Genomic DNA, 60,948 nt, shown 5'->3' on the forward strand with positions numbered 1-60,948 from the left:
CGTGTCTTTGTGATAGTGAATTGAAACTGAATATATTCTAAGCATTGAAAGGAGCCAGATGTCTTCTGTACATTTAAGGCCACCAGACATCTGTTTTCCTAGCACTCTTCTGCCTCTGGGGTGTCTTCGTGATAGACAAGTGCCACTGAATGTCTTCTTTAGCCATTAGAGGTCAGTCTTCATAGCACTCTTCTGCCACTGCCAGAGGCCTTCTTGGAACTGTTCTGCTCTCCGAATGTCTCCATGACAGTCATTTGCCACTAAATATCTTCTTAGCATTGAAGGAACCAGATGTCTTCTTGGCATTGGAAGCCGCAAGTGGTCATGTTGGCACTCCTCTGCCTCCAAGATGTCTTCGTGGCAGTCATTTGCCAATGAATATCTTCTTGCCACTGTTCTGCCTTCAGTGTGCCTTCGTAACAGTGGGCGGCCGGGTGCCTCCTGTTCGCTCGTCACACCGAAGACCCGGGTTCTATTCTCAGCATGGGTACAATGTGTGAAGCCCATTTCTAGTGTTCCCCTGCCGTGATATTGCTGGAATATAAGCATTAAACTCACTCACTCTTCATAACCGTAATTTATCACGCAATGTCTTCTTGAGTATGGAGTCTCTTGGCTACACCTTACGCCTCCGGTTGTTCTTTTGGCTATCTTCTGTCGCCAGGGTGTTTACTGTTGGTATTCATGGGGGAGACGACCGGTCCTGGCAGCCGATTTCCACCGAATCTTTTCTTGTCAATCTTTTCCTCTCGGGATCTTCTTGGCCTTCTTCTGCCTTCAGGGTGTGACCGTGGTTATTTAATCTGAATCTGAAGCAGGATGAAAATCAGGTATTGATTCATTAGTATATATACATGTAATTCGTTAGTCGTTGTAAAATGAAATATGAAAGTTTCATGTAATGTGTGACATGTGGTAAGGGATGTTAGTTATCTGATATGTACCATGTGATGTGTGATGTGTCATGCGATATGGTTATATGTGTGATGTCATGTAATTTATTATAATGTGTCATGTGATACGTCATGTGATGTGACATTTGATATGTTTCATGTTTTATTGTCATGTGAGTGAGTGAATAAGTTAATATTTAGATTCACATCACCAGTAGTTGAGCCATATCGTTACTTGAACAGGTTATACATTTTATTTTATCTATTAAAACTGCCGTTCAAAGATAGTACTTCTGCTGTCTTCAAGTTTCCCCATCAGGATTCTCACCACCTCTTTAGTCGATGGCGATTGTTGAGAAGATGAGCTACGGTTTATAATATGTGGTTAAAACAGTGGTATTTTGAATGACGTGGTCGTATATGTCCTCTCAGGGAAATAATAAATTGAAACTAACTTAACCCCTTCAAGTACACAGACCATAACAATCGGAGTTTCTAAGTCATTCCACCAATTTGAAAGATCATTTATCTTTTTACAAAACATTTCAAACAAGACGTATCAAGCCATTTTGTATTATGTATGTACTTTGTTTAAGGTACTCCGGGATTTTAGCATTTGTTTTCATTTATCCACATTATGCTTCATAGGAAGGCGACAGAAATAGTTTTCAGCCGTTTTCCATGCCTTCCCAGTATGTTTGCAGTCATTGTTTAACCATGGTTTACAGATGTGTGGATTTATAGAGGACTTCGGAATACATGTACATTCTTCAGCATTTTCTTTAGTGCACCAGAAAATGAGCCTACAGGGTCAGTAACATATCATGTTTGAATGTATTGAAGGAAAATATTTTAAACAAAGCTCAGATGGCCTTATAGTAAAATTCAATGTTATTGGGGGAGAAATAGCTTGGTTTAAAATAGTAGGAAACTTCCACAGGTCTCAGTAAATCTGAAACTGTAATTAATAACTTAAAGGGGAAGTGTACACGCAAAAATCACTTTCTTTCTTTTTCTAAACAAAACGCAATTTTAGAATTAATTAGTATCTGTGTTTGAAAATATACACTCATTTTTTTCACAGTGAACGTAGGAAGCTCACAATTGTGTGAAAATGATATGCCGTTATGAGGCCTTCGTTTTTCGAGCTAAACAGGCCTGAGTTATCCCCCTTAGATTATGACGTAATTGGTGCCAATTCAACTGGGTCCCTGTCTATTCTCAACGCAAAAGATATCAAGTACCAGTTTGCGGTAAAACAACATGGCCTACGACACACTCCGGCGCAGTGGTGACTCAGCATAACACAATGCTGGCTGGCATCTGAGACGCTAGAATCACACACCTGTACCTACACCACGTGAAGCGGCTCTAACAAAGCATGATGACGTCATAATGTTTATCAATTGGCACCAATGACGTCATATTGCAAGGGGCATAAGCCATGGTGTTTTTGTTGTGGAAATAGAACACTTGGTAAATGTGAAAAATATAAAACGTTTTAATGCGAAAAATATGTTAATTAATTGTGATATTTTTATATTTTTGTCTATGACACTTCTATGTTAACACTTTTAATGTGGAAAAAGTACAAAAAAAATAGGTTCATTTCCGTGTGAACTTGCCCTTTAATAGCAGAGTAAGTATCAGAAGCAGGGTGTAGATATGTTTCGATCCTTTATTTTATATACACAAGTCGTTGTCAACCGTTGTCGTGTAAAATATGAAATGTGCCAGGTGATATGTGTCATGTGATAAATGTCACGTGTCAGGTGCTCTTAGGTGTTGTAAAAGTGATGTGGAATTTGTGTCATGTGTCACTTCATATGTCCAGTGTCATATGATCTATATCGTGTCATATGTTTCATGTGATATGTGTCATGTGATATGTTATGAAACATATGTGTCATATAGAATGTCATATGTTTCATCTTATAGTTTATATATAGATCTATATCGTGTCATATGTTCCATGTGATACGTGTCATGTGATATGTTATGAAACATATGTGTCATATAGAATGTCATATGTTTCATCTTATAGTTTATGTGAGATGTGAAACGTGTCATGTGATATGCCCTGTGATGATCATGTGATATGTGACGTAAAGTGATATGTTTTATGCTATGTGTGATATGATTCATTTGATATGGGATATGTGTCATGTTACATTAGATGTGTTCCATGTGATAGTTGTCTTGTAATATGCGGTATTATTTATGCGTGATATGATATACATGAGTACGTGAGTGAGTTTTACGCCGCTTTTAGCAATATTCCAGCAATATCATGGCGGGGGACACCAGAAATGGGCTTCACACATTGTACCCATGTCGGGAATCGAACCTGGGTCTTCGGCGTGACGAGCGAACGCTTTAACCACTAGGCTACCCGACCGCCCCTGATATACATGATGTGATATGTGTTATGTATGTGACATGTGATATGTTATGTAATGTTTCATTTGATATGAGATATGTGAAATGTTACTTGTAATGTGTGACACGTGATATGTCTCATGTGTAATGTGATACATATGGTGTGATATGCAATATTGTTTATCTGTTATATGATATGAATGATTTGATACATGTTGTGTACGTGTCATGTGATATGTGATATATACCATGTGTCCTGTGATAAGTGGCATGTCATATGCGACAGGTGTCAGGCGTTGTGTTATATGTGTTATATGATATGTGTCAGGTGTCATTTGTCATTTGATGTGTTTTTCGTGTTCTGTCATATGCGACAGGTGTCAGGTGTTGTATGTGTTATCTACTATATCCAATGTGTCATTTGATGGCATATAGAATATGTGTCATGTGATATGTGTCATGTATGATGTGATATGTGATGTGTGATATTTCATGTGCAATGTGATATGAACCATGTGTCATGGGATATGTGTCATGCGTCATGGGATATGTGTCATGCGTCATGTGAGATGTGTCATTTTGGATAATAGGTGATGTGTGATGTGTGGTATGTGAAATGTATTATGGGTTATGTGATATATTTCATGAGCCATGAGAATTGGTTAACATATATATTCACATTAGATGTCATGACAGACATACAGTTGAGTAAAATCTCATCTCACCATCTGATGCACAAATATATACAAGATGCATTAAAATTTTGAGCCGTTCCTTACGGAATTGAAATAACTAGAAATAAAACACAAAAATTGTGTTACTCAATACGCTTACTTAATATTCATCAAATGAAGGGACGTAGCCCGGAAATGTCGATACAAACAATAAAAACGTATTTACCCATAAAAGTGTCATGTCTTTACTTACAGATGGCTATCAAATACTTAGCTATGTTACAGTTACGTGAATAAGTAGACAGTATTTACAAACTGACGGGGGGCACGGGTGGCCCAGTCGTCTAAGGCGCCGCGATTCGCTGTGCAGAGTTGCGTCCCTTGGGCACGCCAGAAACATATGATTGTGGGTTCGAATCCCGGTTCGCCCCGATTATGCTTCTAGGTTTGTAAGCACCATACCCGTGCTCGTGGGTTTCACTGAAGTGGTAAACGCCTGAGACCTGCATCACTTCGGGCTTTCCTCCCACATTAAGCTGACACGCCGCGATATAACTGGAATACTGTTAAAAGCGGCGTTAAACCCAACTCACTCACTCACTACAAACTGAAATTATGATCTTTTTAATATATGGATACAGCCTTGACAGTCAGCTTATCTCAGTCCAATACTAAGGATCCAACGGGAACCCAGTTATGCTGAATAAAAAGGATCTGCCATCACCGACACTACTCACGAAAACACCAGAGATTAATGTCATAGAGTTGTGTCCCTTTTGTAGATTTTTGTCTCCTTGTTCACGAGTTCATGGCTGGTCCATTTCTGTCCAGCAAAAAGACTACAAATTACGAAAACACCAACTTTGTGGTATCAATAAACATTTATCAATAAATTCTTATGACTATCTGTTCAGTCATGTTATTTGTCAGAGTTCATTGCAAACATAACAACGTCACAGACCTATGCCTTCTCACTTATCAAAACACATCTGTGACGTCATTCTATTGTTTGAACGCTCAATTACTTTTAAGGAATGGAGAGTTGTTTGTCAACTATCCAATATCTTGAACCAACATTTGAATTAATTTCCACTTGGAATAGAAACTATATTTTTACATTTATTGACAAGAAAATAATTTCAATTTCATTCCGAAAACATGTGTCGCCAGTGGGGTTTCGAACCCGTATCGTGTGATTTGAGAACGTGTAATTGTCAACATCGGCTACCGCAGCACATGAAGGCACGGTGTGAAATTAACAATTAAATATTTTCATAATTTTGCATAATGCTTAAAAGCTCAAAATGATATGTGTACAATCAATTTGTTGGAGTAGGAAACCCACAACAACGTTCATATTTACAGCAATTAGATAAACATTTGACGAGAAAACAAAAACAATCAGGTAATGTATATAACCTTGTTCGGGGCTCCATATTTCCTATTATTCCCGTCAGCATGTATTGACTATATGCAAGCGATTGATAAATACTAATTAAGGACCCAACGAAATTATGAAGAGCCGTGTACCATGCATTGTAAATGTCAGCTCGCGACGTAGCTTGGCGCACGTGCAACAGCAGCAGAGAACACATTCCTCGTGCATCACGCAAGGTCGACTCACGCAGTATGAATACACACAACAAAGAGTTCTTGTTTATTTTCCAAATATTTTCCACAACAGAATATTTTGTCAAAGTGTAAAAGTGGGGATGAGTTTTAAGTAGGGGAATATCCTCGTAACTCTGTATTCCTCAAAACTTATGGGCCTCTGCTCCATTATTTTTAAGGAATGGAGAGTTGCTCGGACATTCCGCTCTACAGAACAGTCCGTATAATTTAGTCAGGTTAACACGTTTGAAATAAACCAATATTATGTTGTAATTTTTCACATTAAAGTGTAAAAAATATCAAACAGATTTTGTAACTTTTGATGATTAAAAGCTAACGAAACAGTATCATCTGCAAAAAGTTAAGCGAACAAAACAACGGAGAGATATATCAGACCATTAAGTGACTTAGATTGAATAAAAACACTAGGGCAGTTTTGAGAATATAAAAACGGTTTCAGATAATTTAGAAACAATGAAAACAACATTGGAGACAAATGTCCGCCTTCACGGACACCAATAAGACAAGGGAATTGTTCTGAATATACACCGTTTGTACACACACACGATTTAATGCCATCGTACATATTAACAATAATACAAATAAGTTCCCCATCAATACCTTGTGCTAATAATTTTTTTGCCATAAACCTACACGCAAAACATTGTCAAAAGCTTTTTGGAAATCAATAAAACCACAACACATTTTTTCTTTCTATTTCTTAGTAAATCAATAATTGCATACAGGGTAAAAATATGATCATTTGTTGAGTAGCCATGTCTAAAACCAACTTGTGATTCTGACAGGATGTTATTACTTTCAAAATAATCATTTTAATTGATTGACTGTACAAAATCGTCGGCGTGCCAGCGTCTCGAAATGCACGTGAAGCAGTGTTGTCAATTTCAGAGTCTAATTGACCGATGTTCCTTGTTGAATGGGTTTGACCCGTGAAATTGTTTATATTTGTTGTTTCACATCATAAAAGCAATTTCAGAGCGCAGGGGGCATCAGATAAAATAGGATAAAAAATTTCAACTTCAAAATCAGAAACATATAAAAAAATGACACTGCAATTTTTACAGGTATTTTTCCCAACACCCTTATCTGAAACAACCATGTCATTCGCAATAAACAGTGAGTTAATTTACATATGTGTATGAGTTTATGTCCATGTTTATTCACACTCCCAGAATCATAAGAGCATCTTGTATCTAAAATGCCTAGGTCAGATATGCAATCAATGTCGATTATATCATTTGGTATACCCAGGTGGCTTGACATAACACTTTCAATATAAACGATGTCACTCAGGCCTTTGGCTCTAGCATCAAATCTCCAACCAATATTAAATCAAAGTTATCTCTATGTCTTAAAATTTCATCTTCCAAACAAGCAAACGTGCTGTAAACAAAATAAGGAGATCCCTCTGGAGGAATGTACACACATCCTAAAAATATATATTTGTCACTTTTAACCAATTGATATGAAAGTTTTATCCATGGGACACAATCACAATTAGTCCTTGCTTCTGTGACCAGGTGAGACATATGTCTCTTCACAATAGCAGCTAGACCCCCTGATCTTGTGGACGAGTTCATGTCCTTAGTGTACACATGAAATAAAATCAGATTTACAGTGTCAATGTTATCAAGTTTGCTTGTGTGTCTTATTCGTAATGGATATGTGTCATGTGATATGTTATTTGATAGATATCAGGGGATATGTGCCATGTGATATGCGATATGGTTTATGTGTAAAATGATATGAATGATTTGATATGTATTATCGATGTGTATTTCATATGATACGTGATATATTATATTGCATTGCGATAGGTGTCATGTCATGTGGTAGGTGCCATGTGTGATGTGTTCTGTCACATGTGTCATGTGATATGTGTCCGATGTCATTTGGTATGTGCCATGTGTCATTAAAGTATATGTGATATCATGCGATCGATGTGTTTTGTGTTATCTGTTATATCTCATGTGTCATTCGATGTGACATGGTATTGGTATTATCTGATATGTGTCATGTGTGATGTGATAGGTGTCATGTTCATTGTTTAACATGTCATGTTTCATGTGGTATGTCATAGGTGTCATGTTTCATGTGATGTTATGTGTGATATTTCATGTGTCTTGTGGTATGTGCCATGTGAGAGGTGATGTGTGTCATGGGACACATGTCATATGTCATGGGATATGTGTAATGTGATAGATAATAGGTGGTATGTGGCATGCGGTATGTGCCAATTGTTACATATGTGTCAAATATCATGTGATGTGTCATGTGTCAATTGTCATGAGAGTTGAGTGCACATTTAAGTAACATATATTTTCTACTTTAGAATTCATGACAGCCGTACATCTGATGCAAAAAAATATATACAGGATAAAAATATATACAGGATAAAAAACATTAACATACTGGAAAAGTTATTAACTAAATTCAACTTAAATTGAAACACAGAAGCTGTGTTTCTGAATACACTTACTCAATTTTCATCTGATGATGGGTGAGGTGAGGTGAGGTGAGGTGAGGTGAGGTGAGGTGAGGTCGACCAGTCCTTGTTTTAGCCTCCTAATGCCGAGCGCTTGCAGAATAACAGTCCTTGTTTTAGCCTCCTAATGCCGAGCGCCTGCAGAATAACAAGAAATACCATCTTTTAACGCATTTGGTATGACGCGGCCTGGGATCGAACCCCGGAACTCCCGCTCTCCGGTCGGGCGCTTTAAAACGTGATCGTGGAGGCGGGACCCTGATGAAAGGACAATAAGTAGCCACAAACAATAAAGAAGTTTTTATCCACAAACGTTTCGTGTTTTTTATGGAAAAGACTCACCCACTCCTACCCCTATCTTATACACACAATTCTTTTAATTAATATATATTATTTACGGGTGGGTTAAGGGTTTGGACCGGCCACGGTGCGGGCAGTTCCAGGGTAAATGGGTAAAAAAATGGAACGTGTTTTTAGACTTGGGTAAAAAGATCATCACCTACCTTTTAGTGTATCAAGCGAACTGTCTCCACGTTGATAGGACGGGAGATGCTTTTACCTTTGCCGAGTTCCCTGTTTTCCCCTAACATGAGAGCGGTTGTTGTTGTAGTAAAGCCATATTGGCAACAAATATCTGAAGCATATTTGTAAATCACGTCCTGGAATGCTGTCCTTGCACACGTTTTGTTAGACATCCATTTGGGGAATCATGTCGACTATTCCTGGTGACGCCATAAAAGCCCTGTCTCACTTCATTCGTGTTTTTTGTTCATCATCAGAGAACATTTCCAAAAGTTCATTTTTAAAAGTAATTCCTTAAAGTTGTCCAAGACGCCTGTGTATTTGCCATTGTCTGTATCATCACACTGTGAAGCGAAACGTGGGCTAACTCCCTCTCCTGAAGAGCTATTCAATGCTTCACTGACTCTGCTTGGGCTGCCCATTGTTTCTGGATTACCTGGACCCTCTATCAATCAGCAATGGCAATACTTGTGCAAATTCTCCTTCACATTTGTGTATGTTCAGGACACTTGATTTTAAGCAAAACCCCAAATAAGTTTTAGGATTCACTTACAAGGACCCAATCTGGGGATCTTCAAAGTCACATTTTCTTTTTTTGCGCCACATCATCTGGTAATTACACAGGTGTTAGACGATTTTGACGGAGCTTTCTTTTCCGTGAATTGCCGTCCTGACGCATGCGCATCACGCTATGGTTGCCTGCGCACCCAGCTATGTTCTGTACAGACATTCTATGTGACAATATATACATCAGTGCCCTATGCTGACAACCTGCGCGCAAACATAGTCCAAAATGTATAGCCATGTTCTATACTGACACCCTGTGTGTGAATGTTTCACTATATACAGAAATGTCCTATACTGACACCCTTTGTGTGAATGTTTCACTATATACAGCAATGTCCTATACTGACACCCTGTGTGTGAATGTTTCAATATATACAGCAATGTCCTCTACTGACACCCTGTGTGTGAATGTTTCAATATATACAGCAATGTCATATACTGACACCCTTGTGTGAATGTTTCAATATATACAGCAATGTCCTATACTGACACCCTTTGTGTGAATGTTTCAATATATACAGCAATGTCCTATACTGACACCCTTTGTGTGAATGTTTCACTATATACAGCAATGTCCTATACTGACACCCTTTGTGTGAATGTTTCAATATATACGGCAATGTCCTCTACTGACACCCTGTGTGTGAATGTTTCAATATATACGGCAATGTCCTCTACTGACACCCTGTGTGTGAATGTTTCAATATATACAGCAATGTCATATACTGACACCCTTGTGTGAATGTTTCAATATATACAGCAATGTCCTATACTGACACCCTTTGTGTGAATGTTTCAATATATACAGCAATGTCCTATACTGACACCCTTTGTGTGAATGTTTCACTATATACAGCAATGTCCTATACTGACACCCTTTGTGTGAATGTTTCAATATATACAGCAATGTCCTATACTGACACCCTGTGTGTGAATGTTTCAATACATACAGTTATGTTATATACTGACACCCATTGTGTATGTGAACAATATATACAGATATGTTCTATACTGATATTATTTGTGTATATGTAACACTATACTGCAAATCTTGAAATTAACGCGAGTGTGAATCAGATGCGAGTTGATTGTGTTCGCATTAATGAAACTTCGCACTGATGTCTCCAAAATAACTGTCAACAATAACACGGCCTCACTGCACATATGGATAGCGGAAATACCAACTTGAATATAAACACAAACACGGTTTATTGTGTAAATGTAACGATATATATACGTAAATGTTCTATACTGACACCATTTGTGTAAATGTAACGATATATATACGTAAATGTTCTATACTGACACCCTTTGAGGATATGTAACAACAAATTCAGGTATGTTTTATACGGCCACCCTTTGTGTATATGTAACGATATATACAATCATGTTCAATACTAACACTCTCTGTGTATATGTAACAATATGTACAGATATGTTCTTTACTGACACCCTTTGTGTATATGTAACATATTCTGCTATGTTTTATACCGACATCCATTGTGTATATGTAATAATATATACAGGTATGTTCTTTACTGACACCATTTGTGTATATGTAAAAATATATACAGCTGTGCTCTATACTGATACCCTTTGTGTATGTGTAACAATATATGCAGGTACGTTGTATACTGACACCCTATGTGTATATGTAATAATATATACAGGTATGTTCATTACTGACACCCTTTGTGTATATGTAACAATATAAACAGCTGTGTTCTATACTGACACCCTTTGTGAATATGTAATAATATATACAGGTATGTTCAATACTGACACCCTTTGTGTATATGTAACAATATATACAGCTGTGTTCTATACTGACGCTCTTTGTGTATATGTAACAATATATAGAGATATGTTCAATACTGACACCCTTTGTGTATATGTAATAATATATGCAGGTATGTTCAATACTGACACCATTTGTGTATATGTAACACTATATACAGCTGTGTTCTATACTGACACCCTTTGTGTAAATGTAACACTATTTTCTGCTATGTTTTAAACCGACACCATTTGTGTATATGTAACAATATATAGAGATATGTTCAATACTGACACCCTTTGTGTATATGTAATAATATATACAGGTATGTTTAATACTGACACCCTTTGTGTATAGGTAACAATATATACAGCTGTTTTCTATACTGTCACCCTTTGTGTAAATGTAACACTATTTTCTGCTATGTTTTAAACCGACACCCTTTGTGTATATGTAATAATATATACAGGTATGTTCTTTACAGACATCCAATATGTATATGTAAAAATATATACAGCTGTGTTCTATACTGACACTCTTTGTGTATGTGTAACAATATATACAGGTATGTTTAATACTGACACCCTATTTGTATATGTAATAATATATATAGCTTTATTTTATTCTGATACCCTTTTGGTATATATATAACAATATATGCAGATATGCTGTATACTGACACCCTTTGTGTATACGTTATAATATATACAGTTATGTTCAATGTCACCTTTTGTGTATATGTAAAAATGTTTATAACTATGTTCCATACTGACACCCTTTGTGTATATGTAACAATGTATATAGATATGTTGTATACTGACAGCCTTTGTATCATTGTTTTTAGATATGTTCTTTACGGACACCCTTTGAGTATGTGTAAAATGATATATAGCTATGCTCTATACTGACACACTTTGTGTATATGTAAAAAGATATATAGCTATGCTCTATACTGACACACTTTGTGTATTTATAACAGGATATATAGCTATGTTCTATACTGACAGCCATTGTGTATATGTCAAAATATATAGAGATAAACTGTAAACTGTCACCCTTTGAGTATATGTAAGAATACATACAGGTATGTGCTTTTCTAACACCATTTGTGTATTTGTGTTCTGTACTGACACATTTTGTGTATGTGTAACATTATATGTAGCTATATTCAATTTTGTCACCTTTGTGTATGTGTAACACTATATATATATAGCTATGTTCTATAGTGACACCCTTTGTGTATATGTAACACTATATATATATAGCTATGTTCTATAGTGACACCCTTTGTGTATATGTAACACTATATATATATAGCTATGTTCTATAGTGACACCCTTTGTGTATATGTAACACTATATATATATAGCTATGTTCTATAGTGACACCCTTTGTGTATATGTAACACTATATATATATAGCTATGTTCTATAGTGACACCCTTTGTGTATATGTAACACTATATATATATAGCTATGTTCTATAGTGACACCCTTTGTGTATATGTAACACTATATATATATAGCTATGTTCTATACTGTCACCCATTGTGTATATGTAACACTATATACAGCTATGATCTATACTGTCACCCTTTGTGTATATGTAACACTATATACAGCTATGATCTATTCTGTCACCCTTTGTGTATATGTAACACTATATACAGCTATGTTCTATACTGTCACCCTTTGTGTATGTGTAACACTATATACAGCTATGATCTATTCTGTCACCCTTTGTGTATGTGTAACACTATATACAGCTATGATCTATACTGTCACCCTTTGTGTATATGTAACACTATATACAGCTATGATCTATACTGTCACCCTTTGTGTATGTGTAACACTATATACAGCTATGTTCTATACTGTCACCCTTTGTGTATATGTAACACTATATACAGCTATGATCTATACTGTCACCCTTTGTGTATATGTAACACTATATACAGCTATGATCTATACTGTCACCCTTTGTGTATGTGTAACACTATATACAGCTATGTTCTATTCTGTCACCCTTTGTGTCATGTAACACTATATACAGGTATGTTCTATACTGTCACCCTTTGTGTATATGTAACACTATATATATACAGCTATGTTCTATTCTGTCACCCTTTGTGTATATGTAACACTATATATATACAGCTATGTTCTATTCTGTCACCCTTTGTGTATGTGTAACACTATATACAGCTATGTTCTATTCTGTCACCCTTTGTGTATATGTAACACTATATACAGCTATGTTCTATACTGTCACCCTTTGTGTATGTGTAACACTATATATATATAGCTATGTTCTATACTGTCACCCTTTGTGTATATGTAACACTATATACAGCTATGTTCTATACTGACACCCTTTGTGTATATGTAACACTATATACAGCTATGTTCTATACTGTCACCCTTTGTGTATATGTAACACTATATATATATAGCTATGTTCTATACTGACACCCTTTGTGTATGTGTAACACTATATACAGGTATGTTCTATACTGACACCCTTTGTGTATATGTAACACTATATACAGCTATGTTCTATACTGTCACCCTTTGTGTCATGTAACACTATATACAACTATGTTCTATACTGTCACCCTTTGTGTCATGTAACACTATATACAGCTATGTTCTTTACTGTCACCCTTTGTGTCATGTAACACTATATACAGCTATGTTCTATACTGTCACCCTTTGTGTCATGTAACACTATATACAGCTATGTTCTATACTGTCACCCTTTGTGTCATGTAACACTATATACAGCTATGTTCTATACTGTCACCCTTTGTGTATGTGTAACACTATATACAGCTATGTTCTATACTGACACCCTTTGTGTATGTGTAACACTATATATATATAGCTATGTTCTATACTGACACCCTTTGTGTATGTGTAACACTATATACAGCTATGTTCTATACTGACACCCTTTGTGTATGTGTAACACTATATATATATAGCTATGTTCTATACTGACACCCTTTGTGTCATGTAACAATATATACAGCTATGTTCTATACTGACACCCTTTGTGTATGTGTAACACTATATATATATAGCTATGTTCTATACTGTCACCCTTTGTGTCATGTAACAATATATACAGCTATGTTCTATACTGTCACCCTTTGTGTCATGTAACACTATATACAGCTATGTTCTATACTGTCACCCTTTGTGTATGTGTAACACTATATACAGCTATGTTCTATACTGACACCCTTTGTGTATGTGTAACACTATATATATATAGCTATGTTCTATACTGACACCCTTTGTGTATGTGTAACACTATATACAGCTATGTTCTATACTGACACCCTTTGTGTATGTGTAACACTATATATATATAGCTATGTTCTATACTGACACCCTTTGTGTATGTGTAACACTATATACAGCTATGATCTATTCTGTCACCCTTTGTGTATATGTAACACTATATACAGGTATGATCTATTCTGTCACCCTTTGTGTATGTGTAACACTATATACAGGTATGTTCTATACTGTCACCCTTTGTGTATATGTAACACTATATATATATAGCTATGTTCTATACTGACACCCTTTGTGTATGTGTAACACTATATATATATAGCTATGTTCTATACTGACACCCTTTGTGTATGTGTAACACTATATACAGCTATGATCTATTCTGTCACCCTTTGTGTATATGTAACACTATATACAGGTATGATCTATTCTGTCACCCTTTGTGTATGTGTAACACTATATACAGGTATGTTCTATACTGTCACCCTTTGTGTATATGTAACACTATATATATATAGCTATGTTCTATACTGTCACCCTTTGTGTATATGTAACACTATATACAGGTATGTTCTATACTGTCACCCTTTGTGTATATGTAACACTATATACAGGTATGTTCTATTCTGTCACCCTTTGTGTATATGTAACACTATATACAGGTATGATCTATTCTGTCACCCTTTGTGTATATGTAACACTATATACAGGTATGATCTATTCTGTCACCCTTTGTGTATATGTAACACTATATACAGGTATGTTCTATACTGTCACCCTTTGTGTATATGTAACACTATATACAGGTATGATCTATTCTGTCACCCTTTGTGTATATGTAACACTATATATATATAGCTATGTTCTATACTGTCACCCTTTGTGTATATGTAATAATATATACAGCTATGTTCTATACTGTCACCCTTTGTGTATATGTAATAATATATACAGCTATGTTCTATACTGTCACCCTTTGTGTATATGTAACACTATATATATATAGCTATGTTCTATACTGTCACCCTTTGTGTATATGTAACACTATATACAGGTATGTTCTATACTGTCACCCTTTGTGTATATGTAACACTATATATATATAGCTATGTTCTATACTGTCACCCTTTGTGTATATGTAACACTATATACAGGTATGTTCTATACTGTCACCCTTTGTGTATATGTAACACTATATACAGGTATGATCTATTCTGTCACCCTTTGTGTATATGTAACACTATATACAGGTATGTTCTATACTGTCACCCTTTGTGTATGTGTAACACTATATACAGCTATGTTCTATACTGTCACCCTTTGTGTATATGTAACACTATATACAGGTATGATCTATTCTGTCACCCTTTGTGTATATGTAACACTATATACAGGTATGATCTATTCTGTCACCCTTTGTGTATATGTAACACTATATACAGCTATGTTCTATACTGTCACCCTTTGTGTATGTGTAACACTATATACAGCTATGATCTATTCTGTCACCCTTTGTGTCATGTAACACTATATACAGCTATGATCTATTCTGTCACCCTTTGTGTATGTGTAACACTATATACAGCTATGATCTATACTGTCACCATTTGTGTATGTGTAACACTATATACAGCTATGTTCTATACTGTCACCCTTTGTGTATATGTAACACTATATATATACAGCTATGTTCTATACTGTCACCCTTTGTGTATATGTAACACTATATATATACAGCTATGTTCTATACTGTCACCCTTTGTGTATATGTAACACTATATATATACAGCTATGTTCTATACTGTCACCCTTTGTGTATATGTAACACTATATACAGCTATGTTCTATTCTGTCACCCTTTGTGTATATGTAACACTATATACAGCTATGTTCTATACTGTCACCCTTTGTGTATATGTAACACTATATACAGCTATGATCTATTCTGTCACCCTTTGTGTATGTGTAACAATATATACTGCTATGATCTATTCTGTCACCCTTTGTGTATGTGTAACACTATATACAGCTATGTTCTATACTGTCACCCTTTGTGTATATGTAACAATATATATATATAGCTATGTTCTATACTGACACTCTTTGTGTATATGTAACACTATATACAGCTATGATCTATTCTGTTACCCTTTGTGTATGTGTAACAATATATACTGCTATGATCTATTCTGTCACCCTTTGTGTATGTGTAACACTATATACAGCTGTGTTCTATACTGTCACCCTTTGTGTATATGTAACAATATATATATATAGCTATGTTCTATACTGACACTCTTTGTGTATATGTACCACTATATACAGCTATGATCTATTCTGTCACCCTTTGTGTCATGTAACACTATATACAGCTATGATCTATTCTGTCACCCTTTGTGTATATGTAACACTATATACAGCTATGATCTATTCTGTCACCCTTTGTGTCATGTAACACTATATACAGCTATGATCTATTCTGTCACCCTTTGTGTATATGTAACAATATATATATATATAGCTATGATCTATACTGACACCATTTGTGTCATGTAACACTATATACAGCTATGATCTATTCTGTCACCCTTTGTGTCATGTAACACTATATACAGGTATGATCTATTCTGTCACCCTTTGTGTATATGTAACACTATATACAGGTATGTTCTATACTGTCACCCTTTGTGTATATGTAACACTATATACAGGTATGTTCTATACTGTCACCCTTTGTGTATATGTAACACTATATACAGGTATGATCTATTCTGTCACCCTTTGTGTATGTGTAACACTATATACAGCTATGATCTATTCTGTCACCCTTTGTGTATGTGTAACACTATATACAGCTATGTTCTATACTGTCACCCTTTGTGTATATGTAACACTATATACAGGTATGATCTATTCTGTCACCCTTTGTGTATGTGTAACACTATATACAGGTATGATCTATTCTGTCACCCTTTGTGTATGTGTGACAATATATACAGGTATGTTCTATACTGTCACCCTTTGTGTATATGTAACACTATATACAGCTATGATCTATTCTGTCACCCTTTGTGTATATGTAACACTATATACAGCTATGATCTATTCTGTCACCCTTTGTGTATGTGTAACAATATATACAGGTATGTTCTATAGTGACACCCTTTGTGTTTATGTTCCAATATGTTTGGATATGTTCTATACTGGCAGCCTTTGTGTACATGTAACAATATGTTTAGATACGTTCGATATGGACTCCCTTTGTGTATATGTCACAATGCATATAGATATGTTCTATACTGACACCCATTGAGTATATATAACAATATATACAGGTATGTTCTATACTGACACCCTTTGTGTATACGTGACTAGATATATAGCTATGATCTATACTGACTGACACCCTTTGTGTATATGTAACAATACATTCAGCTATGTTCTATTGTGAACACTGAAAACAGCTTTTTTTATAATAAAAGAAATAATATATTCTTTACACTGTCTTTCGGAAAGTCTAAACGTTGTTGCAAAATGGGTTTGTTTTCATTCTTATGCCATCGTTGAAACTGTGAGTAGTCTTAATTTTCGTGTTTTTCTTTCCTGTATAAATTTGTGAACCAAGTTCATGTCAACTTGTCAAGTCTAGTCTTTTTCATTGTGTTTTCATTTTCCTTGGCAGTTATCGTTGTAATCATCGTTCACAAAGGCAAACCTGTGTGTACTAATTCCGGTGTTTGGATTCCCACGTTTTTGGATTCGGGTGGTCGAAAAATTCGTTAAAGAGCAAGCCATTTAACAAATGCAATCCGGGCTTTGTGGCGTTGATCTTGGCGCACTTGAAACAGTTCCTGGCAACACTCGCAAACTGAATCTTGGAACAAAGGCATTAAATGTGTTCAGAGGTTGAATCATACGAATAACTCTTCATGTCAGTCAGATCTACGTCCGCTTTAACGAGGTCATTTACTTTGACAGGTGTCAAATGGTCAGCCATGTTTGTTTACAAACAAAACAGACGTAGTTTTAGTTTTTACTGAAAAATGAAAATCATGTGAAATAAAGAAAAAAGAAGAAGTGAAATCATGTTGTGGATATGAAACTATGTATCTTTTCTTATACATCTCGAATCAGTGAGATTGTAGAACGTAAAACATTTGAATGAATAGCGTGGATTTGTGAATGAATAGAAAATTCGTCCCAGAAATGATGCAGGTCTCAGGCGTTTGTCAATTTGGTGAAATCCACGAGCACGGATGCTGGCAAAACAAACCTAGAAACATGATTGGGGCGAACCGGGATTCGAAACCAAGATCATAGGATTCTAGCATGCCCAAGGGACGCAACTCTACAGGGCGAATTGCCTCGACTGAGACGACTGGGCCACCCATGTCCCCTAAAAAAATGAAGCAGATTTCAGTAGACTTGTACAGGTCAACCTAACAATCTGTCTCCTTGGAATAGAAGTGTAACAATATCATCTATATAATTTCTCTTCATATTTATATTCAGGAGTCCATTATTCATTACCATTGTAATAGACGCGAATGGCTTCAACATTGCTAACTAGCTGTAACCTATAAACTCTAGCTAACTGCTGACTTACATTCATACTAAACTGTTGATATTCCTAAAAAAGCCTTCTCCATCTACGTTTGTGTGATATGGATACATATATAGAAGATGTATGTGTGTCAGGGTCAAGTGTGAAGCAGATTGATCAAATTATCGATCAGGTCCTAACTCATTTGCTTAAAGAGCCATGTACCATGCGTTATACATATAGCGCCAACGATCATATGAAACATACACCAAGAAGAGCCAGCATATACAATTATGCAGCCAATGGAGAGTAGCTTCGACATTTTTCGTAAAGCCATGGTGGGCTATATAGCTTAATTATCATAATTTGTTATCTCGCTGTGCATTGGTCAAAGTGTTTATCGATTCAAGTATTAAAGTGAGTGAGTGAGTGAGTGAGTTGGGTTTAACGCCGCCTTTAGCAGTATTCCAGTTATATCATGGCGTGTCAGCTTAATGTGGGAGGAAAGCCCGAAGTGATGCAGGTCTCGGACGTTTACCACTTCGGTGAAACCCACGAGCACGGGTATGGTGCTTACAAACCTAGAAACATAATCGGGGCGAACCGGGATTCGAACCCACAATCATAGGTTTCTGGCGTGCCTTAGGGACGCAACTCTGCACAGCGAATCGCGGCACCTTAGACGACTGGGCCACCCGTGCCCCCTTAAGTATTAAAGCCATAAACCTACGTCTTAACGCTATTAATAATTGACGCTGGCTCTTATTTATTGCCCTATTGGTAGTGGTTGTATTATTTCTTTGTTTTGTTCGTTATGATGGTGGTTTGTAAATAATCGCGTTTGGCCCAGACAATCTAGTGATTGACAAAAACATCATGCGCATCGATCAACCAAGCCAGCGAGCCTGACCACCCGATCCCGTCAGTAGCCTCTTACGACAAGCATAGTCGCTTCTTACAACATGCATGACATTGTGTTGCCGAAGACCTATTATCACCCGGATCTTCACGGGTATAACGACATATAGGAACCACCTTCAACTGGTAGCACCCGACAGCTAACACATGCTGCAGTAAGCAAGTCTGCCACAGTTACGGCACATCTGTCGATACTCGGTAGACAGGTAGCCGATAACAACTCACCTAATTCCTACCGCACATCAAGCTGACGAGCCATCCCTAAAACAACGTCGCATAAAACGGTCCTTTCAATAATACATCACAAAACTGTTTTCCAATCAGTCTAATCCAGCATTTGACTGCGTTTTTAAATCTGTGCATGACGATCTGTCTCAAAAGAAACAATCCCTTATTCAAACCCATGGAAAAAGAATAAAACCTAAAATATCTGCTGCACACATTGACATTAATAACATATATCCCACCCAAATACTGACGTCCCCTCCGTGACGTGTAAAGCCACAGGTAGATCTTTCTTTAAGTATACTAAAGAAATCAGAGAATAATCAACTAATGAGTGAGTGAGTGAGTATGGTTTTACGCCGCTTTTAGCAATATTTCAGCAATATCACGGCGGGGGACACCAGAAATGGGCTTCACACATTGTACCAATGTCGGAAATCGAACCCGGGTCTTCGGCGTGACGAGCGAACGCTTTAACCACTAGGCTACCCGACCGCCCCTATCAACTAATGAATCATCAAGAATATAAGCAATTAAGAAGCACTTACAATACTTACACGTCTATATTTACCTATCAACAAGAACCATATCATCAACTTTACTGGCACGTATTGAAATAACCACAAACACAAATTAAGTTTTTTTTAAAAGATTTATTCCCTCCCTTAAACTACCTTTAAACCCCAATACCAATACTTAAATGTAAACTATCTAAATTAACTAACACAACTAACTAAACTAGCGTAACTTATCCTAGCCTACTTCTGTGACGAATGTCCTACAAGTAACAATACTAACATATACTACTAATACTAATATCTTACAACTAACAATACAACTAACACGATACTACTATACTAATATTAATACTTCTAACAATACTAACACAACACTAATATAAATGTCCTAATAATAACACAAATAATACACATTAATAACATCATGGATGTACAACAACAAAGCCACGCAACTGTCACATCAACTGTACACATAACCTCCAGCATTTCTGATGTCAACTGAACAGTTCTCACAAGAGGACACTTCCTCGTAATAGAGAATGGAGTTGAGGGTGCCCGTTATGCAATCTCATTAAAATCAGACCTTAGTTCTCGCTACAGCTAAACAAAGATCTGAGGACATCCCATTAGGGGTCACGTCAGAACGACCTTTCATCCAACCAATTAGAGCGTCGATTACCAGGTCATGAAAGTGACAGCCGAAACGTGTTTTCTAATCATGCAACCACGAAATATTTGACACGGGGTATTCCGAACGACAGTTACGGGTTTTATGATTATATCCATACAATCTTGTCCATCTATAAGCCATTCCAGAGTGTTCTTCTTATCGGTTTTAATTTTTTTTAATCGAGAATACGTCAAAATATGTTTCGAAGCGTAGTCGCCAGTTTGAAACTAGTGTCCTAAAGCTCGAGAAAGCTGCCTTCTGATTGGCTAATGTCGATTTCTTGTCACTCCACTCATTTCATTGGTCGGTCAAAATTCGAGAAAGGTCGTTCTGACCTGATTTCAATGAAATTGCCCGTTATGTGAATGTCACGTCAGTAGCCATCCTACTCCCACAGAGGCATGCTGTGTGATGCTCACACTAATCGGAGATATTTCGCTCCTAACACAGTTTCGGAGACACTTCTCTCCTTACACATCCTTATTTATAAGGATGACCGGTCAGTTCCGGGACAGCCAACCAGAGAAGAAAGCTCCCACAATGTCAGTCCATGCCTTATATGAACATACTGGTTCTGGCTGACTGTACAAATTATTACCCTGCCCTGCTATTTAAACTGACCCCAAAGTCCAAGCTACCCCTGACCTCCCTATTGTTACACCAATAAACTCCCCAGCTATCAGCCGTATCCAGTCACGCTTCCCTGAAATTACCCAGTTATACCTGACAGTATTCAAAAACCACCCGCCAAGCTCAATATACTAATTTAACCATACCAATACATCTATCAAAAGTACTAACATTTAATTAATACATACAAGATTATCTGTGATCTTGACAATTACCAAATAACAGTTCAATGTTTACGGCAGAATCACAGGCAATATTAAAAACATAAACAGTTCATCACATTTTCCGATTCCCTTTCCTGTCTGCAGGCCATTAAGAATATTTCATATGAACATCATCTTTTACGAGCAATTGTAGAATTACATAACAATCTTACAATGACCAGTACGACATCGTCTTTTGTTGGTTACCCAGTCATGTTGGACTCAATGGTTGCTGCTGCTGCTAAAGCAGCACTCAACAAATCTGTGACACCACTTGTCATTCCATACAGTGATTATAAACCTGTAATTAGATGTTACATCAGAAGTCTAATACAAAAGAAATGGGACACCCAAGAAGGTATTAACAAATAACATATAATAAAACCAACTATCGCTTACACCTACTTGGGTTATTAGTCCAGATTGGAAGAGGTCATTATACGACGATGTCGTATTGGCCATTCAAGATATAAACATGAATATTTATTGAAAGGTGAGGATCATCCATTTTGTATCCCTCTGTGATGAAAGTATCACATTCAAGCATGTCCTGCTTGGCGGTGTTGATGTTTCCATCACAAGGGATACATATTTCAAATCATCATCTATTAAAGATGTTTTTAATAGTATTAATTCTTGTTTAATCATTGACTTTTGAAAGGCAATAGAGTTATTTGACCCAATGTGATGTATATGTTGTAAAAACTAAATGTTTTTAAATTGGTAGATTAAATAAGCAACTGAGATTGTTAGTGGCCGTATCCTCCAAAGGGGTTAAAGTACTGTAAAAGTATTGTCCCCCTGAGAGGGTACATAAGTTCCACATCACTGAAAGTAAATTTAGGCCAACCACATTTTAATCATGATATATTTGTTTTAATTGATGGCTAAACTTGACAACAATCGCCGCCGGCTGAAGTGATGGTGTAAATCCTGTTGGAGTTCATACAGGTAGCAAAGGTACTGTAAGTCACCTTGGTCCCTAGTTTAGTGATCTACCTTCAGTTGCTGGTGATCTATAGCCCGTGTTTATAGTGTTGTTTCCTGATAATTTGTTTTTTTAAATGTTCTCAACTAGTTTTAAATCGAATCTGTGATATTCTAGTTATTGTACTGTCCATCGATGACAGGTTTTTATTAAGTCTAAAATATATGTAATTTTAATGTATAATTTTGTCTCATCACGACATGGCTGAAATATTGCTGATGTGACGTTAAATTTTAACTCACTCACTCCACTCCACTGGTGACCTGATGGAACTGTGTCAACCTGCATAATCGTGTTTCGCTTAGCCAGAGGTTAATGAGGTCATACGTGACATGATGGCAAGGCTATCAGTACATGTGAAAATAAAGCAATGTGAACCCAATATTTCACACAGTGGAAACATTTATGATCCTCTTATTTTAGTACCGGTTAGTAGAGAGAATAAACTGTTCAAACACATTTTCATTTCCGAATTAATACATAAACATTCTAAGGCAAGTAAACATTTGAAAAAAAGAAAATGTCCATATTTCAAACCCATTTTGTGTGGACAGACAGTTTCAGACAGACTTACGACAATCAAACTAAATGCATAAACTGAAGTATCAACTTCGGAACTCATGCTTGGAATTGTTTGTCAATCATAGCATTTGTGGCAATGGTGTTTATGCTTTCTGACGTAAGGGATGATCATATGCTACAATACTTTCACTGATATGTTTTATGTACATTTGTGTCCAATGAGGCTGGACTTGCTAGTTTACATGTGTTACAATCATGCATTTAACCACTGTAAATGCAAAGTGTGACACATTTATATATATAATCATTTCCTTCTTCTTGCACTGGATAATGAATACATAATGGAGCCGATATTGAATACATTATGGAGCCGAAAATGAATACACAATGGAGCCGAAAATGAATACACAATGGAGCCGCTCTCCTTTCCAGCAGGCTCTGCTAATCTCTACTCCACTCCACTCTCCACTCATCTCCGCACCGCTCTCCTCTCTGCTCTGCTGTCCTCTCCTCTCCACTCCGCTCTCCTCTCGCGGTCGCTCCGCTAATCTCTACTCCTCTCCGCACCTCTCTCCTCTGCTGTCCTCTCCTTTCCGCTCTGCTCTCCTCTCCAACACGCTCTGCTAATCTCTACTCCGCTCCGCTCTCCACACCGCTCTCCTCTCTGCTCTGCTGTCCTCTCCTCTCCACTCCGCTCCCCTCTCCAGGTTGTTCTGCTAATCTCTACTCCTCTCCGCACCGCTCTCCTCTCTGCTCTGCTGTCCTCTCCTCTCTCCTCTCTAGGTCGCTCCACTCTCCTCTCCAGGTTGCTCCGCTCTCCTCTCCAGGTCGCTCCGCTAATCTCTGCTCCTCTCCGCTCTCCTCTCCTCTCCAAGTCGTTCCACTGATATCCATTCCTCTCCGCTCTGCACTCCTCTCCACTCCACACTCCTCACGGCTCCGCACTCCTCGTGGGTTCGAATAACAGATGTCCCCTTGGTATGATCTTTGGTTTGTCAGAACCAGAACCCTTTAATTATTATGCACACATGCTAGGATATAGCTGAAACGATTCCCAACATTTCTGATGTCCCCCGCCGTGATATCGCTCGAATATTGCTAAAAGCGGCGTTAAACCATACTCACTCACTATTTGTATAAGTTAAGTCTAAACGTTCAATCGTGTTTCGCAATTGCTCTCTGTTCCATCGTTTTTCTCAATAAATGTCTCCTCCTCATCAACTGTATTTTCCGTTTCAATAGAGCCATACTTCGTCACAAGCGTCTTAACAATCAGAACAAGGGACTCAAAAAACACAAAGGCCACAACGGCCTCGATTAAAGCGAGGTAGATGTACCATTTGTAGGATACCATCTGAAGGAGGTAACCGAGCAACAAAGGCATCAGAATTCCTTGCGAGCTCCCTGCTATCCAGATGACTGTCGTCACTACCCCTGATACCTTCATCACGTCATTTTCAATATACACAAGTCCAGTTGGGAATATAGCTGACATTCCTAAAGCTGCAAGGACCATGCAGATCCATATCCCTGGGTCGGATTTATAAATTATGCTGAGCCACAGACCACCTACAGACAATACGCCAAGACCATTAGAAATAAACAAAAGCTGACGAGGGTTAAGGATTCGATCCAACAGCATACACAGCAAGCGAGAGGCTGCGAAACTCGCCCAATAGAGCGATGTTAAGTTGGCAGTCTTTTCCTTGCTCCATCCAAGGTCATTTACAAAATACGCCATCATGTAGCCAATGATGACACTGATGGAAGAACAGTTGAAGAAATAGAGGCCTCCCACACTCCCAAGGACAAGCAGACGCAACCATCTGGGAAGCACCCTAGGATTTCGAAGTTTCTCATTTCTTGTTTCACGTTTCGCGTTTTGAGGACTTAAAAAGCATTCTGCAGTAATCATGATTCCTGATAGCAAACTGATCCCTCCTGCTATCAGGTATCCGTACTGAATGCGACTTTCGGAAGGGAGACAACTCTCCGGAATAGGGAATGTTGTTTCATTCAAGATGACAGCAACATGTCCGTCGGTGTAGTTATAAGACTGCGGGAAGTTATGTATGTCACAGAAGGTCGCGTTGTAGTCTTTTTTCTCGGATAGGAAGGGTTCCACGGTGAACGGTGCTATGATCGTTCCGGCGGAATAGAGAAAGGATAGAATCCGTATATACATCTTGCCTCCTACACCCCACGTGTGCATCATGTCAAAAGTTCCACCTGAAATCATCATACCTACATTTAGCATTTTATATAAACTTATTTGAAATATATAATTAGATTTTACTGAATATATAAGCAACCAAATACATATATATATAAGTTAAGGCTATCGCTATCCCCTAATCAAATAACAAATGCAAATAACAACCTAAATGATATCCTGATTATTTATACAATATATAATCAAATAGTGGTCCAGACAGCATATTGTTACATTGATCACATCAATTTCTGGTTGTAATGACGAGAAATGTTCATAGTTTCACGTTGTTGAGACCATTGTGATACATTGTCATAAAATATACCAACGGAAAAAAGTAACCGTGCTTTATATATGGCTCAATATGAATCAATCCATCCTGCAATTAAATAATGCATCCTCCAATACCTATTCATAAAGACATCTCCTCGACTTTATAGTCGTGATTCTCATTTTGCACATGCAAGTTCATGCACGGCGCACAAATTGGATGTTTACGTGTTTGTTTGGAGTATGACACTCATACATGTGTTTTTCACGAACAACACACAATCACTGTGAAGCTATCATGAGCTAATAAAAACACAATTGTTTAACCGTAATCAACTGTTACGCAATTCCACGACTAACTGACAATTAGCGTGTATGCGTCGTGGATATGCTGTGAACAGATATGCCAAAAGTAGCCAGACATTTTAATGTCCATCGAAACACATCATAATCTCTTTGGGGACGTTATCAACAGCAAGGGCAACACTCATGACTTGCCACGGGCCGGTCGTCCACATGTGACATCAGGCCAACAAAACAACCATATTCGGTTGGTGTATCTACCGAATCGTCACCAAACTGCCACATTAACAGGGCAATTCCTGGGTTCAGATCAATTTGCGGCAGAACCCTAAGCAAACAGTTGAGGGAGCACGAGATCCAGCCCCACGTCACTCTTTAGCTTGGTGTAGACAACATTTGAGTTTCAGAAGAAAACTGTTCACAGATGAGTTTCATCTCGACAGCTCTGGCAAGGGTTTACTTGCATCAAAGAGAATGTTTAGCGACGGTTGCGTCACTCAACGTGGTCTGTTTGGGGGTGGAAGGGTAATGGTATGGGTTGTCATCACAATTCATCTCATCAAATCAGATGTTAGTTTTCGCTACCGCTAAACAAAGATCTGAGGACATCCCATTACGGATCACGTCAGAACGACCTTTCGCGAATTTTGACCGACCAATGATATGACCGACAAGAAATCGACATGAGCCAATCAGAAAGCAGCTTTCTCGAGCTTTACGACACAAGTTTCAAACTGGTGACTACGCTTCGAAACATATTTTGACGTATTCTCGATTAAAAAAATTAAAACTGATGAGAAGAATATTCTGGAATGACTTATAGATGGCTTAGATTGTATGGATATAATCATAAAACCCGTAACTGTCGTTCGGAATACTAACACATTCCGACTGTCACTTTCATGATCTGGTAAGCGACGCTCTGATTGGTTGGATGAAAGGTCGTTCTGAGGTGACCCTTAATGGGATGTCCTCAGATCTTTGTTTAGCCACAGCGAGAACTGATCTGATTTTAATGAGATTGATTTGAATGCTACCAGGACGTCATCATCCCAGATCATGTTCTACACTTTCTGCTAATGCACGGACGTACCATCACGTTTCAGCAGGATAATACCCCTCCACAACAGTAACGATTGTTTAAAGGAAGCATAACATTGCTGTTCTGTTTCACCACTTCTCTCCCCATGTCTGGGCTGAGATGTAGGGACACCTATGACAGGCGGCAACGCAAGATCAGCTGGACCGATCTCTAGTTCATATTTAGTGGGGGCACGGGTGGCCCAGTCGTCTAAGGCGCCGCGATTCGCTGTGCAGAGTTGCCCCCCTTGGGCACGCCAGAAACCTATGATTGTGGGTTCGAATCCCGGTTCGCCCCGATTATGTTTCTAGGTTTGTCAGCACCATACCCGTGCTCGTGGGTTTCACCGAAGTGGTAAACGTCTGAGACATGCATCACATCGGGCTTTCCTCCCACATTAAGCTGACACGCCGTGATATAACTGGAATACTGTTAAAAGCGGCGTTAAACCCAACTCACTCACTCACTCATATTTAGTGTCTTCAATGCGCCGCCGCTTCCTCAACTTTGTCAAAGCAATAGAGGTCACACCCGACATTGATATTGTTAATTGATTGTTTACCAACCCTCTTTTAGGGTGTGGTAATATGTCTCCTGTTACCGTGTATAGGGTCTGTCTTTGAATTTGTTGAAATAAAACATTGATCAGACGAATAACCAAATATTATGTTTTTGTTTTCAAGATCAACATTTACACCACTTTATATGAAACACAGTTCCTTTTTTCCGTAAGTATATATGTTTATTGCTGCTAAGTATTTCCAACAAATGAGTAGAGTTTACCTGAATCAAAAGCTGATGTTACTGTCCCATTGAGAAAAAATAGACAAATGGTCAAGACGTAGTTCGTACTCCATGGTAAGGCGCTGTCACTGACAGTGCTCAGTAGGGTAAAAATGGCCAGCAGGCCTTGCCTGTACTTGGCTACTTTCTCAATGAGGACACCCATGATGGCTGATCCCACGAGTCCCCCTGCCGCGAGGGACGTGTAGAAGACTGATGCTTCCTCTACATTGCTCCCAGTGATCTGGGCAAAGTCCAAGAACGCCGGGCCATGTTGGGAACGGCTAATACCCTGCAAAAATATTGGAGGTATTTACTGAAATTACAGTGACTGATCATGTGTAAATTCACAGTGAATTAGCGAATTTAACAACGACTTTGATAAAATCAAGGGTAATTTGTAACGATATTCGAGTTATGTATGCAAGAAACTTACACCTTTCCTCATGTGTGTTTCTGTTAAATATCTAAGTGGAAGAGTTATCCAAAAACGTTTGCCTTTTGCAGTTTGAACCTCAGAGCAGGTTAATTGTATAATGAAATAAGTGGACATACACAAGACTTACCATGGCTAGGAACGCAAAGAAAAGTATCAAGGTGTGGATGAACTTCCGGCGGAACTCGGGATCCTGTAGTTGCTGCCGGAAGTGAACTGTTCCGGAAGTTGATCTGACGGACTCAGGCCCCATGGCAAACTGAATGGATGTAAAGAAACATATTTGGTATATGATCTTGAACAAAGGACTCAGGAAAACCGAACGGCTCTGTTGACGCTGAGGGAGGGAGTTAGCTACAAGACTTTTGTTTCCTAGTTTACCGGTGATTACCTTGGGCATGTAACATCACCTTTCCGCGAACGTCTGGTAACATCATCATGATTCATAAACACATGCTCATGATATTGATGGAATCGTATTACGTACTCGCAGAGATTTGTTATGATTATCGAAGGGTTTTCGTTATTGTTTTTGAGCAGAAAACTATTTTAAATTTGCTAAGTAGCGCTGGGTATGCCTGTTGTTGTCCATCAGCAATCGTCGGGTGGAGGACTACCTGTCTTGAGAGTCGGACATTTCCCAACAAGAACCATGTCCCCAAAAGACAATTGGCCACTCAGAAAGTGCCTCAAACTGACATTTCCTACATCATCATCATCATTATCATCATCACCTTCATCATCATCATCTTCTGACAGCGGATTAACGTATTGTAGGCTAGACTAACATAACATTGCCATGGGATATTCGTGTTTTATTTTAAGACATTCTGTGGAATTAACAATTATTTATTTACTGACATCAAAACAAATAAGTAGTCATTTTATGAACGGGGATATTCGTGTTTTATTCACCAAATACAATGCAATGAACTTTTACCGAGTCTTAACTGAAAAATGTAATGCAGTTACAATAAATGCACTGCCATATAACACTGATACAGACACGAGTTGTTTTAATCAAGAGCATTCGGATGCAATTAAATATGAGTAACTATGAAAAAGTACTTTTCCGCCAGTTGGGCAGGCTGTGTATGGGTTTTTTTCTGAACAATATTATTTGATCACTTATCATATTAAAAAATAGCTAGGGCAAATTCATTTACACTCTTCAAAAAAAGAGACGCACGGGTAGATTTTTAGTAAATTTATTGTACCTAATAAAGTCGATATATTTAATTTAATATCATAGATACAAATATGACTTTACCGTCACCGAATTTGTGAATTCACGTACACAATGTGGGGCAAAAACGCTCATTGTCTTCCATGATGACAGAAATCGTGATTCATGGCTAAACCACACTCGTCTCCAGTTTCTCAAATTCCAAGGCTGTAAGGTATGGTAGCAACGCAAGCGTCATTGTCGATTGATCTGTTGCAAAGCAGAGACGATAACTGGTCTTCTGGGTCGGATTCCAGCCACGCAAAGATGGTTCCTGACAATCTTGTCCGATATCCTCCTCAAACCAGGGATGCGTCCTGCAGTCTCCGTAGCTGTGGCATTGCGATGACGTAGGTGGAACAGTCAAATGTAGCGATCCTGTGCAGGGGTGGTAACTCTTGGTCGGTCGGTCGATTCTCGGACGGTCTGCAGTGGAATTGAACTGTGTGTACCGGTCACAAAAGCGGCAAATGGTGTTGTGGTGGACATTGAAGTGGCGCGCAACAGAAGACTGCGATTCCCCTCTTTGGATATACGTCCTATGGCGATGTTCCGATCGGTAGCGCTGAGTCTCGGCATTTTCACACTTGAAAAATGTTGACAATTGAATGACAAATTATTGGCTTAAGATTGCCTTTTTATAGCCACCACCACGAGATACGAATGCCATAACTTGCACGTGCATTTTGCTTTACGGTTTTCCACAATGATATTTTTGAACAAGTGTGAAAACAATGCCGTTTAAGACATTGCAAATCGACAATGGCTGCGTTTTGACGCACCGTTTGTGGAATATCAGGCCACCAACATTTTCCAATAACATATAACCAATTTATATACCGGATTTTTTGTTGTACCTCTTCTCACACCTCCCGCCTTGCAAAGGCTGCTGTGCGACAATTAGGTTTGAAGAGCTTCCTCACCCTCCATACTCGCCAGACCTGGCACCAACAGATTTCCACATGTTTCCTAAAATATTCAATTTCTTTCAAGAATTCTTTTGAACAATTATTTTTTTTCGAAAATTGTTAATGCGTAAATGGAGAAGAGACCAAAACTGACGAGTGTCACCTGAGTGTATTTTGCTCGTGTCCCCGTCTAGTGACCTTTCCGCCCCCTGGCTTTATTTCCGACACCGCTCGGCAAAATCCGGCGGTTGTCATTGTACAGTGTCATTACATTCTGTGTTAGGGAATAAGATGTATGTTATCGCGTACATGTTCGCTACCTTATTCTTGTATTGAAAATGTTTTTGTAACCATGATTTTCAAACATAAGGGAATTTATATGTACACTCAGATATTTCTCAAGTATTTATGATAATATTTGCCTCCTCAATAATTGCACATTGCTTGTTGTATATCTCTAATGATACAGTTGGATTGGTTATGTTCAGCGCTTTTTATCTTGATACTTACATCTCCGATTCATTATGGATATAATAGTTTGTTTGCTGGTTGTGCTTTACCCGTGTTTAGAAACAGTTTGGCCAAAAGAAATGCAGTTTCCAGTATCCCGATCCCTTCCGGATACCTCCAGACATTTACCCAAAACGCATCCGGGTATCCGGTGGAAGATACCTTGCCGGATACCAGATCCGTGGTATCTGGCATTGGACACCTCACCGGAAAGCCTGCCTCCTGGAATCAGGGTATCCGACACCGGATACCTCAATCTGGGTGTCCAAGGATCTGGCACTGGATACCCCACCAGATACCTCATTCTGAGTTTCCCCCCAAAATGTCACAATTTTGTTCAGTTAAGTGTGAAACACCTAAAAATATATTAGAAACTTACCATGAAAATTGACAATTGCTGAAGGTATCCAGCAGACATCGAGATGCATTTTTTCGAGATGTCTTTATTCTAGTAAATAATGTTAGCGTGGGCAAATCAGATAGCTGTAGTAATATTCTGTGTTATTTTAGTTGTAAATATCCCCTTAAAGTTGAGATCTATGGGCATGTACTTTTGTAGAAGACAATTTTTCAATTTCATCTATAATTCTTTTTTAGATGGTAAGCTGTTTAATGAACAAACATCAGTTCTAATACATGTATGATGATATCCTTAAATTTCATGTTCACACTTCCAGTTTGTTCTGAGTGAAAGTATTAAGTCATCGATTGTGTGCTCACTTTGGCCTTTGGTCCTGGTGAGATGATAATAAGATTATTTGTGACGGTACTTGTTCTATCAAGACATACCAGCTTCATTGAAGTTTGAAACACAATATGCCTCACTCTGCAGGTGACATGTGACATTTCATCACACTACAGAGAGCTCTTCCTCAGTTACTGTGAACATTTTTATTGAAAGACATTGAAAGTTAATTTGACCTTCAATATCAGTTGCGACTATTTCAAAAACACTTGTAAAGGGCTTCATAACACTTATACCAATTATGAAGGCCCAAGGAAGAATTATATGCAACAATGAAAATATGGCTTATGATACTCATTGAAATTAGGTGACTGTGATTTGTTACCACTGCTCATACATGAGTATTCAAATAATATAACATATAATACTGCATGCATAATACTTCACAAATATCTCCAGAAATAGGCATTTTAATAGAAAATATACTTTATGAATGACCTTCACTATTGCCTTGATCTTAAACGTCAACCCTTCATGAGTTATCACTTTTGACCTTGACAGTGAATTTGACCTTCAATATCTGTGACAAATATTTCGAAAACATTTTAAAGAGCTATCCAGCACAAAAACCAAATATGATGTCCTTTGGTGGAATTTAATGTAACATTGACAAAATTATGAACATGATATACCACTATATGTATGAGAGTTATTTAGACTTCTGCAGGAAAAGGCACTTCCGAGTAAAATTAAGTATATGTAGGTCATGCATGACCTTTTGCCAACTTCTACCCCTGCCCTAAGGAAGAGTTTGACCATAAACAAACTTTTTGTCTGGCTATGACATTGACCTTTGACATAACAGATCAATGTGTCATCAGACTTTCCCAGAGCTAAGGAAACACATGTTATTCCTCAGAGGTCCAAGCAGTGCATGGTTTCATCAGATAACTGTGGCTATCAAATGGGGGTAAAATCTTGGAACATCCCAATTTACACAGCTGGCTAATGAAACATTAACAACAAACAAATTATCAATTTCTTTTATTTATATGCCTATATCACACATTGAACAGTGTTCACATGATGGTTCCTGATGCTGTATGCAATTTCCTCCTATTCTTCAATACTCATAACAGAGCAAGATAACTGTTTGCTTGAAAGCACCAGCAGACCACGCTCACCAGTTGGTTTGCTTTGTTGTTTAATGCCGCACTCAGCAATATTCCAGCTATATGACGACAGTCTGTACATAATCGAGTCGGTACCGGACAATCCAGTGATTAATATCATGAGCATCGATCCACGCAATGGGGATCGATGACATGCATCAACCAAGTCAGCGAGTCTGACCACCCAATCCCGTTAGTCGCCTTTTACGACAAGCATAGTCACCTTTTACGGCAAGCATGGGTTGCTGAAGACCTATTCTACCCCGGAATCTTCCCGGGTCATCATGGGAAGGTTAGTTATCCAGGGATTACCAGTTCCGATCACCAGTTCAGAGTTACTTGCCCTCAAATCTCCTTTTCCTTCTATATTGCAATGGAAAACAGGAACCAGGATGAGGGGAGGCCAGATGGGCTCCATCCCTGTTGCATTGTGTTAGTAGAATTGTGAACATTCTATTTGGTGTTTGGGTCCACATTTATAGACAATAAGTCCCATTCATCATTCCTTTCAAGTGATTACCACATGGCCAAAGACAACAATTTCTTCAACGTCCTTGAAGGGTCCCACTCCGACTTGGCCAGACCTGCCTTTGTGAGTTAGTCCCAGCATGCAGCTTCTCGGCGGGCCTCCATTGAAATAACAGGACTCTCCTCATTGCTGTCTCATCACTTCTTAAATCTGGAGGGGTCCTTCCAGACTGACAACCTCGAGTACTCAACCAGGGATCTCAAGCTGGGCTTCAGTTTCTGCAGAATTATGTAGAAAGATTGTAGCAATAAAAAAGAATTGTTGCAACATGTACTTACAGATAGAAGGCAGCAAATTTACTTAATTTATCATATATGAGTCTTGTTAAATACTAAACATTTGAGATATATATTGTTCCATGTTGATGAGTTGAAACAATCATTAACTGACATCTCTTAAAAAGGTTCCTAGCAACCTATGCTTGCCATACAAGCCAAAGTAATAGATGAGGTAGTAAGTGGGCTCATTGATCGCTCAAAATCGTACCCCAATGACGTGGGATATTGTCCATAACAGTCATCATTGGTGCGCCTGGATCGAGTTCATCACATCAATCACTGGTTTTTCTGGTTAAGATTTGAAATTTGATTATTTATAATCCTTGTGATATAGCCGAACTATTGCTGGATGTGGTGTTAAATGAGCGAGTTGGGTTTAACGCCACTTTGAACAGTATTCCAGTTATATCACGGTGTGTTAGCTTGATGTGGGAAGAAAGCAGGGAAGTAATGCAGGTCTTAGATGTTTACCACTTTGATGAAACCCACAAGCAAGTGTATGATGCTGACAAACCTAGAAACATATTCGGGGCGAACCTAGATTCAAACCCACGACCATCGGTTTCTGTCAAGCCCAAGGGATGCAATTATGCACAGCAAATTGTGGTGCCTTACATAATTGGGCCATCCATGCCAACACGGTGATAAAGAACAAGCAAACTGAAGAAATATTTGCAGAATAGTTACATGAACATGATGAACCAAACAGAATAATTTCAAATATTTACCACTCACTGCTACTCTTCTCTTGTTCCTCATTGCTTCTCTTCTATGGGCTTCTCTATTTCCATTGATGCTGTGCAGATGACTGACTCTTTTATTCATCCAGACATTCTGCAAACAAAAGTAGCATTCACATTACAGAAATGTCCAAACATTACATGTTGTACATTGGATTCAATTAAAAAGACTCAGTTGAGATACCAACTTATTCTATTTTCTTGGGCCTTCTTTCTCGTTTGGCAACTGTTGAATAAGTAGTAGTATTTTACTAATATATATCAGTAAGCAATAATTTTTCAGTTAAGCCAGTAAAAAAAGTGAACATGTTTTCAAATGTACCCAGTACAATGTGTCAAGGTAACATGACTGGTAATTACTTGTACATGTACAGTATCAATATACATAGTATGTGAAATTATGCATGCATGTACCTATCTTCCTGCATGGTATACATCTGGAATGTATTACATTACATATTTCTGTAGTTTCTAAATATCATATTAAGTGCAACATATCATGATCAATTATTATTTCCGTGAACATGTCCCAATAACATCACAATTTAAATACTAAAAATAATCTTTATATTTCTACTGAGGTAATTTGTTGTTAGAAAACATGCAACAATTATAACAATAATGATGATATTAAAAATATGACATTGCATCACAAAATAACAATACATGCAGTTAATAATGATTCTGGACGTGTTTGCTTTTGACTGGAATCGAACCGATGTCTAAAGACTAATCTTTCAGACTACCATTCAAAAGCTTCATTACATCTTGTTTCAATATTAAAAATATACACTTTGTTATTATGCACATTAAAGTATGAACCCGTCATAATTTTGATGAAATAATAAATGTTTGAACCCATCACACTTGTTGAAATAAAAAAAATGTGTGAACCCATCAAACTTGTTGAAATAGAAAATGTATGCAAATCTAAATGGGCACTCACTGTAATTTATGGATGATGAACCTGATACTCCTCAGTACTGATTCAGCCATCTGAGGTGCTGAGCTCAATCAATATTTTAAGGTGTTTTGCAAATATCTTCCTCATACTTACTTGGCGTATTTCAAATATCATATATTTTTAGAATGTCAAATGATATGGATATACATAATACATCATAAGTACCATTACTCTACTACAGTAGTATATTGAATATCAGATAACATAGAGTTACATATGTAGAATCTAGAGAAGATAGCCAAAGGTTTACGTTAGGTACGTTTAATGGACTTACTTAATGCCATTCCACTTCTTCCGAACATCGGTTGCTGATCGGCTACTAGCTGTATTTGCATTGATCCTGTAAATGATAGTCGGTGTTGGAATTATGGAAGTGCAGGATCTTTATGTTTTATTTTACTGACTGGACAAAACGCAGTTATATAAGTTATAGTTTTTGTTGAACTAAGGCATTAAGACTGGGACGAGTCCAGATTTACTACCCGGGTACCCAAACCCCTATTACCCGACCCTACCCGGGTACCCGCAATAGGTCTCATTGCCCGATTGGGAATAGTTTGACCGTAGGCAAAATGTATTTTTAAACGTTTTAAAAGATCTGGTCATGCATACATTGACGTTGACTGAATTTTACCTTTATTCAAACATATAAGTCAGGTGGAATGCGTGCATGGTCAGAAAGAAATGGGAACATTAGTGACTTGTGGTGTAAACATGGACTTCTAGATAATTCTTGTCTTTAAACAATATATCACACGACTAATCACGGGTCCGAGTAGTCCTGTGGGTACCCGGGTCCTGCTTAGAACCCACCCGACCCAAGTACCCGAGTTACCCGTCCCAGCCAGTTATTTTCTAGGTTTTGCTATTATTTTCAATTTACCTGAATTTAATATTTAATCGAATATATTCATTATTTCAAAGGTATGGTGCATGTTTGGGTACGTATGTTGACTTATTATTATATCAGATAACATTCTGACAGTCCACAGCTCACTTACTTGTTAGCGATGTCCTCCCATATGCTGCCTTTCAGCTTATTGGTGACGGTAGAGCTGAATGAAGAATTCAGTGTCGTGTGGTGAACAGCCACCTCATCAACAAGGACAGCGATCTCGCTTGCTGTAAAATTGCTGCGACGAACACGTTTGACGCCGACAGAGGTCTGCAATTCGGCCTTTTTTCGACAATGCGTCGTCTGCATGACCAAGGGAGGCCACTCTTAGGGAAACTATTTCGTATCTTCATGGCTGAAGATTTCGATCTTTGCGAAGAACTTGTAAAGTTACAATCACCGCAAGATCGCTTTGAGGAACGGGCGTAAACTTTAGCTAAGCCGATTTTATAATCGACGTAAGTCTCTAAGATTGATTGTAGTTAAATGGCTTGTTACGGGTAACACGACACTGAACTAAGCTGGTTCACGGCTCCCTATGCGCGTCGTCAAGTTGCGCCAAGCTATATTGTGATATATTAGAGAGCCAGCTCAGACACTGAACACGATCGGTCATTTCTGCAGCAGTTACGAAAAGGGGCGAGGATTACCGAATACAGTTCATCGGTGGCCATTTTTAGGAGCAGCGGGGAATTTGACAGTTGTGTGGAATATGTGTTTGCCTTGCATGCCAGCAATAAGGCAGTGTGGCAAAGGGATATCCCAGCGGACCTGATATTCCTACAGAAGAAATGTTTCACAACCTCGTCAAAATTGGCCAAATATTGAGATTGCAGCTGAGGTCATGTTGGCAGCTGGAGGGACATATTCAGGTAAGAAATATGTGAATATTACAATGATGATAAAGTCATTTACCACCTGTAAGTGTAAGCCACTCACTTGTGACACATTAACTTTTATATTATAGTCTCGGTGTAAGTAAATGTGTTGTTTTATTTTTATAGGACAAGTAGCCTGTCTACCATATGTTAGTATTTGCTTATGTATATGATGTAGAAATATGTGGGTGCAGGCTAAAACGGCACCTCAGCAAAACGTCACTGATTTCTCTGGCGAAAACGGCACCGCATTTGGCGAAAACGGCTACTAGGCTACTATGTGTCGGGCGAAAACGGCACCTCTATTTTCAATAATGATAAGAACGATTTTTGTGGTAATATATATGGTTTATTTACATGGTCACAGTTATCACAGCATGTTGTTGTTTTCTGACATTCTTCTCTCATGCAACACATCGAAAGGCCATTGTGAATAATTGTGATCTGACAGGACCATGTTTGGCCTCTAAATACAGTTTCAGTTTAAATTGAGTAAAGGTACTTAACACTTCAAAGCTTATAGTGTTTTCACATTAAGTTAACTGCGCCTCCCAATCAGTTGGCGAGTAAATTGGAGTAGGGGTCTAATTTCGTACTTGTTTTATTTCACAATTTCACGATTATTTGTGTTTGTAAAGACGACGTGAGTTTAATTTCTATTATTTTTCTTCAAAGCATGTCATGTTTTCACAATATGTTGTGTTGTGTGTAACCTAAGTTGGATTATAGTTGGAGTAGAGGCTAATTTCTAATGTAAACTTGTTTTAGCATCTCACAATTATATTGGTGTTTGCAAGTTACCGTATAAGTTTAATAGCTCTTTTTTGACGAAGGTAAAAAAAAAATAAGGTGCCGTTTTCGCCAGGCAATAGTAGCCGTTTTCGCTTGAGTCGAGGTGCCGTTTTCGCCAATCGGTGCCGTTTTCGCCCGGTGACGTTTTGCTGAGGTGCCGTTTTCGCTATAACCCGAAATATGTTTTACTTTAACTGGATACGCTAATGTGACTCATTGTCTTATTTCATACTCTCTTTACTCTGTGAGAATGATTAATAGCCTAAACTCTTTTTCCAGATGTGAAGATACAAAGAACAAATTTAATGACAGGGAAGTTTTGAATCAGTGATCATTGTGAAGTGGAAGATAAGACATTTTAAGGGTATGAACATTTTCATTTTCAGTTGAACTAGTAGAATAATAACCATGATGACAACTTTATCATGTGGAAATATTTGGTGGTGGGGTATCCTAGTGGTTAAAGTGTTCACTCTTCGTGCTGAAGACCCAGGTTTGATTCCTGCCACATGGCTGCGATATTGCTGAGTGCAGTGTTAGACATCAAACAAAGCTAACAGCCGCATACATACTCATGTGGGGATTCCAGGTTGAAATTGGTCCCCATGAACATGATCATCCTATGCTAGTTGTAAGAGATAACTTAATGGATCGGTTAATCAGGCTCTCAGACTTGATCCATGTCATTGTATCCCAATTGTGTGGATCGATGCTCATGATGTCAATCACTGGATTGTCTGGTCCAGACATGTTTATTTACAGACCGCCATCATATAGCTGGAATATGGCTGCGTGTTGAGTTAAACAACAAACACCAACATGATTCTACTACCTGCTCTTGTGTATACCATTTTGAGGATCCTACACATTGCTTCTTTTCAAGTCGTAACTATTGCAACAATATGTTCTACTGCATGTGTTTTAAACATATATATTTCATAATGAACTAGATTTGCAAACAAGCCGATGGGTTATCTAAATGCTGCTCAAATACAAAATAAGTATTCATAAAATACTAATTCTATACTAATGCAATACTATCATTTGAGCAATAATGTAATCATTTGATTTAGATAGTTGAAGGAGAAGTCCATATTGATTAATTAAATCTACCAAATTCTGAGATAAATGCATGTATTGATTGAATTATTTCAGTGTTTTCCTGTACATAAGTTTCAACATTACCATATAAAGCTTTCTTATATCATATCCATGCCATATAATAATACATATTATGTCTAATAATGGCATAATTTGGAAAGTAAAGAATGGTATTTTAATAAAAGGTGCCACAAGTGCGGGATAGGTCATTTGACATGATTCAGTTTTATGTGAATTTAAATTACTACAAGCTAATCTGAGTCATGAAAGGATATGACTTTGATTCTGTGAAAATGAAAATGCTAAAACATCTCCCGATATTAACCTTGCTATTACAGAATCTGTTCACTTGTTATTGTATGTAAAATATTTTTGAACAATTACATCAATCTAATGATTGTTTGTATGTGTGATATGCCGGTATGTGTGTACAAGCGTGTACATATGCATATAAAAATTATGTATGTCTGGCTATGTACCAGTATATGCATGTGTGTTTTTATGTGCGCCTTGTATATTAGCATCATGATAGTTTCAACAATAGGTACACTTAATCTAAACTTATGGTTTTGTGTACAGTTTATGTATATCAAATGTTAAATGTCCTTGTTGGGAGAATTGCATATCAAAACTGTCATTATTTTATATCTGATAAGTAGAACTTTTTAAGTAGAAAAAACTATAATCTGGCAAGATACATTTCCATAGTAAACTGATTGATAAGTAGCATAGCAGTCAGTGTGGTTGGAAACTAACTAAGCCGTCACTACTCAATTAAGTAATTAACAGACAATTGCAAGTGATAATACCCACCCGACACTAATCAGTGGGGCCACTCGTATGCGTGACGGCCTGTCAGTGGACCATGGATTTCCGCATGTTGCCCAAAAATGTCTCTACAAGCGTTATTTGTGAAAATAATAAAACAAAATTATGTACAGTTATTGATCATTCTACTAGTTATCGAATGACATGAAAAAAATGTCATAAGAAAAATAATAAACGGTCAAATTGGGAGAAAAATGTGGAAAAATCGAGCAAAATGTTCTGTTTTTGACAGCAATTTTCTCCTATGTACATATTTTTCAGAAACTAACACATAGTATTTTCTAAAAGCTTATTCATCGTAGAGTTACAAAATATATAAATTATCTCACGCACACCAACGCACACCCATTTTCCATCGCGTTGAAACATGTTTACTTTCTTCGAAACTGCGCGAACCGTCTCGCGTACAAGTGACTGGCCGACAAGCGGATAAAGGGAGGTAACCGATGCCTGACTAAAATGTTCAATCGGAACATGCGTCTTGTTATCTGGTTACGCTAAATGTGTCTGAAACAGAATGAAGCGTGTATATATGCACGATATTTATTTAGCCCGTAGTTTCGTGGTTAGAACAAGGAGGAAATGTATTTTGATCACGTATTAGGAAAACAGTTTTGCAGTGGGTAATATATTTTTAGGTGGAAGTAAAATTGTTGGAAAACAAAGTATTTCTGTGAAATAATGAGTAATGCTTGGTATCGAACAACATAAAATATTGAAAAGTAAATTAAAGAGTCAAATTTGTCGATTTTGGACAGTGATTTTCTACTATGTGCATATTTTTCAGAAACATAATTTCAGTATTTTCTTAAAGCTTATTCGTCGTAGTGTAACAACATATCTATACTTTTTCGGGCACATCAACGCACACCTATGTGCCAGCGCGTTGAAACATATCTACTTTCCTCAAACTGCTCGACGCTGCTAAACAAGTCGTCCCACAGCCCCGTTACGCGTACGAGAGACGGCTCTCCGAACAAGCAGTGAAACACGGCCTGAGAGAGAGTCACTTGTAGGCGTGACTGCCTGTCGATGGATTACAGATGTCTGCATGTGACACGCAAAAAAAACGTCTCTACACGCTTCCTATGTGATTATATAAACAAATATATGTGGTTGACTGTTAGATGCTTGTTATCGAACGATATAAAAGGTAAAAAAAATAAAGTAAAGGAGGCAAATTTTGAGAGAAATGTACGAAATTGTAGCCAAATTTGTCGATTTTGGACAGCGATTTTCTACTATGTGCATATTTTTCAGAAACATAATAATTTCAGTATTTTCTTAAAGCTTATTCGTCGTAGTGCAAAAAGTCCGACGTCAAGTGACGTATAACGTCATGTGCAGTGCAAGGCTATTTTGAAAACATTAGCATCTCAATATGGGTAAACAAATTACCCATTAGTCAATACGTATGCCAGTTGGCGTTTAGACGGAGCCCAGTAGAGACATTTGTCATATAGTATATCCTCAATTTTCATTTCATATCGCATGTATTTGGTGCAAATCGAGCCCTGATTTAGCATGTCAATAATTTGACCCAAGAGTCAAGGCTTGTCTTGCTGTGTCAATGTCAATTCTTAATGTATATTCTTACCCAGGACTGCCTAGATAACACACTATTATTATATTAGCATGTCAGTATTTATTATTAATTAATAATATGTATGGGCTTGTCTTGCATACTAGGGAAAACGTCAGTAGTATTTTGTACATGGGCTTGCATGCCGTTGCATGCTCTTAGTCCCGACTCGAATACTGGGGAAATAGTCTGGTTAGATTTAGACATACACACACGAATACGTCAGTGTAGTATTTTGTGCAAGGGCTTGCCTCGAGCTGTTAGTCCCGGCTCGTATACTGGGGTAATAGTCGAGTTAGATTTAGACATACAAATACGTCAGTGTAGTATTTTGTGCAAGGGCTTGCCTTGAGCTGTTAGTCCCGGCTCGAATACTGGGATAATAGTCGGGTTAGATACACAAACAAATACGTCAGTGTAGTATTTGGTGCATGGGCTTGCCTTGAGCTGTTAGTCCCGGCTCGAATACTGGGGAAATAGTCGGATAGATTTAGACACACACGAATACGTCAGTAGTATTTTGTGCATGGGCTTGCCTCGAGCTGTTAGTCCCGGCTCGAATACTGGGGAAATAGTCTGATAGATTTAGACACACACGGATACGTCAATAGTATTTTGTGCATGGGCTTGCCTCGAGCTGTTAGTCCCGGCTCAAATACTGGGGAAATAGTCGGGTTAGATTTAGACATACACACACACGAATACTTCAGTGTAGTATTTGGTGCATGGGCTTGCCTTGAGCTGTTAGTCCCGGCTCGAATACTGGGGAAATAGTCGGGTTAGATTTAGACATACACACACACGAATACGTCAGTGTAGTATTTGGTGCATGGGCTTGCCTTGAGCTGTTAGTCCCGGCTCGAATACTGGGATAATAGTCGGGTTAGATACACACACGAATACGTCAGTGTAGTATTTGGTGCATGGGCTTGCCTTGAGCTGTTAGTCCCGGCTCGAATACTGGGGAAATAGTCGGGTTAGATTTAGACATACACACACATGAATAGGTCAGTGTAGTATTTGGTGCATGGGCTTGCCTTGAGCTGTTAGTCCCGGCTCAAATACTGGGGAAATAGTCGGGTTAGATTTAGACATACACACACATGAATAGGTCAGTGTAGTATTTGGTGCATGGGCTTGCCTTGAGCTGTTAGTCCCGGCTCGAATACTGGGGAAATAGTCGGGTTAGATTTAGACATACACACACATGAATACGTCAGTGTAGTATTTGGTGCATGGGCTTGCCTTGAGCTGTTAGTCCCGGCTCGAATACTGGGATAATAGTCGGGTTAGATACACACACGAATACGTCAGTGTAGTATTTGGTGCATGGGCTTGCCTCGAGCTGTTAGTCCCGGCTCGAATACTGGGGAAATAGTCGGGTTAGATTTAGACATACACACACACGAATACGTCAGTGTAGTATTTGGTGCATGGGCTTGCCTTGAGCTGTTAGTCCCAACTCGAATACTGGGGAAATAGTCGGGTTAGATTTAGACATACACACACACACGAATACGTCAGTGTAGTATTTCGTGCATGGGCTTGCCTTGAGCTGTTAGTCCCGGCTCGAATACTGGGATAATAGTCGGGTTAGATACACACACGAATGCGTCAGTGTAGTATTTGGTGCATGGGCTTGCCTCGAGCTGTTAGTCCCGGCTCGAATACTGGGGAAATAGTCGGGTTAGATTTAGACATACACACACACGAATACGTCAGTGTAGTATTTGGTGCATGGGCTTGCCTTGAGCTGTTAGTCCCAACTCGAATACTGGGGAAATAGTCGGGTTAGATTTAGACATACACACACACACGAATACGTCAGTGTAGTATTTCGTGCATGGGCTTGCCTTGAGCTGTTAGTCCCGGCTCGAATACTGGGATAATAGTCGGGTTAGATACACACACGAATGCGTCAGTGTAGTATTTGGTGCATGGGCTTGCCTTGAGCTGTTAGGCCCGGCTCGAATACTGGGATAATAGTCGGGTTAGATACACACACGAATACGTCAGTGTAGTATCTGGTGCATGGGCTTGCCTCGAGCTGTTAGTCCCGGCTCGAATACTGGGGAAATAGTCGGGTTAGATTTAGACATACACACACACGAATACGTCAGTGTAGTATTTGGTGCATGGGCTTGCCTTGAGCTGTTAGTCCCAACTCGAATACTGGGATAATAGTCGGGTTAGATACACACACGAATACGTCAGTGTAGTATTTTGTGCATGGGCTTGCCTTGAGCTGTTAGTCCCGGCTCGAATACTGGGGAAATAGACGGGTTAGATACACACACGAATACGTCAGTGTAGTATTTGGTGCATGGGCTTGCCTTGAGCTGTTAGTCCCGGCTCGAATACTGGGGAAATAGTCGGGTTAGATTTAGACATACACACACGAATACGTCAGTGTAGTATTTTGTGCATGGGCTTGCCTCGAGCTGTTAGTCCCAGCTCAAATACTGGGGAAATAGTCGGGTTAGATACAAACACGAATACGTCAGTGTAGTATTTGGTGCATGGGCTTGCTTTGAGCTGTTAGTCACGGCTCAAATACTGGGGAAATAGTCGGGTTAGATACACACACGAATACGTCAGTGTAGTATTTGGTGCATGGGCTTGCCTTGAGCTGTTAGTTGCGGCTCGAATACTGGGGTAATATACGGGTTAGACATACACACGAATACGTCAGTGTAATATTTTGTGCATGGGCTTGCCTTGAGCTGTTAGTCCCGGCTCGAATACTGGGATAATAGTCGGGTTCGTTAGATACACACACAAATACGTCAGTGTAGTATTTTGTGCATGGGCTTGCCTCGAGCTGCTAGTCCCGGCTCGAATACTGGGGAAATAGTCGGATAGATGTAGACACACACCGAATACGTCAGTGTGGTATTTGGTGCATGGGCTTGCCTCGAGCTGTTAGTCCCGGCTCGAATACTGGGGAAATAGTCGGATAGATTTAGACACACATGAATACGTCAGTAGTATTTTGTGCATGGGCTTGCCTTGAGCTGTTAGTCCCAGCTCGAATACTGGGGAAATAGTCGGATAGATTAAGACACACACGAATACGTCAGTAGTATTTTGTGCATGGGCTTGCCTCGAGCTGTTAGTCGCAGCTTGAATACTGGGGTAATATACGGGTTAGACATACACACGAATACGTCAGTGTAATATTTTGTGCATGGGCTTGCCCCGAGCTCGAATACCCCCGCTCGAATACTAGGGAAATAGTCGAGCCCACTTATACATACACACGAAAATGCTTTGTGCAGTATATTGTGCATGTTAGCTCCGACTCGGAAGTCTTGGTTTTAAACTCGAATATGATATCGTGCCTTGACACGTGTCTGCTATTAGGTTTTGATATATTTGATTTATTGATCTGTCAGTACTGACTCCCGAATTGTTTACTACTTGGCTGATGTTTGATGTTTTTTATTTCTTTATTTTTCAGACGACCCACATTCGACCCACCTTAAACCTACTTTCAACTCGTTGGTGAGTATGGAATTTCACGTTCACAGTTTAGCTACACTCTGCCGTGTATGTGGCAACAATGCTTTACCGTACGGGTCCGACAAAAATTTATTTGCCGATCAATTCCAAGAACTGTTTGGAGTTACATTGGCTGATGACCATCCCAACTTAGTGTGTAAGGCGCATAAACTTCTCTTCAACAGAGCAACACAATCAGCAAATCCATATCGCACCCCGACAAAACTTGTCAATTTTCAACCCCATGACATGCAAGAAGATTGTCCGGTATGTACGGGGAACAATGCGCCACATGGTCGTCCACCGAAGGCTTCACCCACACCTGACATCACATCCATACTTCGTGATATATTTTGTCTTGACATACAGGTGCGTCATCAGTTCTTTGAAAGTCTAGTTCCTGCGATTTCAGCAAATGATAGAGAGCAAATTGCTAAGTGTTTGGGTACGTTCATAAAAAAAGACATTGAGAGCGATGCCATGTCGTTTGCTAACCAGTACAAAGACAGGACCTTTTTGGCCAATGTAAACACAAGAAAATGGATAGGGGACAGAAACCCAATATTGGTATCTTTTTTGGAAACCGCAATTGACGCCAACAAAACAAACTTATTTTTGACAGCAATGGCAGTAGAACAAATTTATAAACTTTACGTGCCCAGTTTGATCTTCCCCTTCTCCTTCTTACAAAATTTGACTGTTTATACAGTGACGGGCAGTCGCCTTGCGGTAGATGTCATAGGGCATGGAGGTCCAGCTGGTTGCTACCAGATGGTGCAACAGTGGTTCAAAGAGCATGGATCGGGTATCCAGCTGGTGCCCGATGGTGCCGTAGTGAATGTGTTCGACAATGAGCAAGTCATCGGGAAAAAAAATAGGATAGCTCCTAATCAGGCCACTCCACTATCCGTAATCACCAACAAGGGCTATGTCTTACTGGATGCCACCTCCACTATTCAGAATGACCCAACTTTGAAGCCCCAGACAGTCAACCCGTCCCACCACAGTTTGGAACCAGATGCTCGCAAACGCATTTGCGATTCCATCAATGACATTGCCTCCTCATCCAATCCGCTAAACAGGGAATACGAGTTGTTTCACGGGGAACAACTTCATTTGTTTATAGATAAGGCAATCAAGGTAGTTAAAAAGGAACACGGGAGTAATGGGGATTTTATAGACGTAGCGTTAGAGAAGATTTTACCAGAGAAACAGGTCGTTTGTGAGGGATGCGGGGTTCGAAATTCATCGAGGAAACAGATATGTGTAGGGTGTGGTGATAGGGAGGGATTACGAAGGGGCAAAGAAACTTCCAAAAACGCTAAGGTCCCATCAAACCATAAATAACCAACGGAAATAACTCTCAACATTACAAATTCCGATTCCTGCACGGTTGTTACTGAGGATGAGAGATACGGCCACGTACCATCCGGGCACACAACCACGCACAACATCGTGCTCACTGACCCAGTATACATGAACCCCAATAGCACGGAGACAGTCAGGGAAGTGTTGAGGCAAATAGGTAGGGAAAACGATGTAGTTCAGTACGGCAGGGGTAAGAGGCATTGGACTGTGGTATGTTGTGATGGTTTGCTCTGCTCTATCATAAAGAAATTGAAGGATGAAGCTTGTGTGTGCCAGGTCTGTCACAACAGTTTCATAAACAAAAAGTCTTTCGAAACGCACAAAACATCCTGTGTAGACGCATTCTCAAAACTAGAATTTGACTGGGTGTATCTGAAAATCGGTTCTGGACATTATGAGATGAATCTCATCAAATCTTTCTTCGAGCTAAATTGGACACCATTTTTTGGAGTATTTCTGTGAGATAATGGGGTTTGAAACTGAGGTAGCAAAAAAAACAGCCAAAAACGCAAACGACCATCACAAAAGTTGGGCCATGTTACTTGCATTCCATCTGGGCACTCTCCGTGAGCTCGTCACCCCCTATGTTACTTCAGAATCCGCACCCCATTCGGCCGCAGGTTTCTTAAAATAAGCAAAGTCAAAATACACTTCCCCAAATGCGAGCTACCTTTTGGACCAAGTGTTTAGGTATTCGCAAGGGATAATCAACTTTCGAATGGCAGTTCGCAGGAATAACCACCCCCTTCTTCATAGCGCCAAATTTATGACAAAAGAGTTGTTCCATGGTAGGAACCACCCAAAATATAGGGACATAGAGGTGTTTGATGTAGTACAATACACGCACATGCCCCCGGAAGTCAAAGATTTGTTTGATAGGTTTAACTCCATTACAACCAGCGGCCATCCATCTTTGGGGGAGTGCTTCGACTTCGTTTTAGAAGAAAAAAAAAGACGAGTCAAAGATCTTATTCCGAAGGGCATGCCGACTGACGACATTTGGCTGATGGCATGTCGCAAAGAGGCGCTATTAACCGAGATTCGGGACAAGACGCTGGCGGAGATTGGCATGTCCCAAACTGGCACTCGGCTCAGACCGCTCAACGTAGAGGACGCCATTGCTTCTTGGCGGCTCCGTCTGCGACAAAGCGAGTATATTGAGGGCACTGAGGTGCATACAAGCATGACCGGCTGTGCCCTCGATCCCTACTTGGTGGATTTCATCGAACAAGCAAACCTGAGGCGGCAGTATTACATTAAGGTGAAAATATTGGGATATACTGCCCCAGCTCAGACAGCCAGTGTTTATTGCTGGCGATGAAAGGATTCTGCACTCCGGGCCAGAATCATTGACAATACGGGATTTACAGCGAGAAATTAAACAATAAATGCCTCGTCTGACCCAGTCACACCGTGCGGCCTTGGAACAGCGACTTAAGGCTAGGGGGCAGAAGAAGGAGATATATCTCACTATATACAGTGAGATTCATGCCCTACTATAACATATAATGCTTTGTTCTTTTTTCCAGCTGCATGTAATATAATTATATGGTAAATAAAGCTTCGTTTTCATGTTCAAGATGTCTGTCTTTTTGTTTATATCAATAACATGTACATATGTATATATTAGTACATTAATGTTTTTAATCACCCTGTTCAAGCCCGGATTGATGATCCCATATCCCCTGATTGGGCTCAAGCATTCGCATTATAGCTCAAAACATTTTAAAAAGAAATTTGGTTTCTTTTAATCTCGGACCGGGATCCCCATTGAATGTGGGAAATCCTGTATGAAAGGGTATGGGTGCATCGTGCTAAGGGACCCTGATCTGTCGATATTCGTACATTTCGAATTGATAAAGCTCAATTATATAATGTCTTATGATAGAATATAACAAATCTTATTGGAATGCTGGATTTCACATCCCTTCACAACCTCCTAATTCCGTTGTATTACTCACTTATAGATAATGGACAGTGATCACTCTCGTGTGAAGCCTGGTGTGAAAGTTGTCACCAAAGACGCCAGGCAGATGGAGAAAAATGCACAGAACGCCCTCAAACAGAGGAAATGGAGGACGATGAAGGCCATGGTCCGTGCCGCGGAAAAGCTCCAGAAAGAAGTCCCCGAAATGGAGTTTATCATTGTTCTATCATATCCAGGTAGTATGAAGTTTGCCGGCTCGGGAGCAATGCTCGATTGCTTCAAGAAAGGAGAGCCCTTGACAGTTGGTAAGCCAGCCGGTATCAATTACACCGCAGACACCCAAAGTGAAGTTGTAGATTTTCTATCAACACCACCCTTCGTGGAAGTGGCCACCCCAGAGTGTCTTGGGACAGCGACGACAGGGGAACAGCTACAGGAGATGTATAACAGCGTAAGACAACAGTAAGTATAAAGAGTCCAGTTACAACAGTACTTCAAGACAGGCGCGCAATGTCTGACCCTTTTCCCCACGTTGAAGCATATTGAAGAAAGCTAAGCACGACGTTGTGTCGTATGTACATGTCCGGTTTTCGATCAGAGCCTTCAGCATCATACATATGTACTGTATATTCTCTCGAAATTACGACAATTGCTTTGCATTTCTATCGGCCAGTCAGCCAACTAAAGGTACCTGAACATTTTTACTTTCAGATTAATACCTGATGTCCCACAGGGCGCCCAACTGGACGTGGATGATAACCCGTAAGTTTTGATAACCATTACCGTACATCGACATGACTTTAAACTGTTTTAACCAACCTTTCTCAGGCTATAATCATATCGTGTTGTCTGTTACAGTGAACCAGCAGCGAGGGAGCCTAAAAGAGTCAGAAAAGGTTGGTACTACTACCATTATTAGTTACTAGTTTGTTGGGTCCAGATATGGACTACGGCATCAATATAGCCAAACCACGTTTTCTATATTTTATTTTTTCTGTATATTTGCTATATATTTTGTTCTTTTCTTTTATAGCCCACGATATCGTCAGCTCAGCTGGGAACATCAGCGGCATAGAACCACTACGTGAGTAACCTTACATCCTCCTCACAATAACAATAACTCATACGTTAACATACGTTTAGCAGGTTATTCAACATTACAACACAACTTATTCTACAATGCCAATAATGCATTGCAGCCACCAGGACTACCAGAGGAAGAGCCGCTGCTCGGGACATCACAGCGGAAGTCCAAGCATCACGTGAGTACTTTCACACCACCACATTTCCCATGGTCCCTTTATTGTAAAACCTATTCATTTTCCTGTTAATACGAACGAAAGTGTGACTCTTTTAAAAAAAAATTCTACTAAGATAGTTACTAATGTCGACCCCTACGTGGATATCAGCTACATTCGATTCATACTAGAACATACATATTGGCAGGCTATTCATACAATACCCGTAATGCATTGCAGCCACCAGGACTACCAGGAGAGCCGCTGCTCGGGACGTCCAAGCATCACGTGAGTACTTTCACACCACCACATTTTCCACTGGTTTTGGTAATTTTTTTATATGTTATTTAAACATTTCCTTTTCCTTTTCTAAACAATTCACTTTCATATTTCAGAAACCCAGGATAATCCTGCCCGAGGGCCGACTGGATCCATGAGGTAAGTTAACAAGACATGAAAGTGATTATTTATTGCATCAGAAAAGATTTTTAACAAGATATATTTCATCTTAAATATTAATATTTATATATATATTAATGAATTATATGTGTTTCAGTGTCGCCAGCATACGACCCGAGGCATTCGTGTATGTCTCCCTGCCGACCCAGTCAAACAGGGCTGTGCCGTTTGTCTCGGAGGTTTGTTAACAAATTAGTTACCCGTCTATATAGCTTATCTAAATTTTCCGAAAATATTACATCGTCTTTACAATCATTACAACTAGATACCATTGTACGGCAAGTCTGTACATCGATTTCGACTTACCACTTACCACACCAAATCTTACCTGAAAAACATGTGCTGATTTTGTTCTTTACAGGTTACTTCAGAGAACCCACTCAGGGTGAAGTACCTTTAGCCCAACAAAGCGAAAGGATCCTGGAGGTTCCCAGAGCAGGGACAGGGACACAATCAACAGTGAAAGTATTATCAAGGTTTTGGCGGCACCAGAAACAAAGATTTCTGGTTCCCGTTTTTATGCAGAATTTAGAGACTTAATGTAGATTTTTGTATATGTGTTGTGTTGTAGATTTTTATATGTATTTTTGTTGTAGATTTGTATATATTGTAAACTCTGTAATCTAGATCTATTCATAAAAAAAACTGTAAAATTAAGCACTCGTGTATAATACGCACCCTTTTTTCTTATTATTTCAGATATACGGTATTAAATACGAAATACATTATACATGCTATATCACTGATTCTGTTTTCTGTTCTCGTGATTCACGACTATAATGTATTTGGTCTGCTGCCAATATACCGCCACAGTCATTCCACTCGTGATATGTGCCCCTCTCATGGTCATTTTGGCGAAAACGGGCAAACCCCAACTCGTTGAAATTTGGTTCACATATTTCCCCACTCGCCCCTTACAGTCTTACATTTAGTCGCAAGGAATGAGTGGTAACAAATGGTCGCGTTTGTTTTCTTACAGCGAGTATACTGCCACAGCCTAATTACTGTTCCTGTGTAATTGATGGTGTAATTTGAGGACAATGTGTCAACGCCCATTGCCTTCAATTGTTTATTGCCGCTTTGAACAGCCTCGCGTTTTGATAGGAAGATTGGTGGCACGTGAGCAGCTCCGCTCAGTGATCATCATCAACATTGTCATTGACAGAACCCAGTACATACACGTTTCATCCGCAAATTTGTTAGCCGGTCTCCGGTGTATTCATTGTCTGAGGTAGCTATAAGCTGGACAAATATGATCCCTCTTGATGATCACTCTCAAATGTGCGGGGTACGCAATATCTGGTACTGGTACCTTGGGTCACGTGTGCACTTTAACGCGGGATCATCGTGAATCTGTCCTTGGCAATATACAAGCCAGCGTAGGTTAACTAACTTTATGATATGCACAAATGGCAAAAATAATCACAAGATGCAAAGTAGCGTAATACCGTAGCACCTGAAAACAGTATTCACAAGTTCATTCAGTTCTTATAGATTTTATGATTTGCAGTGAACAACACTTTCTACACGTTTACACTATCATTCAACAAAAAGAAAATAAGGGACACGTTTTTTTTACTGCGCATAATATGATAAGGAACATGTACACACACTGACTACAAAAAACACCTCAATCTTGCGGTTTCTCCGATAGGTGACGCTGGGGCTCAGCGGGAATAGCGCTGAACCGCATTTAGGCGCATTAGTAAAAATGACATACAATTCGGGCTGGTGCCACTGGAGAAATGCTTTGTCATTTTTATTAATGCGCATTTTTATTAATCTCGTGACCGGTCATTGTTTTGTTGTTTCTCTGTATGCAAACTGCGCCCCGGCCTATTTAAACGCCAACTGTCTCACATTGGCTAATCCCCTTGTGACCGATCATTATACAACTGAATGGTGTTAAAATATGCACTCGTCTAAATACTATACATTATCATTGCTTTTTCAGTTCTGTTGATACACGAATGTAATTTATTTGGTCTGCTGTCAATACATCACCAGTTACAAAATATATATATATATGGGAGGGGACATAGCTATGTGTCTTATAGCTAATCACTGCTCCTGAGTAGTTCAGGGTGTAATTTGAGGACACGGTGCTATTGCTTATTGTCGTTTGACAGACGCGCGCATTTTGATAGGCAGATCGTTGACACGTGAGCAGCCAAGCGTATTAACAATCGTACTGTTGTTGCTAGTACACACGGGTTTTCGCTGTACCCGTTATTTAGTACTCTATTGTGTCCAGCTCGAAGCTGAACAAATTAACTTAATCAATAGTGTTATTCACTTAAGAATCAATACTGCTATCCCATCGACTGAATTTATGATTTTCTAATTGCCCTGTTAATCCCTAATCCACAATGAGTTGACATTGAGTTCATCTTTCTAATGAGCTGTTGTGAGCGTAGCAAGATGATAAACACCAAAGGTGGGTCAGGCTTTGATCATGTGTTCTGTAGAAGAGATGAGGTGAGGTGAAATTGGGTTTAACGTCGCGTCCAAGATTATTGCACTTATATAGCGATGTGCATGTACATGTGTGTGTGTGTGGCTGCTTGTACTAGTCCAGACTGATGCCGATGTATAGTGCTAGCACACTGAGATACCATGCCGCAGTTTAACATGAATACCCCACTCATACTGACTCCGAGCCAACCAGTCCTTGTTTTATCCCCTTAATGCTGAACGCCAGACAGGGTAACAACAAGTACCATCTTTCAAAGTCTTTTGGTATGACACGGCCGGGGATCGAACCCTGGACCTTCCGATCTCCGGGCGGATACTCTACCTCTAGACAACGGAGGTGGTCGTAGAAGAGATGATGTCACTTGTTTAATGTTTATTCAGGATTAGCTACATCCCTGGAGATCTTCAGCAACCCATGCTTGCCGTAAAAGGCGACTATGCTTGTCGTAAAAGGCGACTAACGGGATCTGGTGGTCAGGCTCGCTGACTTGATTGAGGCATGTCATCGATCCCGATTGCGTGGATCGATGCTCATGATATTAATCACTGGATTGTCTGGTCCAGACTCGATTATTTACAGACCGCCGTCATATAGCTGGAATATTGCTGAGTGCGGCGTTAAACAACAAACCAACCAACCTACATCCCTTGATGCTACCAAGGGTGCCCTTGAGATTATCAGACAGTTTGTCTGGATACAACCTGATGTCTCAACTGTACTTGATTGGATTCTCCCTTGTAGCAAACTATGTGTGTGACAAGGACTTTGACCACTCTGTGCAGATGCATAACAATGCATAAAGAATTTTGGGTATGATTCAATTATGTCACGCAAGTCAAAGTTGGGTTCCACTGTATTTAGAAACAGATGATAGATCCAATACTGTTTAACTTTATAACAATCAAATGAGTATTCGAATAGGAAATATACACATATATTTACAATTACCCTTGAAAAGTTCCAAAACCGATTAGAACGACTTTAATTATGATTACCCTTTGCCAGAACAATATATTTGGCAGTTTTTCCTGTTATTGTTAATCTTCATTCAATTAATTCTCAAAAACGATAGGATAAATGATAAAAATATGATGATGGTTTTACTCATGAATATTGCCAGTAGCCGAAACAAACAGGGAATATGACAGTCTCTAGGGGAGGTTTATGAAAAATGGATAATAAAATGTAAAGTGCTTTGCATTTTTCCTTTTCAGGGAGAGTCGTGTAAAAAATGTATAAGAACATACCAGTACATGACCGGTCCCTTAAATGTAATATACATAGTTGATAGTTGATGGTTCAGGTGGTTCTTTTCAGTTGAATTTTTTTTATCAGTGTCTATTTTGGCCTACCAATTAATGGTAGATATTAAATATCAATAATAAGTGAGATAATTATTTCCAATGTGGCTCCCACTGCAACTAAAGCAATTAACGATTCAAATTAAACTTGATTCAGCTGCTACATTGAAATGTATTTCAATACATCAGTAATTCAATCAGTTCTATAGTGACTTAATATTTGGCGAAAATATCTGTTGTATGAAATCCTAATGTTACTTTCTTTTGTATTTGGGATGATAGGGTAGCGTAGAGGGTAAAGCGTTCTCCGAAGCCTCAGGTTCTATTCCCCACATCGGTACTGTGTGAAAAGCCTATTTCTGGTGTCCCCGCAGAGATATTGCTGGAATATTGCTAAAAACCGTGTAAAACTATACTAACTTGCTCACTCATTATATAGTATTTTGAGAATGCTTACATGACTTGTATGATTGAAAGTTTTGATAATTATAAATAGTTCTGTTTTTATGTATAAGAAACTATTTTATGCGATTTTGCATTGCCTTGTTTACCCTTCCTTTTTGATGTAATGCAAACATTTAAGAAAAATTCAGGTGAGCCTTGTTGCACTAAAGGAATTGTTTTCAGAAGATCAGATATAATTTTGTATTTTCAGTAAAATGTACAGTATGCTATGGCTTGTTTACATGTTCTGAGTTTGGTTAACATGGTTAAATATCATTTGCTTGATAAATTGTCATTACCTTACAAAAAACAAATTTTTACCATTTGTCAATATATGTGTGTTTCTTATTTTTTTAATAACAAGCTTTTAAAGATGTTATAAATTGTTTCAGGTACCTGGATTTCACTGTGACACCAGCTCAGACAAGCCATACAAAGGACTCACCGGATGATGAATAATCCTTCCCAGAACAACCAACAGGTTCACCTCAGAAAGTGATGATCCTTAATGAATAATGCCACATTAGTGTGATTCTGTAGATTGTTTTATTACGACACCAATCAAGTCTGAAGGAATTAATACCACAGCAGTGTGACTATGTTTATGTGGTGTACACAGTACACCAACGCTGACTATACAAATCTGAAGGACTTTTGTGGTTTACTGCACAAACATAATTGACTTTACATATTCTTCTACCTTGGAATTCTTCTGAGATTTGACTAATTTGTTTATTTAGAAAATGGCATTGAAGCATCTGTTTCTGTTTGTGAAAGTTCTTGCAAACACCACTGCTTTCTGAACCAGTGAAATGTCATAAAATCAATAAATATGACTTTTTATCTAAACAAATTCTTTGTTTTGCTTCATTAGCATAAAAAAATATGATACTGATCAGCCATAACATAGGTGCTGAACATATATCAAATATACTAATGCCCTGAATGTTTTCCTACAATTAATACAGCTAACTGAACAAAGTTTTTAGTTCCATGTCAGTAGAAAAATTACATTGATATTTTTATGTACCGGTACTTTATTAGGTGTTTTCTGTGGATGCCATTAGTCTTATGCATTTGGGGCAATTATATTCTGTTTCAAACTTCATTGGAACTCGTCTGTCTAGATGTAACAAGTACTGATACCGTAACAAAATAATCTTTTAATCTCACCAGGAACAAAGGCCTAAGTGAGCACATAGCCAATGAATTTCAGTTTTTTGTCAGAGTGAGTATGGTGTTATGCCACTTTGAGCAATATTCCAACAACATCATGATTGGTGACCCAAGCAATAGGCTTCACACCTTGTACCGATGTGGTGAATTGAACGCTTCAACCACTAGGCTAGAACAAACTGGGAATATGAAGATAAAAAGTAAGGATATCATAATACCAGGACTGATAGTTTTTCATTAAATATGATAAACGTCTAAAATGAAATATATATGAAATTGAAAAATGTTTTCACCAAAAGTACGTGCCCATAGATTTCAACTTTAAGGGGGATATTTACCACTGAAAATAACACAGAATATTACTCCAGCTATCTGATATGACCAAGCTAACATTATTTACTGGAAAAAAGACATCTCGAAAAATTGCATCCGGATACCTTCCAGATACCTTCAGCAATGTTCAATTTCCTTGGTTAGTTTCAAATATATTTTTAGGTGTTTCACACTTAATTGAACAAAATGCACCCCCCAAATTGTGACATTTTAAAAAAAACTCCGCGGGGGCATCCGGTGCCGGATCCTTGGACACCCAGATTGAGGTATCCAGTGAGGTATCTGGTGCCAGATACCAGGATTCCAGGAGGCATGCTTTCCGGTGAGGTGTCCAATGCCGGATACCACGGATCTGGTATCCGGCAAGGTACGAGTATCTGCCAACGGATACCCGGATGCGTTTTGGGTAAGTGTCCGGAGGTAGCCGGAAGGGATCCGGATACCGGAAACTGCATTTTTTCGCTGTAAGCTGCATGGCTAAGCACCTTTGACTATTGTAATATTGAGAGATTGACCTCTCGAGGTCTGCGTGCAGTATATTTATAGTTCTGTCAGGAGCTTTTGTCTTTACCCTCTCTCCCTACCCCCAGGATTCGTTAGGCTGTGTGCTGCGGGGTGGTCTCGTTTGATACCGAGGTTTCGATTAAGTGGTTTCGGGACACACTTCAATCTTCTATTGACCTACTCAGGTTGTATTGAGCTAAACTTAGTAGCTAGGGTTTGCAATCCTCCGTTTGTCTAGTAATCCCTGGATAACTAACCTTCCCATGATGACCCGTGAAGATTCCGGGGTAGAATAGGTCTTCAGCAACCCATGCTTGTCGTAAAAGGCGACTATGCTATGCGTAAAAGGCTACTAACGGGATCGGGTGGTCATGCTCGCTGACATGGTTGATGCATGTCATCGATCCCAATTGCGTGGATCGATGCTCATGATGTCAATCACTGGATTGTCTGGTCCAGACTCAATTATTTACAGACCGCCGTCATATAGCTGGAATATTGGTGAGTGCAGCGTTAAACAACAAACAAACAAACATACCTTCCCATGATTGTCTAGCTATTTGGACAGTAGAACATGGATATAATGAACTACAAGGGACAAGGGAAAACAAACACAATACACGTAATTACAGCATTGCAATTGAAGTGACCCTTTGACATCATGTCGTGAAATTTATGTTTGTCTCACAGACAAGATAAGTCCGGTTACAGGTAAGATTAGCATGGTTAAGTTAAGTTCAACAAGTTTGAATCGTCACCGCTGATTGTGTTGATCCGCCACTGATTGCGTATAGCCAATTGTCAGTGACACTTAACACTGAGTGAAATTTCTCAGTTCACTTTCCCACGTCACTAATTAGTGATATTTGGGCTTGTCGGGGATCAGATATCAGTTTGCTATATATTAGTTCGCTGTAGAGAGTGTGTCATATATGCACATTTTATATGATAATAACGGGAGATCAATCGGGGATTTTGTATGGTTGTATCCATTTGTTCGCTCTATCCATTGGTAATCACATCGTACCAGCAGGCTCATTGCCAGTGAATCTACTGGTTAATGTTGAACCACATCCTAGATCGGAGTTGTCATCTTGCTTCGTTATCTGTCTGCTGTGGAAAGGAAAATGTAAACATTGGCAGCCATATCGACAGCTTTCACGTGTGAGTAATCGTGATGTAGGTCAAGTTCTGTCACATCCAAGTTCAGGGTGGAGAGTCGTTTATTTTATTTTTTTATTATTTACTTGGGGTAATTGCTGACTTACTAATAAGACTTACACATGCAAAATATATTGTAGAATGTTAATTAATAAAGTTTGTTGTAGAAATATATTCGTTTAGCATTTTAAAATCTATTTGTACGACCTGTCACCCATACAATGGAAATGGCATTTTCGATTTCCAAGAAATGAACTCCAAACAATGGTTACCAAGAAATGACTGGGTCAAGCCGAACGGTGCACAGGAGGTTGGTAGAAATTAAACATCTGTCGTAGGACTAAGTTTGGAGGGTTATTTGTTAACTTCGTTTTGAAAAACTATGTGTTTTGAACACTTATTTTGAGCTACTCAAGACTTTGGTGTTTTTAATCTTGAACTTTAGTTATATTTGTTACATATATAACTACCTGTGACCACTTGTCGGAATGTTCTAAGATTGCGGACTTTTGTACCCTGTGTTTGTTACGCGTTGCAAGAGAGCACCGTTTTCAAAGCGTTGTTGCCGTCATGGTAGAATTGAGATAAACTTACTGTGTTTTGAAATTTGATGTAGTCCCACTGTAGAGAGCTCGGTTTCAAATTAAAATAAGAAGTATCCGCTCCACAGTGGGACTACATCAACTTTCAAAACACAGTAGGTTTACCTCCTCATTAGAGTGTTGTTATAGCTGCTCTCATTTTACTGGCCACTTGTGTATTAGCTCTGATATTAATCAGTGATCTTTGTCAGCGCAGATTGATCTTTCATTGTCATCTGTTAGTACAATTAGCTATTATTGGCTCGTGACATTAGTTATCAGTTGGACCAGGGCTAACCCGCTAGATTCACTTCTTTTTCATACTGCCTGTGTTGACTAAGATGAGTTGTTTCGGGCTCCCTGCCTACTGGAGAGGATGTTCGATCCCTTGTCTGATAGCCTTCCGGGTTCAGGAGCATGACCTAGCGCTCAGTCTTTGCTGACTGGCGGTGGATCAGGCCGACAGTATTGACGTGGATCGGATGTTGGCTAACATGTTACAGATTGCTGGACTGCATGGGTATTGACCGGCAGTATTTATTAGCGATCGGGTGCAAGAAAATGACGGTTGTCGGACTGCCAATGTTGACGTAGATAGGCTGAATCACCGGCCATATCTATTATGCCATACCCAGAAGCAGGTTACTGAGTTATTCGAGGAAAGTGACGACGGTTCAAGGTTATTTCCTCATGTGTTTGTGCACAATAGAGCAGCGTGTCGCTGATAATCGCGTGAACGGACACGCTATACAGCTGCTTGGTCGTTTTATTTAGTATTCAGTCACCATGGTAGAAACGGCTTTATCGCATTGTTTTGAAGTAAATTTAACATATGGCAGTGTCGGTTGTACATTGAAATATACTATGTTTAAAAGTCATTCCAGTTTAGTTCTCGGCCTGGAGTGGGAGCAATATCCAAATACTCCCGTTAATGTTCATGTTTACTTCTTGTTTTTGTAACTGAACGAAAATAGTACAATATGTCATCTCCCGATGGAATGGAAGAGATCTGAGGTTAATCGGCAAGTTGCTAATGAAACGAAGAAGAGGCAATTGTATCAAACCCTTTCATCGGGAGGACATTGTAGTCGGTTTACTGATGATAGCAATCACTATTTTGACTATCGTTAATGCAGTAATTTTTTCCAATTGGAAAAGAAACAATTCACAGGAAATAGATAGTGAAGTATTTTTTGACGACCATCCTATTGAACCAACCTTCAGTCTACAGTCTATCAACGCTTCTTCACAGTGCCCGACCACACAGTCTGTCTTATCCTATTTTACACGAGCGATCGTTTGTCGTGCGAAAATCGCACTGCAGTTGACGTGAGGCAGTTTCTGAATGAGAAACCAGCAATGAAAGTTATAACGCTTACTCAGGGCAAATGGAAAATTATGTTACGCCTGAAACCTTTCATCCGTGCACAAATCAGGTCAATGAATGAACGGGCAATTAATATACGGTCGCTGCCTGAACGGTGAAGAATGTAAATTTTATTTTTATTTTTTGGCTATCAACAATCGACTAAAAGACGATGAAAAGAAGAAAAAGAAAGTTTAATACATTCATCAATGAAAACCTACATGTTTACGATGTTTAGACGAACAAGCATGCATCACTGAAGACCAAGTCCAACCCGGATCTTCACAGGTGTTTTGAAAATGCACTTCCAAAGAGGATCTCACAGCCCACGACCCGTGAAGATCCGGGGTAGAATAGGTCTTCAGCAACCCATGCTTGTCGGAAAATGCGACTATGCTTGTCGTATGCTTGTCGTAAGAGGCGACTAACAAGGTCGGGTGGTCAGGCCCGCTGGCTTGGTTGATGCATGTCCCGCGGACATTTAGAATAATCGTCAATTCTCTAAATTGCCAGTGAGAGGGTTGATCAGTGGATCATGATCAACACTTGGCTTAGAGCCACCCAGTCTTATAACTGAATTGCTGTTCAAATGGACGTCGTAAAAACACACCCAATCACTTTCTGTAGTGGTATATATAAGTTCAGATGTCTTACCTTTACAAATAAACCTGGGTAGCTCTGTCTTTTATGTGTGCAATCGTTCTGTGGTGATTGTCGAATGTTGAATTTAGGTAATTCTATCAGGGTCTAGTTAAGTATGTCGGCAATACACGTCGACTTAAAAACTTCAAAATTCAATGAACACACTTTCGCTTCACGACTTCCGAATGAATGCACCCACAAATCATTGCAGGATCTATTTGTGTATATCCGGTTTGATTGTTGCCTGTTGCTTAACGCCGCACTCAACAATATTCCCGCTAAATGACGGCGGTCTATACATAATTGAGTCCATTCAACGGGGTAATATTGAAGCGTGTTGAGCATGCTGTAGGGTAGCATGAGCAGTACTAGTAGTGGCAGTTCTAGTTGTAGTAGTAAAACTATTATCCCCAAGTGGAAGGGGGATATAGGAATTGGTGCTGTCCGTCCGTCCTTCCATCCTTCCGTCCGTCCGTCCGTCACGCTTCGCTTCCAGAGCAGAACTAAAATACCATGAGAGATATCTTAACCAAACTTGGCACATATATAGGTCTAGTGGTGAACTGGTGCCACCTGCCTGGTTGTGTGGGAGGTGACAATGTGCGATCTGCCCGGTTGTGTGGGAGGTGACAATGTGCGACCTGCCTGGTTGTGTGGGAAGTAACAATGTGCGACCTGCCCGGTTGTGTGGGAGGTGACAATGTGCGACCTGCCTGGTTGTTTCTGAGGTTACAATGTGCGACCTGCCTGGTTGTTTCTGAGGTTACAATGTGCGACCTGCCTGGTTGTGTTAGAGGTGACAATGTGCGACCTGCCTGGTTGTGTGGGAAGTAACAATGTGCGACCTGCCT

General features: G+C 39.0%; 2 protein-coding genes across 5 annotated transcripts; one reads left to right on the top strand and one right to left on the bottom strand.

Annotated features, from left to right (window-relative positions):
• Positions 1-21,446: 21,446 nt before the first annotated feature.
• Positions 21,447-60,303, bottom strand: LOC124127569 (sodium-dependent glucose transporter 1-like). 3 transcript variants are annotated; one of them, XR_007219573.1, is made up of 5 exons: positions 60,110-60,303; positions 28,664-28,792; positions 28,098-28,389; positions 24,188-25,677; positions 21,447-24,015 (listed from the first exon to the last, which is right to left on the bottom strand). XR_007219573.1 is itself a non-coding variant. In XM_048390632.1 (4 exons), the coding sequence occupies exons 2-4, from the start codon at positions 28,784-28,786 to the stop codon at positions 24,596-24,598; spliced, it is 1,497 nt and encodes a 498-aa protein (XP_048246589.1). In that variant the 5' UTR covers positions 28,787-28,792; positions 60,110-60,303; the 3' UTR covers positions 21,447-24,595. The 3 variants fall into 3 exon arrangements, 1 of the variants encoding a protein (XP_048246589.1); XR_007219572.1 differs by having other exon boundaries at positions 24,102-25,677; XM_048390632.1 differs by having other exon boundaries at positions 21,447-25,677.
• Positions 36,904-55,208, top strand: LOC124127567. 2 transcript variants are annotated; one of them, XR_006860006.2, is made up of 13 exons: positions 36,904-37,311; positions 38,389-38,473; positions 45,081-45,124; positions 48,457-48,878; positions 49,128-49,178; positions 49,275-49,312; positions 49,450-49,500; positions 49,616-49,678; positions 49,895-49,942; positions 50,050-50,092; positions 50,211-50,292; positions 50,475-50,589; positions 54,727-55,208. XR_006860006.2 is itself a non-coding variant. In XM_046490970.2 (12 exons), the coding sequence occupies exons 4-12, from the start codon at positions 48,460-48,462 to the stop codon at positions 50,511-50,513; spliced, it is 834 nt and encodes a 277-aa protein (XP_046346926.2). In that variant the 5' UTR covers positions 36,904-37,311; positions 38,389-38,473; positions 45,081-45,124; positions 48,457-48,459; the 3' UTR covers positions 50,514-50,850. The 2 variants fall into 2 exon arrangements, 1 of the variants encoding a protein (XP_046346926.2); XM_046490970.2 differs by lacking the exon at positions 54,727-55,208 and having other exon boundaries at positions 50,475-50,850.
• Positions 60,304-60,948: the final 645 nt, after the last annotated feature.

This window comes from Haliotis rufescens, unplaced genomic scaffold (genome assembly GCF_023055435.1).
Source record: "Haliotis rufescens isolate VD_foot unplaced genomic scaffold, xgHalRufe1.0.p SCAF_9, whole genome shotgun sequence".
Taxonomy (NCBI): Eukaryota; Metazoa; Mollusca; class Gastropoda; order Lepetellida; family Haliotidae; genus Haliotis; species Haliotis rufescens.

What these genes read in the sequence shown, in the direction of transcription:
- LOC124127569 (XM_048390632.1), bottom strand. Translation starts at nt 28,786, where the DNA reads ATGGGGCCTGAGTCCGTCAGATCAACTTCCGGAACAGTTCACTTCCGG. An exon ending in TCTTTGCGTTCCTAGCCATG is followed by an intron (nt 28,390 to 28,663) that starts GTAAGTCTTGTG and finishes ATATTTTTGCAG; the next exon opens with GGTATTAGCCGTTCCCAACA. An exon ending in AACATCAGCTTTTGATTCAG is followed by an intron (nt 25,678 to 28,097) that starts GTAAACTCTACT and finishes TGATGATTTCAG; the next exon opens with GTGGAACTTTTGACATGATG.
- LOC124127567 (XM_046490970.2), top strand. Translation starts at nt 48,460, where the DNA reads ATGGACAGTGATCACTCTCGTGTGAAGCCTGGTGTGAAAGTTGTCACC. An exon ending in TATAACAGCGTAAGACAACA is followed by an intron (nt 48,879 to 49,127) that starts GTAAGTATAAAG and finishes TTTTACTTTCAG; the next exon opens with ATTAATACCTGATGTCCCAC. An exon ending in GGGCCGACTGGATCCATGAG is followed by an intron (nt 50,093 to 50,210) that starts GTAAGTTAACAA and finishes TATGTGTTTCAG; the next exon opens with TGTCGCCAGCATACGACCCG.